A 67,783-nucleotide genomic window follows, 5' to 3' on the forward strand; every position below is an offset into this window, starting at 1 on the left:
CCTTACTTGCAGTGAACGTTTCCTCAGTGGTCCCTTCTCCGTGCTGTTGCTTAATGTCCTCATACAGACTCAAAGCCTTGGCCTGAATTAAGGCTAAACTAATGGGCACATGACGCTGGGATTGATCTTCCAGCCATATGATGAGGAGTTTTTCTACCTCAGCAATATGCCCAGCACGTTGCCTTATTGTCGTACCTTGCATAGGTGCTGAGCCCTTGATCTGTTCCAAGATTCTTGCCTTGTCTTTGATTATTGTCACAATAGTAGTGCGAGGTATATCCAAGGCACGTCCAATTTCTGTGTTCGTCTCTTCTTTCTCAGAGCGCTTTATGATGTTTTGCTTGGTCTCCAAAGTAATAGATTTTCTATTCCTTTTTGGAGTAACAGCACTTTGCTTTTTGCTTTGATCAGCCATGGTTTAGGGCCTAAAATACACCACCAAATCTTCACACAGACTGTTCAGAATGATTTCCCTAGCCTGCAGCCTTCTGGTTGGACATTTGTAGCAATTTTTTAAAGCGTCGTAAGAGCGTCGGATAAGCCGTTCGGGCGTCGTAAAACGGGCCATAAGGATGCATTGACAAGCGTCGGATAAGCCGTTCGTCGTAAAATGAAACGTCGTAAAACGAGGACCGCCTGTACTAGTATTGAATTGAGCATATGTGATTAATTTATGCACTTAATATATCACACATTGTTGCCATAAATGACAGACCTGGCATGCCAAACTCACAAACCCTGCACGCTCTAACCCTAACACCCACCACATATATATATATATATGCAAATATAACTGTATGCTCATCTGCATGTCTTAGGCAGGTCTGCAACCCCGCCTTTCCCCATCATCACCCAGCATACAGCACTTCCACTGCAGTAAGGGATTCTGGGAAATGACATGCAAATGAGCACACAGTGTCACTTTTTGCTTCAAAAACTATTTTTAACATGGTTCCCTATAGGCTTAAGCTTGCTGCATGGTCACAGCTTTGAGCACAGCCAGGGTTAAGGTGCATACCCAGAAAACCACCCACAGACAGCTGTTTCGACCTTGATAGGTCTCATCAGTGTGGGGTTGATTTTAACTATATATATATATATATATATATATATATATATATATATATATATATATATATATATATATATATATATATATATATATATACGTATTTGTGTCAAACAGAGAGTTACTGAGCATGACCAAATGTATACAACAAAAGACAAAAATACCCAATATGCTACATCCAATGTGACAAAAAAATACACAGTTAAAAACTTAAATGTTTGCATTCTCATAAATAAGGGTCATTTAGTTAATCCCTTTAGCCAAAGTGTTGTAAGACTGCAGCCACATCACAGCATGACCACTAACACTAACACGGTCCTAACACTACCTGTGGATATTTACCTCTACAGTGGAGGGAGAAATGTCTCATTATACCAGTCTTCCACAGGTGCATGAAATAACCTGCTACTTAAAAAGTGGGGAGGGGTGAGCTTAAACCCTGGGAGGAGGGAGGGGTCACCAGCCTCCAAACACCTGTTACCAAGTGACAATTAACAAACACACAAAACCTGCCCGCTCTAACCGCAACACCCATCACATCATATCATATATATATATATATACAGTTGCTTTATGCTTTACTGTGGAGGGTTTTAGTCACTTTTTTTTACCCACCATAACCTTAATAGTCGTGGTGATTACCTACTCTTATCTCATTTGAGCAAATGTCAGCAAGCCAACCTCACACTGATGATACCCATCAAGGTTGAAACATGTCTGTGAGTGGGTTAACTGACTTTGCTTCTCCCAAGTCCTTGCTTAAAAGCTGTGTTTAAAGCAGCATGCATTGGCTAAGGGTTGCTCATGTAATGTGAGCATGAGATAAAAGTTGGCACTGTGTGCTCATTTGCATGTCATTTCCCAGAATCCCTTGCTGCAGTGGAAGTGCTGTTTGCTGGGTGATAATGGTGAAAGACAGGGTTGCCGACCTGTCTAAGACATGCAAATGAATATACAGGAATATTTACAGTATATATATACTGTAACCATTATCACCCAGCAAACAGCACTTCCACTGCAGCAAGGGATTCTGGGAAATGACATGCAAATGAGCACACAGTGCCAACTTTTATCTCATGCTCACATTACATGAGCAACCCTTAGCCAATGCATGCTGCTTTAAACACAGCTTTTAAGCAAGGACTTGGGAGATGCAAAGTCAGTTAACCCACTCATATATATATATATATACAGTATTCGTGTCCTGACATGTCATAATAGGAAAGTGTCTATACATCTTAATGCGTTCAGCAATAGTTCAACCACTGCTGCCACTGTTGTTGGAAAGAAAGCCAGTGGCTACGTGATGTAAAAAATATATATTTTAATGATAATTGATAAAGAACAGCATAAGCAGAACAGACAAATTGTTTTTGTGGTGCCTGAAACACCAGTTATAGCCTCTATATGGAACTTGCCATTGATCCACTTACTGAATACAATGTCCAATGCCTTATTGAAATATACAAGCATGGACGCGAGGGACGTGTTTGGAGCTTACAGTATGTCAATGTGAATGTGTAGAGCTCATTTCTACTTTTCCTAATGGATCCATCGTCTCTAAATGCATTAAATAGAAAGCATTATTCAAAGCTATTCCTGCACACAATAAATACATGCAGTGGATATAAAAGTACAGAATGTTCTACAGTATATATTAATATACATATTGGTGGTGTGATTGATAATAATATAAATAATATAAATAACGATATGGATAATATTGACAATAAGGTCTACACTTTAAACATATAAATGAATAATATAAATATCTATAATGTTATTATTACTATCTATAGTATATGGTAACAATCTAGAATTTTCTTAACTACATTAAGGATATCTATACAATTATAATCTCTTGTGACAATTATACAGATGGACTACAATACATGGAATATACAAGGCAAGGTGAGACTATGGTACATATGTAGCAAGCTTTATTTTACCTATAATAACATAGAATTTCAGGTTATAAAGCAGATTTTCCATAGGATTTAATGGCAGTGATAACGCAGAATATAACAACATATCCCACCATAATGTGCCAGTGAGAGTAATAACCCTTTCTACATCTGTACATGTACCGATACCAGCACACAGCTTTCTGATCATCTAACTATACAGTGCATCTTCCCATTGGGAAGGCAGGAAATCTTGAGTCAAATCTTATCAGGAAGTGATACTAAGCAGTGACTACTCCCGAGGTCCCTACACAAATTTAATATAAAATCATCTTACTTTCTATACAGTACAAAGAGGTTCCTATGTTGGGTTACCTCCCTCTCCTTTCATGCCAGAAATCTGTTAAATATTTAAACCTTTTCCTCAGAGCTGCCCCGATCTCTTGGTTCCTCAGGCTGTATATGATGGGGTTTAAGAAGGGAGTCACCACCGTGTACAGCAGAGATAGGACCTTGTTTATGTTAAATGAGTGTCCTCTGGATGGAACAACATAAATAATAATCAGAGTCCCATAATATGTGCAAACAACCGTGAGGTGAGAGCTGCAGGTGGAGAAGGCTTTCTGTCTCCCAGTGGTGGAGGGGATCCTGAGGATGGTGAGAAAGATACATACGTAGGTCACAATGATGAAACCAAATGGAAAGAAGGATAAAGGGAAGGATATCACAAATATTTCAATTTCTATGAAGGAGGTGTCTGAGCACGAGTGTTTTAGAAGAGGAGCAAAATCGCAGAAGAAATGGTCAATGACATTAGGGCCACAGAACTGTAACTGACTGATTGGAAGAATTAAAAGTAATGCCGCCGCAAGACCTAATATCCAAGCCCAGATGACGAGTTGGAGGCGAAGATTAAAATTCATAATGGTGGTGTAAAGCAACGGGTGACAGATGGCCAGGTATCGGTCGTAGGACATCACTGTGAGGAGGAGACTCTCTGTAGCCCCGGAGCAACAATAGAAGTGAAGTTGACTGATGCAGCCCGCAACAGACATGGTGCCACCTTCTCCCCATTTGAGGTGTAGCATGTTGGGGACAATAACCGTGGTGAGCAGGATGTCGGATAAGGACAAGTGGGCAAGGAAGAAATACATGGGAGAGTGGAGTTGGTGACTGGTTGACACCAATGCGATGATCAGGAGATTACTACTTAAGGTCATAATGTAAGTCACGAGGAACAGAGAGAAGAGTAAAATCTTGGAGCTGTGAAGATTCTGGAATCCAAGAAGCAGGAATTCTGTGACTATGGTTTGATTCTTCCCCAGCATCGCCTGTTAACAGAGTAAATACAAATTACTTCTTCGATACTTGGGATATCATGAGATGAGATGGGGTTAAAGGTTGTAAAATAACCCATTCCACTGTCCCTCCTTTTATGCCTTTGCTGTTACCCCTTCTCTGTGCTCACAAGTGTCTCCTTTATTCTCCTTTTGTCTTTACTGCTCTCGTTCTCCTAAACCCCATGTTCCCCCACTGCCCCATACAGTACTTATGGAAATCCTTTACCCTCTATATATGCATAGCTCCCTCTCTCCATGAATAACTGTTCAGTCTTAAAAAACATCTTCTAGATAGAAAACGTCAATAGTCTGGAAAAATGAGTACAGATGCAGAAGGCTTCATTGTTCCTTCCGATAACACAAAGTGCCTTATGATAACTAATAATATAAGATTCCATAAGGTATAACGGCAGTGATAGTACAGAATATCCCAACGTATCCCACAATATCCAACACAGAGGGGACAATTAAGTCTTCTACATCTGTACTGTATATCTCCTCATAAACATTGTGGCAGCTACTAACCATCTAGGTGGGCTCTGATACCCACTGGACTCCTGCTATATCTGTACGATCGACACAAAAAGAAATGTGCTTAAAAGCGCTGATCCCTATAAAAACTATAAACAATATGCAGCAATATGCAAAGAGTAAAAAATGTGAAAGGGCAGTCAGGAAAACTGGTGTGAACAACACCAGATGGAACACAGAAAAACAAGTACAAACCAGCGCCCACAACAAATGATAGTGTCCAATGAGTCCAAAGGGGGAAAAGTCCAGTGGGTCCAAATCAATGTAGAAATTCCAATCAGTAGGTCCGTGACTTGTGGACAAATACAAAAGAAAATATCATAGTGTATACTGTATATCATATACTACATGAAACAAAAAGGACAAACAACATAAAACTTTCTCCAAAGGCGCCGAGACCTCTGACCCTACGCGTCAGGGGTGCCCCTGAGGAAGTGACATTATCACGAAACGCGTAGGGTCAGAGATCATGGCGCCTTTGGAGAAAGTTTTATGTTGTTTGTCCTTTTTGTTTCATGTAGTATATGATATATAGTATACACTATGATATTTTCTTTTGTATTTGTCCACATGTCACGGATCTACTGATTGGAATTTCTACATTGATTTGGACCCACTGGACTTTTCCCCCTTTGGACTCATTGGACACTATCATTTGTTGTGGGCGCTGGTTTGTATTTTTATATCTGTACCATTCCCCAAACATAGCACAACAATACCTGATTAATGGGTTATTTGCCTTTAGCAAAACTATGAGAAAATAATGATACACAGAATCAAAGCAATATTTTTTGCGTTGTTACATAGATCCCAATGTAAAATCAACACAGCTATTTTTTTAATAAAGTTCATACACTTCAAATGTTCTTTATTATATCGCCAATTCAGCACCCTGCAAATCAGTTTCATGTGACTTCCCTCAGTATCCCACACTTACCATCACGTATAGCCACCACCGCAATGTGACTTCCCTCTGTATCCCACACTTACCATCACGTATAACCAGTGTTCGACAAACCTATACATTTGCTCGCCCCGGGCGAGTGGATTTAATCCCCGGGCGAGTAAATATTGGCCCAAGCAGCACACGTTTGGTACTAGATGGCGAGTAGATTTTTTTGTGTGGCGAGTAGATTTTTTGGTGATTTGTCAACCACTGCGTATAACCACCACCGCAATGTGACTTCCCTCTGTATCCCACACTTACCATCAAGTGTAACCACCACCGCAATGTGACTTCCCTCTGTATCCCACACTTACCATCACGTATAACCACCACCGCAATGTGACTTCCCTCTGTATCTCACACTTACCATCACTTATAACCACCACAGCAATGTGACTTCCCTCAGTATCCCACACTTACCATCACGTATAACCACCACCGCAATGTGACTTCCCTCAGAATACCACACTTACCATCACATGTAACCATCACAGCAATGTGACTTCCCTCAGTATCCCACACTTACCATCACATGTAAACACCACAGCAATGTGACTTCCCTCAGTATCCCACACTTACCATCACTTACAGTATAAACACCACAGCAATGTGACTTCCCTCTGTATCCCACACTTACCATCACTTATAACCACCACAGCAATGATCAGACTCAGTCAGTATCAGGCTCGGCTTTCTCAGGGAACCACATTAGCCTTCCCTTGTAAACGTCCTCAGTGAGATGTATGCAGCAACGTGATAAGTCTTTGTGATATACTTCTCTGTGCTTCTTGTTGACCCCACAACATGGGAGCTTCTCCTAACGCCGGGCAGCGTGTCTGACAATGGCAGCCTGTAATGTTTACTACAGTACACCCAGATTGATAGAGGTTTTTATTCTCTTCCACAGTAGACAGAACAGTCCCTGTGATACTCAGTCTACAGAATCCCATGGAGACTTCATCAGGAGGATTTGAAAGTAATTCCGGGAGGAAAACACCAACTCCCATCCCAATCAGTAACTTACACAGCTTTGCTGATGTGTGGTATCTCCAATTTACAGATAATTTAACCTTTCTCCTGCTATATTACTTTCAGGTTGTGATACTGAAGAGACCTAAGAAATTGTAAAAGCCCTAGACATAATAATATAGTTTATGAAGAACCAGTTGCTTGTCTTTGTATTACTTATATGTTGTTGACGTCATTCTTCTGTTGATATGTCCTCCAGATGTAGACTCTATGACCCATATTTACCCATGTTTACTTTGTGGCGCTCTTATAAGAGAAACCGCTGGCTCGATTTAGAGTTTATTAATAAACGCAGTAATAGCGATGCAGTAACATTCTGCCTTTCTATGTTGAGTGATCAATATAACTTCCACCAAAGAGTACATTGCTAATACTGCAAAGGTTGGTTAATCCTTATTACACCAGTTAGAACTAGATTAAGTGAGGGTGAAGGAGTATCATTTTAGTAAAGACACTGCCTTTAACACTGGCGAACCTCATTTAAATCCCGGTGTTATGCCTTGTGACCTTGTGCAAGTCCTTGTATCTGACCGTTCCTTTGGCACTAAACATTAGACTGCAAGCCCTTTGACACATTGTCCCTCTTGCATCTCTATCCGTTCAGGTATCAAGGTCGTTGCTCCCATCTTGCATCTCTATCCGTTCAGGTATCAAGGTCGTTGCTCCAGTCTTGCATCTCTATCCGTTCAGGTATCAAGGTCGTTGCTCCAGTCTTGCATCTCTATCCGTTCAGGTATCAAGGTTATTGCTCCCATCTGGCATCTCTATCCATTCAGGTATCAAGGTTGTTGCTCCCATCTTGCATCTCTATCCGTTCAGGTATCAAGGTCGTTGCTCCAGTCTTGCATCTCTATCCGTTCAGGTATCAAGGTTATTGCTCCCATCTGGCATCTCTATCCATTCAGGTATCAAGGTTGTTGCTCCCATCTTGCATCTCTATCCATTCAGGTATCAAGGTCATTGCTCCCATCTTGCATCTCTATCCGTTCAGGTATCAAGGTCGTTGCTCCAGTCTTGCCTCGTGAGTATCAGCTTGTGATTTGGAAAGCGGAAGCAGGTTATGGAAGAGTTTCACGATGCCCATAAAGGGTCTCTTTATCAAGTCAAAGGTGATGCAATTCTGGGGCCAGCCAATTTCCCCGCGTTGTAGGTACCGAAGAGGAAATCCTACTCATTTCAATGGGATTTTCTCTTCGATACACCTGGAGTCGCTTTAGTTAAGCCCAGAATTGCACCACATTTTCCGTGATAATTAAACGCCAATGTATATTCAAATAAATGTGACACCATGGGGTAGACACTCGGAAGTTCGTTAAATACTTAACGTGTCGTTAAATGCTAACGGGGATCTTCAAAGCTCAGTAATAATGCGCTAAGTGTTGTTTTCAGCCATAACAAGCCCTTGTGTTACTATAACGGACGTCCGTGGTAATGGTATGCAAAAGAGATATTCCCTGTAACAACTCAGATCCACACCGCTCCGTTATAATTAGTGCAGGAATGTATTATTAATAATTATCATTATTCAATAGAGAAATATATATATATATGTATACATATATATAATATATATATACATATAAATATATATATACACATATATATATATATATATATATATATATACATACATATATATATATATATATATATATATATATATATATATATATATATATATATATATATATATATATATATATATATATATATATATATAATTGAAGCACTGGCCTTTTAACACTTTCTCTACCAATGTTATGTTTCCACTGGTTACAATGTAATGGTATTATTAAGTGTTGATTACCATGACTGTTTTCAAATTAAGAGTACCCCTATTTGCTTATTACGGACACTTAAATTTCCACTTTCTTTATACTTCTCTATTTTTAATTTACGATTGGAATTGCATTGCTTCGCCAGGTGATTCCTATATTGTGAGATTGCCCTATTTTTTTATTTCTTTTGTTGGAAATGTATTGACCTGATTCTAAGCTGTGATCTAGAACCAAACCCCATTACATTTTATATGTGGTTCTTGGACAAATTTAGATCACTTAGTTCTGTTAGCATAGACCGTTTTTGCCCAGCTACAATTTTAGCTAAAACTCATGTGACTGAACTGGAAATCTGGAAATATCCAAATATTGAATGTTGGATTAATAAACTCCCGAATTTGACAGCAGTGGAAAGAATATTATTCTGGACCAGGCTCACTGTAACTAAGGAGTAGGATCAGGTAGCTAAACTCGTCTCCTTTAAATGCACAAGGAGTCCTTCGATTTTCTGGAACTTTATTGGAGGGGGGCGTACAGAAGGTATAAAATAACTTGCAGGCAACATTTGTGGGAAAAAGCTAAAAAAGAATGCTTGTTCTGGGGAAACAGTGAAAGATAAGTTTTCTCACTATGGTTCCTGGTTGGAAAAGGACATTTGCTAGCCTGGACTAACAGGATATACAGTACGTTCAGGCTGTGCCAACTAGCAGGGGGTGACAGGATCAGCTCAACTCAGATATGAGCAGAAGGGGGTTGCCAAGGAAACAGGCTGAGAAGCCAACAAGAAAGTGACATTTGTTGCAACAATACACTGAGGAATAATGGCTGCCTCAGACCAGGGAAATACCTTACAGGTTCCAGAACAAATCTCTTTTCCAAGGTAGAAAAAAAATCTTGAAATCATTTGGTGTCTCTTCTTAAAGCTGCTGACCAAGAAATATCCTACGTGTGTGTTTTAAATAAATTTGTTCTGTACTATGAGAAAATACTAGCAGCATATTTTCCCTGAAACAACTGTAAATTGTTTCTATAGCAACCATTTACAAAGTCACATCCCCTTCTTCTTCTGAAACAGGCTCTGGCACATCCCCTTTTGAGCCCTGCCATCTTTCTAGAGGTGCACCAAATGTACTGTATCTAGTGACTGCCTGGTCACGTGATCTCCCCCCACAGAACTTTGCATCTTTGGTTCTCTTCTGCTGCGCTGACAGCCATTTAGTGAACCCCTGAGCCGAATCGACTCCGATCAATCTCAGGAGAACGGACCGATCACCAATATAGCTAATTAATTATCATTGTGTGGATTGTATTGATGCGCTTATTAAAGGAAAACAATTTTGATGTAAAATTGTGATATATTGTATTAATACTGGATTTAAAGCAAACGTTGATACCGTGTGCCCATTTGCATGTCATTTCCCAGAATCCCTAGCTGCAGTGGAGGCACTGTATGCTAGGAGTTTATTGGGAGGGACAGGGTTGCAGACCTGTCTGAGACGTGTGAATGTGCTCACATGTGATATTGTTATTCGATGTGCGCTACACGGTGTATGGTTTCTGTAACTTTTGTGCCCTCCATAACTTATTTAAGGTGGGGTTGAAACCTATGCCAGCTTCCCATTACAAAGCCAGTATAACCACCCTCACACTGAGGTGACCCATAAAGGGCAAAATAGCTGTCTGTGAGTTGGGTTACTGGCTTTTACTGAAAACCTGTGTAATACGTCAGGCAAAAGCTTAGAGGGGTCCATATCAAAATGGATTTGAAGCAAAAAGTGACACGGTGTGCTCATTTGCATGTCATTACCCAGAATCCCTGGTTGTAGTGGAAGTTGTGTATGCAAAGAGCTAATGACAAAAGGCCGGGTTGTAGACCTGTTTGTAACATATGAATGTGCTCAAAAGTGATATTTTAATTTTCTGTATGGTACTGTATACGGTGGAGGGTTTTTGTCACTTTTTTTTTTTAATCCTTCCATAACTAATACTGTACAATGTGCGGCTGCCCATACTTAAAGATATAAAGGGGGAGGGGGGCGAGAGAGAAGATTATATGCGGTACGTATTATGCTATTTAACCTTCATTTGTAAGAAATATGTCACAAAATTGCATAGAAACGTGCCGAGATGTTTTAGATCACATACATGACATCAATCTCTGAACATGCTATTGGCGTACGCAATCAGCGTGTGTATAAATGGTTGCCATGGAAACCAAAATAATATCAAAATGGCATTACACGTAACTAAATAATGGCTTTTACCCATTCCTGAAGTACATACTAAAAAGACCAGAACGGCTTATTATTGCACCATTAATTATTCACATCCAAAGAGCAATATGAAAACATTACATTTTAATCCTTAAGCCAACATAAAAATGAACAAAAGAGTGAAGAGTGTGTTAGAAAACGAAGAAACGTGTTAACATTGTTTTCATGCAAAAGGTGATGATTTACATCGAAATATTTGTCAAATAAAGATATGTACACAAAACAACCTCCGACATCAGCGAGATCTTCTCAAGGAGAAAAGGAGCCGTCCTTGTCACGATGGACACCAACTTTATCAACACATTTATATTTCTGGGTACTTGATTTAACAGAACAAGTTACAAAATAAATTGTGATTTATTTCCTTAATAGACAAACACACGACATCTGCAGAATACACTTAAAACAACACTTACTGGGATAAGGGAACAAAATTAATTGTCCTTGGAACGAAAGAAATTGTCTTCTGCTTGCAAGTGCAAGAAATTCAGCCTTGGTTTTAAAAGTCCTGTGGTTATGTTGTTATTAACCCCTTCACTCCTGGACCAGTTGCTGCTGTGCTGGAACAAAGTCTTGTATCTTTACATCATGGATTAAAATTCAGGAATCACACTCGGGATACCTGGGAGCCACAGTTATAGACTGCCCAAAGCTATCTTTAACATGTGGATCCAATCCCCTCGTGGGAACAAAACAACCCACGAATAGCCAAGTGACCCACAGTTCATAAGACCGGTCAAAAGGGCTGTCCGGTGGGCAGGGCGCATGGGTCAGGTTGACGCCCATGCCACTTAGCATACCTGGGCTACACCCATATCTTGGCACCACTAAGTCTGATTTTTGACCCGTAGGGGTCACTAGCCTAACGTCTGCTGTGCATCAGTATGTCAGTTTTGTATACATTATGGGTCTGCTGGGTCTTTTCATAACTGACACTCTTTTAGACAGGGAGATGCTAATTCAGCAATCCCTTTGAGGCTCCATCATAAAAATACCCCCAGCTCAGTCACCCATATCCAGCTGGATGTCCACGGAATTCCTGCTTGAACTTACCATAAATAGCTCCTGCCTTACATTTAAGATCTGGAGTTTTTACCCACTTTATAAAATAACATGTTACGTTTGTGTTATAACTGTAAAAATTATATATACGCGCATGTAGTAGTTCACTGAATTTGCACCTCAAAAATCAGATTTCTGGGTGCTTTCGTTCTAGAATTAGTATTTCTCATTGAAATGCCAGCTGCTAGACTGCCATCATGTGTCGGTTAGAGGGTACGGCAAGCAATGCATCTTGTCTTTTACCCTCGCAGGCAGGGAATGGCCTGCACATGGGGAATAAAAATGGCTGGGACAGGGCAAACACACTAATGCATAGCAAATAAGTTTAACCCCTTCCTTCCCCGTCACAGTCCTCATCTTCATTAAGACCCTTTAACTTTTGGTTAGTGTAACTGTACCGCCTAGGGTATCTTGTCCTTGGACTCGGGGCTGCCAACAGAGGGGCAGAACCAGGAAAAGCATCCCAGGACCGGAGGATCCCGTCTGGAGCTGGAAGTTAGCTTGGCTCAACTTCTGTATCCAGCTGTCGGGCGGCACGGGCCTCTGGTTGCTGCCGCCAGACCCCTGCCTCCCTGCTATCCCCAGCTGCTGCCTGCCTCTTCCCGTGCCACCTTCTCTGTGGCTGGGTGCACTCGGAAGTCAGGTCCAGCTTCTGGCGCACTGACGGGAGAGAGTGGACGGCGTGGGAAGAGGCAGGCAGAGCAGCTAGGGAGAGCCATGAGCCGGTGGTAATTGTATTGGTGGTAGGGGGGTGTCAATTGTATTTTGGGTGTGTTCATTGTATTTGGAGGGGTGTTAATTTTATTTGTGGGGGTGTTAGTCGTATTTGGGTGTTTTCATTGTATTTGGGGGCGGAGTGTTAATTTTATTTATGGGTGAATGTTATTTTTATTTGGGGGTATTAATTACATTTGGGGGGGTGGTGTAAATTGTATCAGGGAGGTGTTAATTGTATTTGAGGGGGCCCCGGGTGAACTCTATTCCTGGGCCCCGGGAAATCACCTGGAAGCCCTCCTTGGGGTACTCATTCTTTAAACACTGTTCTGTTGGTTATTGTAACTTCACTGCCTATCTTGCCCATCTTGGTTTACTGCTCTCCCATCAACATGTCATTGTTCTAATAAAATACATTGTTATCAGCTAAGAGAGAGACCCTACTAAAGGAAAAATGTTAGGCTTGTAAGAGACAGAACAATAGCAGCATAGATGTACAGTATATATGTTTTTTAACATACCCTTGTGTGTGCTCATATGGGCTCATGTTCAAACTCTCCTTTCCACAATACTAAGAGGTAAAATATTAATGTCTCTCTTCTTGAGATCTTCCAAGATTTTCTAATGCTGCTTCCTTCTAACTATATTGACAATCGATTCCTTGATGTCTTGGTTCCTCAGGCTGTATATTATGGGGTTGAACAATGGGGTACCTACAGTGTTGAGAAGGGATAAGAACTTGTTTGCATTGAATGTGTGTCCTCTGGTTGCTGCCATGTATATAGCAATCAGGGACCCATAATAAGCACAGACAACAGCCAGATGGGCGCTACAGGTGGAGTAAGCTTTCTGTCTCCCGGTGGTGGAGGAGATCTTGAGGATGGTGTGGAAGATGTAAAAATAAGTCACAACGATGAACACAAATGGGAGGAGAATACAAGGGATGGAGAGAACAGACTGCTCTATTTTTATAATGGAGGTGTCGGAACACGAGAGATCTAGAATAGGAGAAAAATCACAGAAGTAATGGTCAATGACATTGGGGCCACAAAACTGCAACTGGCATATCAGGATAACTAAACTGAGTATTATCATGAACCCTAACAACCAAGACCAGATAACCAGCTGATATTGAAGCCTGAGGTCCATAATGACGGTATAACGCAAGGGGTTGCAGATGGCCAGGTACCGATCGTAAGACATCGCCGTCAGAAGAAGGCTCTCTGTTCCTATGGATGCTCCAAAGAGTTCCAATTGAGTGATGCAGGCAGCAAATGAAATGGTGCCTCCCTCTTCCCAGATAATATACAACATGTTGGGGACAATGGTAGTGGTGAACAAGATGTCGGATAAGGACAGGTGGCTGAGGAATAAGTACATTGGAGAATGGAGTTGGTGACTGGTGGACACCAACAAGATGATCAGGAGATTTCCAGTTAATGTCACAATGTAGATCAAAAGGAAGAAATAGAAAAATACAACCCTGAAGCTGTGAAGACCCCGGAATCCAAGAAGATGGAATTCTGTGACCATCGTCACGTTCTCCTTATTCATTCTTTATCTGAAAGTATAGAACAGACATTTACAACCAGAATGACTCATACGTACTCAGAAAGGCTTCTTCATAAGATACCTTCCATGCTGGTTGGCACCTTATTGCCCATTGAAGTGAATTGGCCAGTGACGTGTTTAAAGTGTTAATTGGTTAGTACCGCGTAGGAGAAAAGTGACCTAATAACAGGGACACGTTTAAAGTGTTAATTGGACAGTCCCACATAGGAGAAAAGTGACCTAATAACAGGGACGTGTTTAATGTGTTAATTGGTCAGTCCCACGTAGGAGAAGTGACCTAATGACAGGGATGTGTTTAATGGGTGAAGATGAAATATATACAGTCATACAGTCCTCTGAATTGGTGCCACTCCTGGAGTGGACTCAATCCAAGTCCATATATGACTGCAGAGACAGAGGATCAGGAGCATACTCACATCCCAGGTTATATAAAAAGAGAAACAAATCGAGGAGGGGGATCCCATATCTGGGAGGGATCAGACCCCTGAGGAAGCTCTGACTAGAGCAAAATGCGTAGGGTGGACATCCCGAACCATGGAAGGATTGCCAAGCTTTGGTTAACTCTGGTGAACACTCTGCAAAGGATTGACCTCTTCCTTCCCTGAAAACCCCACTGTGGACGGCCGCCACGGGTGGATCCCCAGCGAAGGAGGGAGTGCTGAACTTTAACCATTTCCTGACCCAGGGTGGTCCCACTGCTTGGCTCCAACCTACTGTATGTTTGTGGGTTTATAACTCTTTAATTTGTTTCTGTTATAAAGCTATCTGCATAATTTTTTTTTGTGTCCTCTATTTTTAATATACATGGGATCCTCCTCCCGATGGTTCTGCACACGGTTGTATCCTGACGGACAACACCATTGAATCAACATATGAGGTGGTCAGTCTTGATAACCACAAGGCCCGTGTCGCTCATGGAAAATGTGAGTGAATTACATATCATTTATTAGAATCACCACTAACAAAAAAAAAAATTCACTATATGTATGTGTACTGTATGTTTCTTTTTATATACCCCGTGATATGAGTACGCTGCTGACCCTCTGTCTCTACTATCATTAAAAACCAGAAGTGGAAAAGATGCAAGGTGTGTAAACATATAACACATAAATTGTATTTAGATTAATATAACATAGTAACTGTAATGATTTTTTTTTTTTAAAACAGGGGATGTGTGCATACGCGTTCCAAGTCAAAATTCTTTGCATTTTGTCACTCAAATGTTGTTTTCATTATTATGATTTACATTGAATGAAAGATGTTTGAGTAACCGCACTTAGATACTTTACAATACAAAATATATGTATGTTACTTTAGTTAGCATAAGTCAATTATATCATGTACTGTATGTCAAGTGATACTGTAGTATGGAAAATTTGACACCAAAATAAATAACATACATTTTACTCTAAAATCTCTTTAATTGAATGATAAACCTCACCATCAAAAATACAATTTCTGTCACAAAACAGTGACAAAACACAAAGAAGTTTCACTTACAATACATGTGCTCAGCACACAACATTTAAAAAATGTTTTAAAACATTAAACACGTCCCTGTCATTAGGTCACTTTGCTCCTACGTGGGACTGTCCCTTTAACCCATTAAACTCTTTCCTGTCATTAGGTCACTTTGCTCCTACGTGGGACTGACCCTTTAACCCATTAAACACGTCCCTGTCATTAGGTCACTTTGCCCCTAAGTGGGACTGACCCTTTAACCCATTAAACTATTTCCTGTCATTAGGTCACTTTGCTCCTATGTGGGACTGACCCTTTAACCCATTAAACACGTCCCTGTCATTAGGTCACTTTGCTGCTACGTGGGACTGACCCTTTAACCCATTAATCACGTCCCTGTCATTTGGACACTTTGCCCCTACGTGGGACTGACCCTTTAACCCATTAAACATTCATAAAAACATAGAATTTTCGTTATCGTGCAAATTGAAGTTTTAGCTGCCGATTCCCAGATATCCTCCCAGGTTTCCCTATCTATTTCTACATTGAGATCTCCAGCCCATTTTAACATGTAATTATGATTCTGAGGAGTTGTTGCCAGAATTAATTCCTCATATATTCTCGAGATCAACCCTTTTCATACACACCTTTTTTTTTTTTTACAAAGTCTTTCAAATTTTGTTAAATCAGGAAATTTCTCTTTCTGTGATAATTTCAACAAACAATGTATAATTAGAAGAAAACTAAAAATTGGAATATCGTGTGTTTGTTATTTTATTTGTATCTCCTGGAATGTCATTGGTTTCCCATCTACCACCAAGTCATTTACCATCGTAATATTTAGCTCTCTGAATTGTTTGAATGTATTTTTTGCGCATCCTGGTTTAAACCCAGGATTATTAAATATAGGCGTTAATAACGATGGAGTTTCCCATGTACATCTCATCGATCCTAATTTAAACTTCTCCATATGTCTTTCCCAGTCCATAGGACTCACGTCAGTGAAAGTGGACTCACATAAGTTGCCTCAGTCCCCAGCCAACACGTTGTTGCTGGGTCGTTGTTCCACATCACCGCTTGTTTCAATTGGGCCGCCTGATAGTATTTGATGATGTCTCCCATGCCCCCGCCTCCTCTGTGAGCTAACATTACCGACCTTGCCACTCTTGGAAGGAAAATATATACAACATTGTATTTCAATGATACCTAATCCCGAGTAGGCTGAGCCAGATCTCCCCAGGCACATCAGATTTATGCTGGAGAGGATGTGGCCTGAGAGGAGATAGGGTACATATATGGTGGTCATGTCCACAGATTCAAAAGTTTTGGACAAAGATCCAGAATATGTTACAGGAAATTACAGATACGAGAATCCCTCTAGACCCACTAACGTATTTATTAGCAAAGCCTTTTGGAGAGGTATCTAATACGACGAGAATAAATGATCTCTATTGTTCTAACAGCAGCCCGTTGCTCGACAGCAGCGGCGTGGAAGAATATAAATGTACCATCGAGACATACAATCATTACAAGAGTGAATGAAGTTAAATGAACGGAAAAGCTTTCAGCTCAACTGAATAAAAAATGAGATCATTTCTATAAGGTATTGGGAACTGTGGCCTCCGGTTTTTACAACAGAAGACACAGGTGCCCAATGCTACATCAAATTGACAAAACATATATGGTAATGAGTCTAAAGTTTAAATACTTGAATAATAATAGTAATTACTTGTTTTTTCAATTACTATTATTATTCAAGTATTTAAACTTTATACTCATTACCATTTATGTTTTGTCAATTTGATGTAGCATTGGGCACCCCTGTCTTCTGTTGTACGTATACATTTGCCACGCTCAGTAGCACTCATTTTGGCATAAATATATATTCATGATGTGGTGGATGTAGGAGTTTGAGCTATCTGGGAATATGTGTGTTAATCCGGTTTTTAGGTAGAATCCTGATCATGGTTGATTTTTATCCCTTGTCTCTTTTACCTTTTAGCCCTTAAGCATTCCCTCCCCTTCCCTTCCCATTCCCTCCCTCCCCTTCCCATTCCCTTGATCCCCTTCCCATTCCCTCCCTCCCCTTCCCATTCCCTCGCTCCCCTTCCCATTCCTTTCCTCTCTGGCCCCATCTTTCTCTATCCTTTTTCTTTATCTTTTCTATGTTAAAAAAATTAAAATAATTTGAAATTAAAAGAATCCAAAGAGATTTATATATGTGGATCTGCAACATACAGAAAAAAGTCAAGAAAAATTGTTATGAAGATAATTATTTCTACTAAGATAGATGTATAAATATTGTTCCTTTATCAAAATTGTACATGGAAGATGTTAATTTATTTAAGTAAAATAATAAAAAAAATATTGAAAAAAAAAAACATAGAATTTGACAGCAGGTAAGAGTCACTTCATTCATTCATTGGTTTTCTTTGCCGTAAAAGGAACGTCCCTGCCTATTGTACTTTAGCCCCCACTGCTCAATCTCTAATATCAAGACGCGGGAGAAACAAAAAGAAGACAGAATAGAAAAATGTTTCAGAGACAGAATAATTTAACAACAGGTTCTGCACCAAACACGTACCTGATTCCCACTATGGGATGGAGATTGCTCTGCAATGCTTGAGGGGGGGGTGGTGGACCTCAAGCTACTTTGTGTGGTGTAGCTAAGGATCTCCAATTGGTAGAATGTCCTGTTCTCCGTGGGTTCGATGTGTCAACGTGGCAGAGCTGAGCAGAAGCTTGGTCACTTGTAGGCTGCAGTGCCCACAATGCACAGGATCGGGGACATATTTATATACATAGTGTAGCAGATAGAAGATTCCCGGTGGAACCCTTAAAAGATTTCTGTGTACTGTAGCTGCAGATCCCAAGGGTGACATAACAGGGAGTCTCAAAACAACTGCAATTATGTTGCAATTAACAATTTGAAGTTACATCAACCCTAGTAGAGTCACTGCCAACCGGTATCTATCAGCTTCAATGTTTTAAGATATGTTAGACCTATTGTGCCACGTGTCGGTCATTTTGGGATTTGGGGACAGTCAATAAGAGATACAGAGAAATAATAATTGAGGATACTGTATATGGAAACAAAGAAGGGGTTGTTAAGAAGTTGTTGGGTTAGGTTATATAGGGTAATAGAAGGTACAGTAGGGAGACGTTATAGGGAGTGATAGGGTTGTATGGTAAGGTAATATGCACTAATAGAAGGTAGGGAGACGCTATAGGGAGTGATTTAGGAGTTATTGGTGGGCTGTAGGACACGGGTATGTAGATTAATAGGAGGTAGGAAGACAGAGGAGCAGTTATAGGAATTAATTGGAGGAAATAGAGACAGTTATAAAGAGAGATGATATGGAGACATAGTAACAACAATTGGAAGAGAAATAGTTATAAGGAGTTATATATGGGGCAATATGAGCAGTTGGGGATGGAGTTTGTGGGAGAAGTTAATGTATATACAATAGAAGGTTAATAAAGGAGGAGCAACAGGAAGCAGTAATATAAAGCAATAGTAGGAGTTATAGGGGGGGTAATATTGGGTAATAGGAGGAGTTATAGGCAGCGGTTTTTTTTGGGTAATAGGTGGAGTTATAGGGAGCAGTTTTTATGGGGTAATAGGGGGAGTTATAGGGAGCAGTTTTATGGAGTGATAAGAAAAGTTACAAGGAGCTATAATATGGGGTAATACGAGGAATTATATGGATTGATTATATGGGGAAATAGGAGGCGTTATAGGGAGATGTTATATGGGGTAATAGGAGGAGTTATAGGGAGAGGGTATATGGGGTGACAGGGGGAGTTATAGGGAGCAGTTTTATGGAGTGATAAGAAAAGTTACAAGGAGCGGTTATATGGGGTAATAGGAGCAGTTATAAGGAGCGGTTATTTGGGATAATAGGATGAGTTATAGGGAAAGTTTATATGTGGTAATAGGAGCAGTTATAAGGAGAGGTTATATGGGGTAATAGGAGGAGTTATAGGGAGCGGTTATATGGGGTAACAGGGGGAGTTATAAGGAGAGGTTATATGGGGTAATAGGAGGAGTTATAGGGAGCAGTTATATGGGGTAATAGGAGGAGTTATAAGGAGAGGTTATATGGGGTAATAGGAGAGTAAATATTGTTCCGTGGGGTCCAAGCGGAGCACAGCTGTAGAGAAATAGGGGCTACAAACCAGTAAAAACAATTAAAAAGACTTTATTGGGTGGTCAGTGAGGGGTACAGGGCTACTCTGATGCGTTTCGGGAACAAGTCCCTTTGTCAAAGAGTAAATTCGCGTCTGTATAACCTCCCATATAAATGTGCGAACCCTCAGCCCCCAACGATGATGTCACGGAGATCAAGTCTCGCGCGAACACCCCAGCCGGCATGAGCCATTGGTGGAAAGCAACCACCGATTGGATGCCAGGCTGCGGAATCGCCTCCCGTGTAGGCTAGGGCTGCGGAGGAATGCATATCAGGGAGTATACAGAGAAATACACAGAGATACAATACACAATGTGAAAAGGATCAAATAATATAGCGCAATAGGAGGAGTTATAGGGTGAGGTTATATGGAGTAATAAAAAAAATGTATAGGGAGCGGTTATATTGAGCATTAGGAGGAGTTATTATGGGGAGCGGTTTAACTGATTAATAGGAGGAGTTATAGGGAGAGTTTATATGGGTAATAGGAGGAGTTATAGGGAGAGGTTATATGTTGTAATAGGAGGAGTTATAGGGAGCAGTTATATGGGGTAATAGGAGGAGTTATAGGGAGCGGGTATATGGGGTAATAGGAGGAGTTATAGGGAGCGGGTATATGGGGTAATAGGAGGAGTTAAAGGGAGCGGTTATATGGGGTAATAGGAGGAGTTATAGGGAGCGGTTATATGGAGCAATAGGAGGAGTTATAGGGAGAGGTTATATGGGACAATAGGAGGAGTTATAGGGAACGGTTATATGGGGTAATAGGAGGGGTTATAGGGATAGGTTATATGGGGTAATAGGAGGAGTTATAGGGAGCGGGTATATGGGGTAATAGGAGGAGTTATAGGGAGCGGTTATATGGGGTAATAGGAGGAGTTATAGGGAGCAGTTATATGGGTAATAGGAGGGGTTATAGGGAGAGGTTATATGGGGTAATAGGAGGAGTTATAGGGAGAGGTTATATGGGGTAATAGGAGGAGTTATAGGGAGCGGGTATATGGGGTAATAGGAGGAGTTATAGGGAGGGGTTATATGGGGTAATCAAAGGAGTTATAGGGAGGGGGTATATGGGGAATAGGAGGAGTTATAGGGAGCGGTTATATGGGGTAATGGGAGGGGTTATATGGGGTAATAGGAGGAGTTATAGGGAGCGGTTATATGGGGTAATAGGAGGAGTTATAGGGAGCGGTTATATGGGGTAATAGGAGGAGTTATAGGGAGCGGTTATATGGGGTAATAGGAGGGGTTATATGGGGTAATAGGAGGGGCTACAGGGAGAGGTTATATGGGGTAATAGGAGGAGTTATAGGGAGCGGGTTACATGAGGTAATAGAAGGAGTTATAGGGAGGGGGTATATGGGGTAATAGCAGTAGTAGGGAGCGGTTATATGGGGTAATAGGAGGGGTTATAGGGAGGGGTTATATGGGATAATAGAGGAGTTATAGGGAGGGGTTATATGGGGTAATAGGAGGAGTTATAGGGAGCGGGTATATGGGGTAATAGGAGGAGTTGTTGGGAGTGGTTATATGGGGTAATAGGAGGAGTTATAGGGAGGGGGTATATGGGGTAATAGGAGGAGTTATAGGGAGAGGTTATATGGGGTAATAGAAGGAGTTATAGGGAGAGGTTATATGGGGTAATAGGAGGAGTTATAGGGAGAGGTTATATGGGGTAATAGGAGGAGTTATAGGGACCGGTTTTATTGAGCTTTCTGTCATCTTCTTACCTGCTTTGAAACCACAAACACTACTAGATCATTCAATTTTTTTTTACAATTATGATAGGCTAATGTCTATCCCAAGTGGTTTTACATTCCCTTTTTCTGTTAAAGTCTATGCTACCTCTCTTGGGACGGGAGACCATCCCACTCAGCCACCACCCTTTCTCTGAATAAGTGACGTACTTCCTTACATGTCCCCCATTTCAGAGCATGGACCTCTTCTTCTAACACAAGGGCTAGTCAACTCCAGTCCTCAAGAGCCACCACAGCAGGTTAGATTTTCAGGTCACGGGGACTTTGTGAAGCTGTGGCTACTCAACAGGAACCATAGCCCTTGATACCGCCAGGTCTGATGTCCCTTGTAGAGGTAAGAGGAGTGACAGGCCATCATCTACACCAGGGGTGGCAATCTCCAGTCCTCAAGGGCTGCCATCAGGTCAGGTTTTAAGGAGTTCCCTGCTTCAGCACAGGTGGCTCAATCAGTGGCTCAATCTCCGACTGAGCCACTCATTGAGCCACCTGTGCTGAAGCTTAAAACCTATCCCGTTGGTGGCCTGTAAGAGACGTGTGAAGAGGTACATAATGGAGACTGTTTAAAGTGAAACTTAAATGAGGCTTTATTGCGCCTGTCCCTTTAACACAGCAAAACATTTAAATTAAGGAAAAGAAAACCTACTCCGCTTTTTGAGAATATCTACACATGTAGTCCAGCCCTCTCTAACTGGGTGGTTAGCTAAGCTATTTACCAGCCCCAAGTATATATACATATATACAGATATATAACAGTCCCATAAGAAAGTCTTATCTGTTTCTTGTAGCCTCTCTGCTCTCCTGGGTCAGCACCATTTTGTGCTAAGGCAATGTCCGTTCAGGTATACAGGTCTGGTCCCCTTGCCTTGCTATCAGCATACACCCCAGTCCTTCTGCAGCTCAAGACTTCCTTGGTTCAGCCCCCAATTGTGAGACTATGGAATCTTGGTTTGTCCTTCCTGGGTCAGCTCCAATTGTGAGCTCAGAAATCCTCCCTTCCTGTCTCAGAACAGGCTATTTCTGAGAGAGCTCTAATCAGCCAGGTGGAGTCTGGTTAATTGCTGGTATGCAATTAACCAGCACACTGCTGGATTAGAGGCAAGATCTGGATAAGTCCCTGTTACATGGCTCTTGAGAACTGATGTTGGCATCCTCTATTCTAGCACTTCTCTGAAATATGCTTCCCTTTTGCACCTTCTTAAATACCCACCCTATCCCCCATCTCCCCCAAACTGTACGTACTGACGTTGGTTAGCCATTCCTGATACGTTGTATTATGTACATGTAACGGTATTTCTGACCCGGCCTGACCCACCCAATCTCACATTGGCCCCTGTGGTCTAACCGGTCCCCATTACAGTATGGTAGTGTAGGGTGGTGCACCTGTTGGCTACAGGACTCCTGAGTCTCCCGCATGATGGTGTGTGGGGAGGACCCGTCCAGACAGGCAGCTGAGGTAGTGTGCTGAATCTCACCTAGTTCCAGTGCAGCGCCTCCACCTCATCAGGGTCCCTGCGTCCGCAAGGGGATGGTCCTGTTGAGGAACTCCTCCATGGTGCAACCTCCTGTGTAATCATTTGACTCTCACACACAGGGGTTTCTCTGATCAGCTCCATCTTTATTGTCAAGGTGGGCATAGCTGCCCTCCACAATGGGGTATCTTTAGCCGATCATCTCGCCCGTGCTCCCCTTTGATAGGTATGTCACCTAGATGAGGGATTCACTATTCCCGCAGGAATCACTGCCCTGTGCCAGGTCCCTGGACACAGTCTCCCATGGAGTTACTATAACATAACTAACACTCTGCAGAACTGAACTCCTTCCTGAACCTTGCAAGAACTTTCCAGCAACTAGCCTTGAACTAGTACTTTCCAGCAACTCAGACTTCAGGTAGAACTAACTTTAGAACACAGTGCTGTGCCTTATGTAACTTCTGAGGCTGACACACCTCTGACATCACTAACCATGGACTCAGAGCATGTGACCAGTCCCATCCATACACAGGGCACCCCACCAGGGTGTGAGGAAAAACCTCCATGATTACTGCTGGCATGCCCACACTTACCAGGCCTTACTGCTAGCAGGAGAGATGACTGTAGGCATTTTACATGACCGCTACATACACAATGAACCCTCTTAGTGTATCAGCACAATCTCTGATGTATTTACATCTTTGTGCAGATATACTGCAGTCTCACATTTATTTTAATAGAAATTGGCGTTTGCTTGTGTCGGAAAATGTGGGGCAATTTCGGGAAAATGTTCTTAACAAAAACGAGATGTATTGGATATACTGTACACTCTCAACACTCTTCACCCACACGGTATTAACCTTGATTGGGAATTGAAACATTTCCTTCGGGGTTAGTGGTTTGAGGAGTGTTGGGAGTGTGTGTCCGGGTACATCACATCATTTGCATTATTTTATAATTTTTTTATTTTTTTTATTATATTTTATTTTGAGTCCATCTGCATGCTCGGCGCTCCTATACAGGTGTTTGAAGGCTGTTGTTAGTCTTTTGACGGTTGTTCCATTGTTATGCATATATGGCAACAATTGTTATAATTAGCTGATATGTTATGAAATTGTTGCTAATATTGATTCTTTGATAAATTGACAACATTATATGCATTATGTACTTTCTGCACTTCTCCATTGGATCATTAATCCATATGTATCATTCTTGGTATATTTAGATATTTATGTTATTGATGCTGCCCATCACCTGTTTTTTGTTTTTAATCTGTATATGTCTTTTGTAATGTCTTTATATGTGTTGTACCACTTTGGTCCAGACACAGGTTCTTTCTGTTAGACATCATGATCTCTTTCAGGACAAATTAGCATGATTAATTGATTGCTTACCACTGATTGTAGTTTTATCTAACCAATCACTGAAAGAGAGTTGCCTACAAAAGAATCCTGTGTAGAGAGGCATTTTACTCTTTGATAAAGTTCCACAATGGAACGAAACGCGTCAGAGGTTCTCTCTGTGATGTGCAGCATTCAAGTCCAATAAAGCTGATTTTATTTATTTATTTTTATGGCTGAGTTCCTGTTGCTGTGACCGCTTACACCACTTCACCTATCCCCCATCTCCCCCAAACTGTACGTACTGACGTTGGTTAGCCTTTCCTGATACGTTGTATTATGTACACAATGAACCCTCTTAGTGTATCAGCACAATCTCTGATGTATTTACGTCTTTGTGCAGATATATACTGCAGTCTCACATTTATTTTAATAGAAATTGGTGTTTGCTTGTGTCGGAAAATGTGGGGCAATTCTGGGGCAAACTAAGGTGGCACCAGGTGTATCAAAGAAAAAAATCCCATTGAAATGAATGGGATTTCCTCTTTGGTACTTACTATACATGGCAATTAGCTGGCCCCAGAATTCCATCACCTTTGACTTGACAAACAGACACTTTATGAGCATCGTGAAACTCTTCCATAACCTGTTTCCGCTCTCCAAATCACAAGCTGATACACAAGAGGCAAGATGGGAGCAACGACCGTGATACCTGAACGGATAGAGATGCAAGATGGGAGCAACGACCGTGATACCTGAACGCATAGAGATGCCAGATGGACATTGTGTCTAAGGGTTTGCAATGTAATTTCTGCTGCCTGAGACACAGTGAAAATAAAGTGACTTGCTCAGGGTACCAAGGAGCAAACAATGGAATTTGTATGCTTACATGTATATCTTTATTTATGTACAGTAGCGCCATTAATGTACAAAGCGCTTCACAGCAGTAACACACATGACACAATATAAATAACCTATAATATAAATAACACATAATATAAATAACACATAATGGGAAGAAACGCTTCAGACATAAAAGTGACATTTAGAGTCGCTGCCCCGAAGAGCTTACACTCAGTAGGTAGGAAGAACTTACAGAGACAGAAGGAGGGTGTTCAGGTAAGTGCGTCTGCAGGGGGCCAAGGTTTGAAAAAATAAAAAAAGTTTTATTTAGACAATAACATCATGCACAGGAGGTGTAGGAAGCCTCCAACGCATTTCACACCTTCACAGTGCTTTGCCAACTGATTCCTCGATAAAGCACTCTGAAGGTGTGAAATGCATTGGAGGCTTCCTACACTTCCCGTGCGTGATGTTATTGTCTAAATAAATTGTTTTTATTTTTTCTATACCTGGCTCCCTTTGGCAACGCGCTGCTTTTTTAATTTTTTACCACTTGGATTCCTCTACTGGCAGCTGGTCACGCCATGCAAGACGTCAAGAAGCTCCATGAGTGGGTAAAGACTTTAAGCATATTTCTAAGGCCTATGCTTCACTTTAGAAGAAATGTGAGTATTATTGTCTCATTTAACTGCAGAAATGAGTCACCTCCAGTGAGGGTGCAGCAGGGTGGGTCACCATCTCTGCTTGTGTCTTTCAGGAAGGTTTGATATGGTTCTACATGAGACATCTCACCATTTCTGTCCTTATTCTATTACCCACTCCATGCACGAGCTGTTCTTGTTCTGTCTATTTTATATACTGGATAGAACAGGGAATCAGGAACGCAAATACATCCAAGTATATATATAAAAGAAGAAAAAATACAAATAGTGCACACTGTGTTTAATATACAATAAAGGTGTAGTGATATGGATTTTCCACTCACAATAGTGCAGCGATAAGAAGGCAGTGGGGTTTTTCCGAGTGACTAACTCTGGGTGTAGATCTTCAAATGGATCTGAGCAGTATCCCTCAAAGGCAGGAGGAGGAACTAGTGTGGCAGAGACAGGCAATTAGAACACCCTGGGTCAGATGTAATGGGAGGCTGCAGGGATCCAGGTTAGTATAGATGCCAGTGGTGGCCACCCATAGTCAGCAGTCCAAATCCAAGTTGGGACACAAGAAACAGATGGTATACGTCCACAGTCCTCTATACAGTCCACCAAAAACAACCTCCAAATCTCCAGGCACTTCTGCTGTATCCCCAAATGCAGTTCACTCATAAGAGCTTCCTCAGTGGTTACTCATAAGAGCTTCCTCTGCTCACACAGCAGATACTAATACCAATTATAGACTATAAGGGACATAGTATATTGCACAGCAACCCAAACTCACCTTAGCAAACTGGACACCCCCTACAACTCAATATGCCACTTTGTCCTCCAATGTAACTACAACACACATCACTGCTAAATGTTCCAAACACTAGACTGGTCATCACTTGAGTCAAGATGCAAATTTCACCTTTCTTGTCTTGCCTTCAAATACTTTCTGGGCAAACTACCCCCCTATCTGCACAAGCTCCTCACCCCTCACCACATGCAGCACTGAGATCTGACTCCAAAAGATTGTTCATGGTCCCAAGGTTCAGCAAAGTATCCGGCTGCTCCTCCTTCTCTAACCGTGCACCTCATGATTGGAACTACCTACCTGAGAGTCATAAAATCCACTTCCAGGCTAAGTTCTTTCAAGACTTCAGCTGTCTCACATTTTAATCTGGTCTGTAACTGTTAACTACGCCTATAATATATATTATCTCTAACTGCCCATGACATTTCTGTAACTTGAATGTTTAACCCTGTTCATTTAACGTGACTTTGTGTCTGTCAACATAACTCTGTGCCCAGGACATACGGGAAAACGAGAGGTAACGCTAAATGTATTACATCCTGGTAACACATTTTATAAATTAACATTTAAAAAAGTATGTATTGAAATATGGTTTATAGAGAACTCCTTAGAATTACATAGAATAATGAAACTCCCAGTGCTCAATGCTCTGGAGAATAGCACTGCCGGGGTCTCAAGGACTCAAAGACAGTCTATTTACAAGAAGTACTGTAGGACACATATATGAAAGTCAATACATTTCATGAAGCCAAATTGCCTAGATTGGGAAATTTACAGATATACTGTAGTGCCGACGATTATTCTAAAAACATAACCTGGGGCAATCTCCAAAAAGACCCAGGTACATGCTGGGTACATGCTGAGTACATGCTGGGTACATGCTGGGTACATGCTGCAACATTTCACACATTTATGCAGACAGACTAATGGCCCGGATTAACAGCGAGGGTCCCTGGCAGTCAAACTGAATGGGACTGCCAGGATCCACTGCTGTGTTAATCCGATGGGCCATTAGCCTCTGCAGAAATGTCACTGAAATGTACCTGGCTAGTTTAAGGCAAGTTTAAGGCAAGTTTTTGAATACTCGTTGGCTCATCTGTAGCAGCGGGTAGCGGATATTAGAGTCTGGTAAAGATGCTTAGCTTAGCAAACCAACACTGCCATTGAATTCTATGGAAACCCTGTTAGAAACTTATCATGGGACATGCGAACGAAAAGAGTATAAAAACATCTAGCAATCTGGATGGTGTAAACATTACAGCCTGCCATTGGCAGACACGTTGCCCAGCATTAGAAGAAGCTCCCATATTGTAGGATCATCAAGAAGCACATAGAATTATACATTGGCGACGCACTTTATTCGAGCTCGGCTAGTCCCACGAATTCGGGTATACCCGGGTGTATTGAGGTTTGTGACTGTTTTCTGCCCGAGTGCATTGGGTTATTTTCCAGGCAGGGATTTAAGCATTTTATTCCCGCTGGCTGCAATACTGCACAGTATATATATATATACTGCATTACAATTCATGAATTTATGCCATCTGGTAGACACGCGAAGCATTGCAGCCTATTAAATCCTAATCATTATCATTGAACAGATCAGCCGCCCGTCAGCCAGGCATGAACCCAGGCTGGGAAGGCAAACGCAACAGGTTTCTGCCAGGTACATACGGGGTATTTGCTCGAATAAAGTGTGTCGGTGCAGTACCACAGTCTTATAATTTTGTTGCATACATTTTGTATTTAGTTCTTTCCTGAAATCAATCATTGCTGAGGTCATTATAGATGGTGTTTGAGGTGGGATACTGTGGTAAATCAAATTAATCTGCAGTAGGGGGTGATATTTATGTAAAATTTTAACTCCATGTAACAAATTAGCTGTGTTGCTATTACAATAGGATCTATTTTTTAAAACAAATAAATGGGGGGTGGGGGTAGGGGGGGTTACACCTTTTTGTTTGGATAATGAAGGATGTTATTCGGAATAACCCTACCTTTAAATCCTATGGATACTCTGTGATATTATTAGTTTTAATGAGATATGTTGTCTTATCTGTAAGAACAATGAAGCCTTCTACATCTGTAGTCATGAGTCCAGGCTACTGAGATCCTTTATCTACAAGCTGTGTTTCAATACTGGACATGAATGCATTAAGGGATATACCTGTAGATTTGCATGTATTGAGGGTTAATGATTTCCACACGTATAGGCAGTAAGGCAAAATGTTTAGGTGAAGAAGATCAGAATAGACAAAAGGAAAACTGGTGTAAAGGGAGGGGAAGTGGAACTGTTTCTTTGGCAACCTCTAATCCCATCTCATCTCATAAATGCTAAAGTGATCTGTGTTTACTCTGTCAACATGCATCTGATCACAGACACGCTATTAGAGAGGGTTGCGGTTCCTTACAATGCATCGGATCTCAGACGCGCTATTAGAGATGGTTATGGTTTCTGTCAATGCATCGGATCTCAGACGCGCTATTAGAGAGGGTTGGGGTTCCATACTATGATTCTGTTCACAGATGCGCTATTAGAGAAGGTTGGGGTTCATTACAATGCATCTGATCTCAGACGCGCTATTAGAGAGGGTTGGGATTCCTTACAATGATTCTGATCACGGATGCACTATGAGAGAGGGTTAGGGTTCCTTACAATGCATCTGATCTCAGACGCGCTATGAGAGAGGGTTGGGGTTCCTCATAATTTCACTTAGTGTTCCTTAACCAAATAAGGTTGGAAACCACTGTAATAGACCAAGAAGCAGGAGATGTGAAAGAATGTATAAGGCTCAAAAAGGTTTGTTCTGGATGCCTGATGACGAGGTGCTCCATAGCTCACTTTTTTAACGACGCATGATGAGGAAAATATGCAATATTATTACATACAAGTAGTTATTATTCACAATCATACATTTGAGACCACGTGCTAATAACTCTTTAGCTCTTAACTCTAAGTCCAGTTGTACACACCCAAATAATATAGGCACAGGGCTAATATTTTCCCACCATCGCTATTACTGCGTCCCCTAACCAACTCTTAATCGAGCCCCTGATGTGTTATGGAAAAGCACAAATCAACAGAAGTAAGACATCAACAAACAAGAAGGAAAACCAACAAAAGCCAACAGTGCTCAGGTGTCTTCAGTATCCCAACCTGAAATTAATCTGGCCGGGGAACGGTTAAATTATCTGCAAGATGAAGATACCAAAATTCAGCAAAGTTCTGTAAGTCTATTAACTTAATTAGGACTGGGAGTTGATGATTTCCACCATGAATTACATGACTGTTCTGATGAAGTCTCCATGGGATTCTGTACAATGAGTATCATGGCTCTTCAAGGATTGTGTTTACTGCATAAAAAGTGTAAAACCTCTATCAATCTGGATGTAGTAAACATTACAGCCTGCCATTGTCCGACACGCTGCCCGGCGTTAGGAGAAGCTCCCATATTGTAGGGTCAACAAGAAGCACAGAGAATTATATCACAAAGACTTATCACATTGCTGCATACATCTCACTGAGGATGTTTACCAGGGAAGGCTAATGTGGTTCCCTGAGAAAGCTGAGCCTGATACTGACTGAGCCTAATCATTGCGGTGGTTTTTATAGCTGGTGGAAAGCGTGGGATACTGTGGTAAGTTGAATTCGTATGAATTGCAGTAGGGGTGGTTCTACTGTAGTGCCAACAAGTATTCTAAAACAAATCTGGGGCAATCACCAACAAGACCCAGGTACATGCTGGGTACATGCTGGGTACGTGCTGGGTACATGCTGGGTACGTGCTGCAACATTTCAATATATTAATTATTAATATATCAGGACGAGCTGTTCTAAACTATTTTTTGCAACATTTCAATGGCCCATCGGATTAACAGCGGGGGTCCCTGGCAGTCCAATTAAAAATGAATGGGACTGCCAGGGACCCCTGCTGTGTTAATCCGATGGGTCATTAGTCTCTGCAGAAATGTCACTGAAATGTTGCAGCATGTACCCAGCATGTACCCAGCATGTACCCAGCATGTACCCAGCATGTACCCAGCATGTACCCAGCATGTCCCTGGATCTTGTGTTGCTGATAGCCCCAGATTTTCCAAGGCAAGTTTTAGAATACTCGTCGGCACATCTGTATAATAATGAGAATTTTACCTACATAGCCTAAATAAAAAATTAGCTGTGTTGATATGACATTGGGATCTATGTATCAACAAAATACAGATTTGCTTGGATTCCCTGTATTATTATTTTCTTAAAGTTTTGTCAAATGTAAGAAGCGAATGTACCAGTTATTAGTGTGTTATGTTGGGAAACTTACAGGTACAGCCGGAGCTCGGTGGGTATCACATAGAGAAAATCAGTGATGCAGGCGCTCCAACGCTAGATTCTTGTCCTTTAATTTGGTCTGTAACTGTTTCATACGCCCATAATATATATTTTCTTTAATTGTGCACGCAATGTCTTGTATATAATGTATACCCTGTTCATTTATGTAACTGTATTTGTATCCATATACTGTATTATTTGTTTTACTGTGCCCAGGACATACTTGAAAACGAGCGATAACTCTCAATGTATTAGTTCCTGGTAAAATATTTTATAAATAAATAAATAAATAAATAATAATAATATGTAGACACAGATATAGACCACCAGGGCATGTGAGATATGTCAGTCTCAATAACAATAATCTTAATTATTCCAATAACAGGATATCATAAATCCCAGAAGGTCAAGGCTGGGAGGTCAAGAACCTCATTGGGAAAATCCTAGACTCACAATGATGTAATTGAAACAATGTACTCACATAAGTATGCCCCAGTTCAGTGTGTCTTGGTAAGCGTGCCGCCAGGAGAATTGGTAAAAATCCAGATAGAGAAATGCATAGGAGGATACTTAACCCCGTTTTTTAAACATGGACCAATAAAGATATATTTTTATTCATCTGGCTTGGGACCCATTCTGTTTTGCTGTGCGCTGGATCATTTCTCTATCCGGTGGGTATCACAGCCTGGCTTACAGCCAGATGGTTAGTAAATGTCACAGTGGGTGTGGGGAGAGGTGAAGATAAAGCAGGCTTCATCCTTTCTTTCTAGTGGGAATATAAGGGGATATTTTAGGATATTTTGCACCAACATATTGTGTGTTGTCTGAAGGTTCAGCACAATGACGCCTTCTACATCTGCAGCCATAAGTCCAGGCGGTGGAAATGTTTTATCTAGAAGCTGTTTTTCAAGACTAACCTTGAAAGCCCGGAGAGACGCAGCTTTGCATATATTGGGGGTAATGCAGCGACACAGAAATTGGGAAGGGAGTGGTTTTATATAAAAATAGCTGTGTTTATTTGACATTGGGATCTTTGTACAGTATCAACGCAAATTTTAAAAATTGCTTTGATTCCGTCTATTACAATGTCCTCACCATTTTGCTATATGCAAATAACCCATTAATCAGGTATTGCTATGTTATGTTTGGGGAACTTACAGATACTGTACAGCAGGAGTCCAGTGGATATGAGATCCTGACCAAGATCGTTAGTACAGTAACTGCCACAGTGGGTATAAGGAGATGTACAGATTTAGAAGGCTTTATTGTCCCCTCTGTGTTGGATATGGTGGGATACAGTATGTTGGGACATTCTGCCCTACAGTTGTACCCTGTTGAAACTCTTATATTATGAGTTATCATAAGACAGTTTGTGTTATTGGAAGGTACAATGAAGCTTTCTGCATCTGTACATGTGATCCCGCCTATGGAAATGTTCTATCTAGAATCTATTTTTCAGGACTGGACATGAAATCATGGAGAGATGGAGCCTTGCATACTGTATATCGAGGGTAAAGGATTTCTAAAGATAGGGGGCACTGAGAAAATATGGGGTTTCGGAGAAAGGGAGCAGTAGAGACAATATGGATGGAAAGGAGAAACTGGTGAGCAGAGAGCAGGGGTAAAGGTGAGGCAGCAATAAAGGGGGCGTGGGAGGGGAGATGTGTAATGTAACCTGTAACCACGTCTCATCTCAAGATTTTCATAAATGTTGTGATTTCAGATTTTTTTTCCCCCTGTCCTCAGGCGATGCCAGGGAATAATCACACAATAGTCACAGAATTCCTGCTTCTTGGATTCCAGAATCTTCACAGTTTCAAGATTTTACTCTTCACTCTGTTCCTCGTGATATACGTTATGACCTTAAGTGGTAATCTTCTGATCATTGCATTGGTGTCAACCAGTCACCAACTCCACTCTCCCATGTACTTCTTCCTTGCTCACTTGTCCTTATCTGACATTCTGCACACCACGGTTATTGTCCCCAACATGCTACGCCTCATATGGGGAGAAGGTGGCACCATGTCTGTTGCTGGCTGCATTTGTCAACTTTACTTCTTTTCTTGCTCAGGGGGTACAGAGTGTTTCCTTCTCACAGCGATGTCCTATGACCGATACCTGGCCATCTGTCACCCTTTGCGTTACACCACCATTATGAATCTCAAGCTTCGCCTCCTGCTGGTCATCTGGTCTTGGCTCTTAGGTCTTGCAGTGACAACCATCTTAGTTCTTCCGATCAGTCAATTGCAGTTTTGTGACCTAAATGTCATTGACCATTTCTTCTGTGATTTTGCTCCTCTTGTAAAACACTCGTGCTCAGACACATCTTTTATAGAGATTGAAATCTTTGTGCTATCCATCCCTGTATTCCTCTTACCATTTACTTTCATCCTTGTGACCTACGTATGTATCTCCCTCACCATCCTCAGGATCCCCTCCACCACTGGGAGAAAGAAAGCCTTCTCCACCTGCAGCTCCCATCTCACGGTTGTTTGTACATATTATGGGACACTGATTACTATCTACGCTATTCCATCAAGAGGACACTCATTTAACATAAACAAGTTCCTATCCCTGCTGTACACAGTGGTGACTCCCTTCTTCAACCCCATAATATACAGCCTGAGGAATCAGGAGATCGGGCAGCTCTGAGAAGGTGTGACCGCAGCCTTTTCTGGGGTACCCCCGAGGTTCCAGGAACTGCAGATAGGGTCGGTGAGTATCAAGGAATATTTATTTACGAGTGCACAAGGAGATGACACATCAACAAGCCATTTCAGTGTGATCTGAGGTGGGGTTGTCCCAGTCTCAGTATTTATACATTACATATAACCCTTATCTTATATGCATATATTATCACTTCACCCAATCCACAAGCTCCACATTGCAGCCATCCCATAATACTTGTTTTTCCCAAATTTTAGGTTTCGATTCCTAGGAAGTACATGATTTACCTGGGATAATCCCAGAACAAACCTTGGTCAATCACACATTCCATCCCGTACGCAGAATGGCCAAAAAACACTTACCAGACATACACACAAAATAGAAGAGACAACATGGAAGACCAGTAACCCCAGATCCCCCTTTCTTATCTATAGCCCTTATGTCCATAATTCTTTCACAGTCTCCCCTTTATATACTTAAAACAAGAGTAATCAGGTATAATCCAAAATTAGTTTTTAACATTGCTAAGTCTCTGAAATTCCAGATCAGCCATGGTGGATCTCAGTGCTTCTTCTTTCTGTATACATTTCTTCATATCCTTAGCCAGTGATATATCATCATATTCATCATTTTTGCAGGTGATATTGTGATAGTTTGCAAGGGTTATACCATCCAAGGTTGTGTACAAGGGTGTTTTTTCTGTTCTTCTTGGTGGGCCATTACTTGTGAAGAGGTCTGAGGCACTTTCCAAGTATCAGTTTACAAGACACAAAGATTACATACACTGGGAAGAGACAAACAACAATTAGAACCAATCCTTGGACAATCTATGCTCCGAGAGATCCCAGCCATGCACTTAAACCCAAGAAATCTCCACCCACCTCTCATCCGCATCTCTCCAAATATTATCTTTGGTTTTCGAGAGAGTTTTCACCTTATCAAGGTGCTTTCTTACATCCATAGTCCTATCCTCAATCCAGGTGCAACATTCAGCCCGGTAGTTTTATAGAGGCCTCCTCTGTCTGCTAATAACATATCTAAGCCGATTTGATGGGACACTACTGTTGTTCTTATTTGTTTTTGTTCCTCAGTTACAATCTCAATACTCATGGAAGTTTCATTAACAAAATCCTGCATAAGTGACGAGAAATTATTTATCCTGTTCATAACTTCATAAGGTCTGCTTTTACCATGCTGTTCCACGATATTCATTTAGTCTAACATGTTCTGACAAAAGGTGGAATTCATATGTAGTTTACTGTACATTTCAGATACTATTAGCATCATATCAACTCGTATCGGTATCATTCTCACACCATATCGAGTCAATATGCACATTCCCATGTCAATTTTCAGACCCAGAGTTTGGTGTTTTCGGGATTATTACATGGACAGGTTTATAGTTAAAATAAAACAGATTACAAAGATAAACGGGGACGACTAGAAGCGCTCCAGATATATTATTCTCTGAGGTGTAATTAAATTGGGTAATATCGGATCTCCATCTTACAAGAATTGGAGAATCCAGATCAGGAACTACACCTGAGAGGGCAATTGGTGCTGAGTACATTGTTAAATTATGTAAGGTTACCAACAAATTTACCGACCAGGCTGTTTTCTTCCGGAAGGTAAATGGATTTGGTACAGTATCTCTAGATCTGTTTTGTCTATCAGCTTCTTCCAATGCATCCTCATAATGTTTCTCAGTCACTAAAATGAGAGTTACAATTAAAACAGTTAAACCAACACATATCATAACAAATGTCCAGGCCGGATCCATAATACTTCCCAAAGGGTTGAAATGTTCTTATTTGTCCTTAGGGGGTTCCTCATAAACGTCTTTTAACCGGGTTTTTAACTCGGTCCACCAATTTACAGTGAGACGCGCGGACCCAGGATTCGACTTCTGCGACCTTTACGGCAGTGTTTCTGGTGAGCAAGATTTGATAGGGGCCCCTCCACTTTGGCTGCAGCGTTGTTTTCTTTTAGAAATTCTTTACAAGGATCCAATCTCCAGCAGCTTCTAGACAACGAGTCTTAGAGAATTCTTTGGTTCGCTGTACAGCTTTGACCTGTGTATGGATACCCTGCAAAGTTTTCATTAGTTGCATGCGATACTTAGATATCGTCTCATCTGCTATCACATGATCCCTAACTAATAACGGAGCTGAAGACGCCATAATCATTGGCTGCCCCATCGATATCTCATGAGGGGACAGGTCATGTTTACGCACCGATGGACATAAGTGCAAAAGGCAGCACCTCGTGCTACTGGAGTCCAGTTTCTTCACAAATCTTCCCTTTCTTACCCTTAATGGTCCCATTAGCCCTTTCAACTGCACCATCGCTCTGTGGATGATGTGCACAATTGAGGTGATAGGTAATACCTAACCCTTTAGCAACCTGTTGGACTACTGCTGCTGTAAAATGTGTACCACTATCTGCATCAGCATGTTGAACGGGATAGGTCTCCACCTAATTAGAGACCACCAGGACATATTGATAAATGAGGCTTCTGGGCATTTCAATAAAATCAATCTGTAAATTGATAAATGGGCCCCCATGGGCAAGGTAAGTGATTAACCCCTGTGATTTTCACACTTGGTGTGTGAGAGTGGCACACCACTGCTTGGACATTTGTAAAACAAAAAGCAATATTCCCTCCTGGTGCTCACCCTCTGCTGACCCCGGCGTCTCAAAGCTGGATCCACATATAGTATAGATGAATGTTGGAAGTAGAAGAAGCGCAAAGGAGCCTTGGTTAGAATTCAAAACTTGACCCTTCCTCAGACCTTACACCTTACAAGCGCTGCGTCATAAAACATCTAGAAATACCCCTGACGGTTGAAATATCACCTTACCCCCAAAACATCTGTGTTCACAAGCTGAGACGCCTCTGCAGCTTGATTAGTTCCTGGTCCGGCGTCTGACGTCATCGCGCATCATAGCGACATGTGACGCTGCTGACGTCATGACGCGATGATGTCATGTTGCAACGCAACGTGCTGTGAAAATCAACAAAGATAGAGTGAGACCACGGAGCACATAACACGGCACAGAATTGCAGCGGTGTAGCCTGAGGAACGGGACTAGGCTTACATAGCACATTTATAGTGATAAATAACATTCAGAAAGTCAGTGCTCCTCAGCATGAGTATTTGCAAGGAACCCTGTGCAGATTTTCTGTGTTCCCTTTTCAATGTTTTCAACAGTCCAATATTAGAGACTTCAATGCAGTAAAAAAGGGAAATCAGTGACCCCGTTAGGTATACAAACGAAGGGACAGTACAAACATCTTTACACTGTAGAGCATAATTAAAGGACGTCCAGCAGATAAAGGTGGGGCAATTGTACAGTAGTACAAAATAAAAAAAAGACTATCATTTGGAAATGAATAAACAACTGAGTAATAGACAACACTATAAGATCATAGCGTTTGATCCGGTCTTTAACTTACAAAGGCAAATGAGTAAGTTGGTCATTGAGGCATATTCAATAAACATTAGAAACAAACATCAAAAAGAGTTCATGCTTCCAAAACATCCAACAACACCAGTTTTATATACATTACCAAAAATTCAGAAATGCCTTAACAAACCCCCTGGCAGGCCAGTTTTTGTCGGCACAAATTCTATCTTCCAACCATTAGCCATATTCGTAAAATATACTGGACACCTAACAAGCTCCTATTGAACCCCCAAAATAACCACAACATATATATAAGCATATGAATGTCACAGAGGAGTGCTACTATTGACAGATTTACTATAAATCATTCTTCCTGTTATTACACAGGTTATTAAGAATTTATATTAGCGTTAGGGACCCCTGAATTGTGGTCTGCCGTGACGTTGGCTCAGGGGCATACAACAATTTTGGCCAAAAATGTCAAACTAAAAGACCATTTTACTTAATAGATATTTATAGATATATATTTAGGCACTGTACCGTGTATGATTTTCACTGGATGTGCACTGAGCTCTGTCTGTGTTTTATGTTCTGTCTCTGGTTTTAAACATTAGCCATATTCGTTGACAAAAATATTACAGCTCCTAGTCAAAACTACACCAGCATACCTAAAAGGCACAAAAGAATTCTTACAGCTGCTAGGATAGATTAAACCACAAGGGAGTAACATCTGGCTTTTGCGCCCTGGATGTGCAAAGTCTTTATACAGCTATCCCAGACAGAGACAGTCTATTAGCTACTGATAGAGCATTACGTTCTAGCACACTAGCAACGCCACTAATTGACTTCACGCTTTAACTCGTTAAGGTCATTTTAACTAAAAATGACATTAGATATAACTATATCTTCTATGAACAAGTACAAGGACTGCAATGGGGGGCTAATATGGCACCCACATATGCGAATCTCTTTATGTCAGAGTTTGAAGCTAATTGTGTGTTAAATAATCCAATTTACTCAGAGAACATCCACACATGGAGGTTATTCAAAGATGTGTCCATGGTGTGGATAGGGGATGTGGAAAAACTATTACAGTGTGTTGAATATCTTAATAAATGTCACGAGACGATTAAATTCACCATGAATTACAGTCAGGAAAGGGTTAACTTTTTGGATGTCAGAGGCGCAGAATTGGTTACAGATCTGTTTGTGAAAGAAACTGATAGTAATAGTTTACTACAGGCAGATAGCTTCCACCCGCATGGGTTAAAATCAGGTTTACCCTATAGCCAACTCGTGAGGGTTAGGAGAGTTGTCAGTGACCCTGTGCAATTACCCAGGCGTATGGAGGCGATGCAGCAGAAATTCTTGATTTAGGGATATAACAAGAAAACGATTGATGATGCAGCCAGGTGGCTAACAAAGAGAGGAACTGCTTACGCTAATGCCTAAACCAGCAAAGAAAGGGATTCCTTTTGTCACAACCTTCAGCAGGGCATCTAAACATATCAAAAAAGCTGTGTTGAAACACTGGTACTTATTGCAGTGGGATAACACCTTAAACCATCTCTTTAAAGACCCACCGACTTTTTCCTATAAGAGACCTACTGTAGGAACATCAAAGATGTAAGGGTTCAAGCAGATTCACTGAAAACATCTAAACAGACCTTAATGTCTAAACCCACAATTTGGCACATTTCCTTGTAGAAATTGCAGTCAATGTAATGTTGTGATTAGAGGTGAACACTGTAGTCACCCACATACGGGCAAACAATTCAGAATTAATGGTTTCTATATGTGCCTAAGTACACACATCATACAGGAAGGCCCCGCTTCTCAACGCCCCACTTCTCGGTGAACCACTGATACGGCGGTACCGAGAAGGGACCCGCCATGTCTGCGCATGCCCAGAACTGGGAAGTCAGGGGTCGTGCATGCGCAGAACGGGCAGTTGACGAGGGTGCGCATGCGCAGAATGGAGGTTGTGCTCACCGATCAGAGATTGTGCACGCGCAGAAGGGGGAATTGCCGTTTTGCGCATGCGCACGTTCTGAAAATCGCCGGTTCCACTTTCCTGTGATTTTCACTTTGTGGCAGGCCCATAGAATGGAACCCGCCGCATGACAGGGGCCCTGCTGTATACCTACTTAAATGCCCGTGTGGCTTGGTGTATATTTGCAAAACAATCAATACATTAAAAGAACATATTTCCCAACATAAGAGTAATATTAAAAACATCATGTCTGATACATCTCTGGCACGTCATTTCAGGCAAATGGGGCACAATCCATCTCAGATTTCATGTCATTGACCATGTTAAACCCCATCAGAGGGGTGGCGACAGAGAGAAAATACTCTTACAAAAGGAGGCAAAATGGACCTTTGTACTAGACACGGTATCCCCCAGGGGCATGAATGAGAGACTCGAACTCAACTGGTTCCTGGGATAAGGTCAGCCTCCATTAGAGACCCTCTAACATGTGGGTGGTTATACCAAGGACTGGGGTTTTAAATCCCGGGTACCGTGGCCCACGACTGCTAAGGATATCTATACATATACATATTCTTGAATTACATTTATTAATTTAAATCCAATCTCTCGCAGGTGGATAGATCAGAGATGCCGCTCCATATCTGCTACTCTGAACCATGACTGCTATGGATTTCCTCAGAGATCTAATTACAAATTCGGTATGTATTGAACCATTTGCCGCTCTGACTACCCATACACCTCAAAGGCCTGACAACCCATACCCCTCAAAGGCCTGACTACCCATACCCCTCAAAGAGCTGACTACCTATACCCCTCAAAGGGCTGACTACCCATACCCCTCTAAGGGCTGACTACCCATACCCCTGTAAGGGATGACTACCCGTACCCCTCAAAGGCCTGACTACCCACACCCCTCAAAGGCCTGACTACCCACACCCCTCAAAGGCCTGACTACCCATACCCCTCAAAGGGCTGACTACACATACCCTCAAAGGCCTAACTAACCGTACCCCTCAAAGGCCTGACTACCCATACCCCTCAAAGGCTTGACTACCCACACCCCTCAAAGGGCAGTTTTTTTTTTATTCACATTCTAAAACGTGTAATGAGCCATTTGATATTTTTAACATTACCTACATTTTTATTAGACACACGTGTTTAGGTGCCCTTTGCTTTTATAGACGTCCTTGAATTATGCTCTACAGTGTAAAGATTTTTGTACTGTCCCTTCGTTTGTATACCTAACGGGGTCACTAATTTTCCCTTTTTTTTACAGCATTGATATCTATAAAATTGGACTGCTGAAAACATTGAAAAGGGAACACAGAAAAGCTCCACCGGGTTCCTTGCACTCATGCTGAGGAGCACTGACTTTCTGAACGTTATTTAGCACTATAAATGTGCTATGTGTGCCTGGTCCCGTTCCTCAGGCTGCACAGCTGCAATTCTCTGCTGTGTTATGTGCTCCGTGGTCTCTCTCTATCTTTGTTGATATTTACAGCGCGTGGCCTAGAAACATGACATCATCGCGTCAGCAGCATCGTGAGGTCAGCAGCGTCACATGACGCTACGATACGCGATGATGTCAGACGCTGGACCAGGAACTAATCAAGCTGCAGAGGCGTCTCAGCTTGTGAACACAGGTGTTCTGGGGGTAAGGTGATATTTCAACCGTCAGGGGTATTTCCAGATGTTTTGTGGCACAGCGCTTGTAAGGTGTGGGGTCTGAGAAAAGGGTCACGGCTGTCCAGAAACGTCACTACTTGTACACTTGCTCTGATGATTTAATATAACTAGAAGTCTTGAACGCTAACCAAGGCTCCTGCGTGCTGCTTCTTCTTCTTCTTCTAACATTCGGCTACACAAATATGTTTATTAATAAATAGAAAATCAATATACTGTATAGCGACTGTATGTATTTGTTGTGTGCGGGAATAGGTTTTTGTTTTTTAACACAAATAGTTTTTAGTATTGCTCATCATACTTATGATTTAAAAATTCAACACATTAACACAAATAATAATTAAAAGAAACAACAGATAATAGCATTTTCAAAGATTAACATCATAGCTATCACCACACATCCTCCTAACAAAAGCTGGCATAAGACTCCCCATTCACCATCTCCCCCATCAACAATATACTATCATATTTCCTCAAGGGCCAAATTTTCTGCCCCCAGTAGGTTGTTGGCCCAGACCGAACTTTCCTCCCAAAAACCCATGAATAAGTTGGCATAACTGGGGGCAAACCTGGTGCCCATAGGCGAAATTATCTGTGTCCCATTGCAAGGAATAAGTATTATTAATGCACTAATTACAATACATTTCTAGACGAATCATGCTTCAAGTTAATTAGGAAAAGCAGGATGGGACTAAATGGAAAAACGTGACAAATATCTTGCTTATTTGCATATTTATATATTTGTAATTAGAGACTTTACATTGTATACAGTAAGGGGACAACTTGCAGTGCGGGATAATAAAGTGCAGCAAGTTCCATAAAGAGAATATAATTCAGATTAAACACACACGCATTCTGTCGGAATAAAATGTTCCTTATCATTCAGCAAAATGTTATTTACATCGCTTAGCTCTGGCTTTCTTCCCAATATCTGTGGCCGCAGTTGTTGACATATTACCGACCACCTCAGGACGTATATTACTTTCCCTATAAATGTTACAGAATATCAGGAATCGCGTATCTCCAGTGCAACACTAATGTTGGTTTTCCTGCAGCCACACACTGTATGAGACACATTTAAATGGACGATAGAACCCCAATACTGTGTATGTCGTTACTTAGTCACAGGTTAAAGTCAGTTCTACACCCCCAGTCATGAAAAAGTTTCTTCGACTTTTCTGGTGTCCCGTTACATATCAAGGAAGGACTAAACCTCCTGTCTTCTCATGGCCTGTACCAACTACAGTACTCCCTATTCCTAGAGGTGGGCGAATGTGTCAACATTCGGTCCGGAAATTCTTCACCGTAGGTCTTACAAAATTCTATTAGCGGAAGGATATTATAATGAGAAGGTGGTGCACATACGTTAGAACAAATGTGTGAAAATCCGCCAGCAGACGCCATTCTACAGGAAATTAGATACGCCAAGAAGATCGAGAAGATAGATGTTAAAAGCATAGATAATATTATTATATGATATCCTTAATATATTCCCCTTCCTCATATATGTGTTATGTTCATTTAAAAATGACAATAAAAATTTAAGTTGAAATAAATAATTCAGTTCACTCACTGTGTTTTTTTACTGGTGGATATTGGAATGAGAAGGCGGTGCACGTAAGATCAGCCACCACCATTCTACTGGAAAATAGATTTGCCAAGAGGTTCAAGATCCAGACATACAGTATTGGTCAGAGACCTACATCTTAGAAGGATATTCAAAGTGTATTTACAGTAAAGGACTCCGATTAGCATATATCCCAGCTATATACTCCTGTTTGTGCACAAGTGTCTCCCCACATGTTGTTTGAGGAGATATTAATATCACTTGGTACTCTAGCCAAAGAAGGTCTCTCCCCCATCTCTCTCTCACCGCTCTCGCTGACTTTCTCCACACCACATATCTCCTTTCCTGATTTAACGCTGCCCTTTCTTAGGCTAAATAACACTTATTTATTATGCTATATCTCACAAATCTCACCCACATCTCCTTTCTTCTACCTTTGTCTCTCTCCTGCAACCTTTGTACGTTTCTCTTTTTTCACTACTTTGTTGACTACTCTAAGGCAAAGGTAGTTCCAATCCATCAAGACACCCTCCTTCAATATTATGTTCCTCTCCTTCCTAACACCCCTCTCTGCATCTCAAAAACTTCAACCAGACTTCAACCAGTGCCCACTCTACCCCGTTCTTACACAATGCCGTCTGGGCCCATGTTCCCACTTCTACCACTCAACAAAAAAACAAACTGGATTAGCACTCAAGAAGTAAATCAAAGAAAGATTAAGGACTTACACTTTGCTTTTGGTCATGCCAAGGTTCTTGTTTAAAGTGTCAAAAAAAAAGCAGCAATACAGAAAATATCAGCACACACAGGGAGAGGATAAGTTAGCAGACACACACTGTTATATGTGCACAACAGAGCAACACTTTAAGGTTTCTTGGCACCTTCATCAGGCTCCCACCACAGCCACAGCTCAACACCTCTTTCCCGCTCTGCCGGATGACCTCCCTGGACTGCACCGTCAGTGGCCTCTCAATCCATCATCCCGGCCATGAACCTCTCCAGTCCTCGATAACCTGATTCTTCTCAGAGAGCCATCAATGAGGCTCCTCTGCTTGTTCCTTGGTCCTGCAAACTTATCCCCTCAGACTGGATTTCTCAGCCTCCTTGGGCCTACATGCCTACATTAATAGATCTCTTCACCAGCCCTTATAGATGGACACAACTTCTTCCAGGCAGTGAGATGTAAAGGAAGGGCTAACTAACCCCCGTCATTAAGTAACCTTTACACATGTACTCCTCATAATACTTAACACAGCACCCTGGCGAATGGTCCCTCAGAAACAATGCCACGCTGCCCCTCGCCAATAAGTCCGGGTGCTCTGAAGGCTTTGCAAGATAATAGACCAGTGTTTTTCATCCAAGGTTCCTAGGAGCCCTTCGGTTCCCTGGGAATTCCTAAATGATTCCCTGCAATTTTCTGGTCATTTGAAAATAGTGTCAAATACAGAAGAAATTACAATGCATCTGATCTCAGACGCAGTATTAGAGAGGGTTGGGGTTCCTTACAATGCATCTGATCTCAGACGCGCTATTAGTGAGGGTTGAGGTTCCTTACAATGCATCTGATATCAGACGCGCTATTAGAGAGGGTTGGGGTTCCTTACAATGCATCTGATATCAGACGCGCTATTAGAGAGGGTTGGGGTTCCTTACAATGCATCTGATCTCAGACACGCTATTAGAGAGGGTTGGGGATCCTTACAATGCATCTGATCTCAGACGCGCTATTAGAGAGGGTTGGGGTTCCTTACAATGCATCTGATCTCAGACGCGCTATTAGAGAGGGTTGGGGTTCCTTCCAATGCATCTGATCTCGGACGCGCTATTAGAGAGGGTTGGGGTTCCTTCCAATGCATCTGATCTCGGACGCGCTATTAGAGAGGGTTGGGGTTCCTTCCAATGCATCTGATCTCGGACACACTATTAGAGAGGGTTGGGGTTTATTACAATGCATCTGATCTCAGACGCGCTATTAGAGAGGGTTGGAGTTCCTTACAATGTATCTGATCTCAGACGCGCTATTAGAGAGGGTTGGGGTTCCTTACAATGCATATTATCTCAGACGCGCTATTAGAGAGGGTTGGGCGTTCCTCATAATTTCACTTAGTGTTCCTTAACCAAAAAAGGTTGGAAACCACTGTAGTAGAACAAGAAGCAGGAGAAGTGAACGAATTTAAAGGGCTCATAAAGGTTTGTTCTGGACGCCTGATGACGAGGTGCTCCATTAACGACACATGATGAGGAAAATATACAATGACCTTACATACAGGTAAATATTATTCGCTATCATACATTTTCGACCACATGCTAATGACTCTTTAGTTCCAAACTCCAAGTCCAGTCGTACACACCCAAATACCACAGGCACAGGGCTAATATTTTACCACCATCGCTATTACTGCATTACCTAACCAACTCTTAATCCAGCCCCTGGTGTCTTATGGAAAAGCACAAATCAACAGAAGTAAGTGAAAAGAATGAATATAAAAGACCTTTTGGCTAAGGGGGTGTGTCTGTATGAAAGTGGCATCCATTTTGTCTCTAGCCTCCATTTTGTGAATGTATGTGAGATGTGAGCTGTATGCAAGAAGAGACAGTTTAGTTATCGCTTCCAGTAAAGACCAACCCCCAATAATTTTCAGAAATAGCTGACCCTATTATGTGACGTATTGAGACAGTAGCCATTTCCCTTATCTGCAGCTGTGCACCCAAGGAATGTTTAAACCACAACCCCCAGACGTATATGTAGAATAAGGGTCGCTTGCATAAAATAAGTTTTTTTTTTTAGCATTATGTGTATAAATTCAGTATTTTTCCATTGACTAAGCAGGCCCCCCTTAGGGGCGTAATACGTATAGGAACTGTATAAAATGTACTGTCATTTGTCTTTTTTGCCAGGGAGCTTTTTTGAAAGCTGCCTCCTTGTGCACTTGCATGTACAATAAAACTCACTTTGATTATTCTGGAAACCCTATTGTTTATTGACCTTTTTATTTTACCCACTTTCACATAAGACATCCACAAACATGAAGGAAAACCAACGGTGCTCAGCTGTCTTCAGTATCCCCACCTGCAATTAATCTGGCCGGGGAACGGTTACATTATCTGCAAGATGAAGATACCAAACTTCAGCAAAGTTCTGTAAGCCTATTACTTAATTGGGACTGGGAGTTGATGTTTTCCTCCCTGAATTACGTTGACTCGTTCTGATGAAGTCTCCATGGGATTCTGTACAATGAGAATCATGGATTGTCAAGGATTGTGTTTACTGCATAAAAAGTATAAAAGATCAATCTGAATGGTGTAAATATTACAGCCTGCCATTGTCAGACACGCTGCCCGGCATTAGAAGATGTTCCCGTATTGTAGGGTCAACAAGAAGCACAGAGAATGATACCACAAAGTCTTATCACGATGCTGCATACATCTAACTGAGGACGTTTACCAGGGAAGGTATATGTGGTTCCCTGAGAAAGCTGAGCCTGATACTGACTGAGTCTAATCATTGCTGTGGTGATTATAAGTGATGGTAAGTGTGGGATACAGAGGGAAGTCACATTAATCTGATTTGCAGTAGCGGTGGTTATATAATAATGAAAAATGTACCTACATAGTCTATATAACAAATTAGCTGTGTTGATATGACATTGGGATCTATAAATCAACAAAATACAGATTTGCTTGGATTCCCTGTATTATTATTTTCTCAAAGTTTTGTCAAATGTAAAAGTGAATGTACCAGTTATTAGTGTCTTATGACAAAAAAGAAAAAAGCGCAAGGCCCATAGAGTAGTAAAGTTAGGTTTATAAACAATTAAAAACGGTTATAAACACTCACAGCAGGATAGTTGGTACAGGCACTTCGGTACTAAGAGTGACCGCAGGAACAGAGGTACTTTATTCGTCTGTTTGTTCGGGTTTGGTGAATCTCTGACCTCCTCCTTCACTCGATCGGCGATCTCATCCACTTCCGCGTCAGATGACTCGTGACGTCGGCGCGTGTCGTCGATCAGGGGTTGGACTACGGGTAGTCAACAGCTCCCTCTCCAAACTCGGCGGTTAGGGAACTCTGTCGTGTGCGTCCTTCTGAGTAACTTAGTGTTGCCCCTCAATAGTCAATGGCAACCAGAGAAATGTCCTCCCTACGCGTATCAAGGACTCTGTCCTCTTCGTCAGGAGTCTTTCATTGTTGGTTGCTCAGTTCATGGTCATATTTATAGTGCAAGAATAGGTTTTAAAAACAATTAATCAATTACATCAGTGCCAATTAGGTACATGATTCCAGTGTCCTCATTAAATGAATGCATAAGTGACCTGGAAGTACTTCTATTACATTAGCAATTTGTTGAATGTTAAGATTAAAATTCATCAAAGGAAAGGATAAATTAGAAAATAAATACAATATTTAAAAATTGTTTAATTGGCTATGACATAGCTATGTTAAAATCACTGTGAACACTGAAATCAGTTACCTTTACATCACAGTTAACCACATGTTAATATAATTAAATATCAATTGTATACTTGTATCATATGAAAACAATAATGACCATTACATCAAAGTTAAAACACAGTAAAAACACATATTGGTATAACTAAATAATTATACTAAGGAAAAAATTCTTATCTGTATTAGTAATATTTTTACAAATTTATTTATATATTAGATCATAAGAAAGCAGCCATATCGATTTCCTCATTAAGCCCACTGGGGGACAAGGTGTTAAGCTGATGTATCCAGTAGGTCTCCCTCTGTCTCAACCTTAACACCCTGTCCCCTCCATGTTCATTGGGTCCAACGTGTTCTATTCCTGTAACCTTTAATTGGGCAGGATCCTTATTGTGTTTATGGAAAAAATGTCTAAGTGTTAGAGATCTATCTGTGTTCAAGGCTCTCTGATATGCCTGTTGTATGTTATGCTCATTATGACCTTTGCTTAATAATTTAGTTTTTAGTAAAACCGATTGTTTGATAAAGTCTTCCCTTTTATTACAATTTCGCCTAATTCTTACGTATTGGCTATAAGCAATGTTGGCTATCCACCTTGGATGGTGGTTGCTGGTAGCATCCAAAAATGTGTTACTATCTACCTTTTTATAATGAGTGGTAGTAATAACCTCATTGCCAGCATTGCTTGTTAACACCAAGTCTAAGAACACTATAGTTGTTGGACTAAAATCATATGTGAATTTGAGATTAAAACAATTAGAGTTGATGTATCCTAAAAAATCTTCTAGTTCTGATATGCTGCCTTTCCATATTATTATAATATCATCTATGAAGCGCTTAAATAACACTAGGTTAGCCAAACGGGGATTATTATTCCAGATACATAATTCCTCCCAGTACCCCAACACAAGGTTTGTGTAACTGGGGGCGAAGGATGTCCCCATGGCTGTTCCCTTTTTTTGAAGATAAAATGAGTCTTGAAATTTAAAATAATTCCTTGTTAATATGAATTGTACACAGTCTAAAATAAATTCTCTCTGTATAGAAGATATAGATGCATCCCCAGTTAAAAAATGATCTATTGGTAACAATCCGTCAGTGTGTGATATGTTGGTATATAATGATTCAACATCGCATGTAACCCAAATAAAATCTTGTTGCCACTGTACTTGTTGAATAAAATTAAGTACATGTGTGGTGTCTTTAATGTGGGATGGGAGCTGGACTACAAACTCTTTTAGAAAGGAATCCACATATTTGGACAGGTTAGACGTTAGACTATCAATACCTGCCACTATGGGCCTGCCCGGTGGTTGGATAGGGTTTTTATGTATTTTGGGCAAATGGTATATAAAGGGAATTTTGGGATAAGTTATTGAAAGATAACCATACTCCTTCTTGTTGAGTATACCCACTGCTAGAGCCTCTTTTAGCATTATCTCTAGATCAGTTTGAAAATCTCCAGTGGGGTCCCTTTTTAACAATTGATAAGTGGTGGTATCATTAATTAAACGTAAACCTTCTAAAATGTAATCCTCCCTATTCTGTACCACTATGCCTCCCCCTTTGTCCGCCTGTTTGATGACTAAACTAGGATCATTTTTAAGATCTTCTATAGCTTGTAATTCCCATTGTAATAGATTGCTCTTCATATTTTTAATATAAAAATCCTGCTCACACAGTAATTTAAAATCTTTGTAAACCAGTGCAAAGTAGGTATCTAAAAATATCCCCTTGGATTGAACGGGGTTAAAAACAGACTTGGGTTTAAAACCTGTGTGTTTAATAGCAGCCTCTATACGATTTGTTTACGGCAACATTAGAGGAGAGATCATGAATGGTAAATTCTTCTAATTCAAATAAGGAATTGTCTAAATTATGATACTTTAAATTTAAAATATCATTGTCCACTATATTTTCTACAGTGTGTGTTATGTTGGGAAACGTACAGATACAGCCGGAGCTTGGTGGGTATCACAGCCTGGCTTACAGCGAGATGGTTAGTAAATGTCACAGTGGGAGTGGGGAGATGTGCAGATAAATCAGGCTTCATCGTTCCTTTCTAGTGGGATATTAGGGGATATGTTGAGATATTTTGCACCAACATATTGTGTGTTATCTGAAGGTTCAGCACAATGACGCCTTCTACATCTGCAGCCATAAGTCCAAGCGATGGAAATGTTTTATCTAGAAGCTGTTTTTCAAGACTAACCTTGAAAGCCCGGAGAGACGCAGCTTTGCATATATTGGGGGTAAAGCAGTTACACAGATATGGGGAAGGGAGGGGAAAGGTTTTATATAAAAAATAGCTGTGTTTATTTGACATTTGGATTTAGGTTTAGTATCAATGCAAATACGAAATTACTTTGATAACCCATTAATCAGGTATTGGTGTGCTATGATTGGGGAACTTACAGATACAGCAGGAGTTCAGTGATATCAGAGTCTGACCAAGATGGTTAGTAACTGTCACTGTGGGTATGAGGAGATGTACAGATGTAGAAGGCTTTCTTGTCCCCTCTGTGTTGCATATGGTGGGATACAGTATGTTGGGATGTCGTTGAACCCTGTGGAAACTCTTAAAATAATATATTGAGAAGAACAATGAAGCCTTCTGCATCTGTACTTAATATTCCAGACAGTCTGGAATATTTCTTATCACGCACTGCAAGTTATCCCCTTACTGCATACAATGTAAAGTCTCTAATTACAAATATATAAATATGCAAATAAGCAAGGTGTTTGTCACGTTTTTCCATTTAGTCCAGTCCTTCTTTTCCTAATTAACTTGAAGCATTATTCATCTAGAAATGTATTGTAATTAGTGCATAAATAATACCTATTCCTTGCGATGGGACACAGATAATTTAGCCTCATGGGTTTTTGGGAGGAAAGTTCGGTTTGGGCTAACAACCCACTGGGGCAGATAATTTCGCCCTTGAGGAAAGGAGACAGTTGTGAGCAGAGAGCAGGGGTAAAGGTGAGGCAAGTAATGTCAGTGTAGTGCAAAAAAGAATGATATTGCTGCTACTTAAGTCAATGACCCAGAATCACTGGAGAAATTAAAAATAATAAAACTTTATTACTTCAATATAGAAAATTAAAAACACAGATACATTGTTAAAAATCCCCATGCTAATGTGGCTGGAAGGAGTAAATTATCAAAAATATATGTATGTCTTGATAGCTACTATCTGCATATATTCCTATCAAACATCCAATATATATCTCAAAAGAACTAACTTGCAACGATTTACTAATTGTCCTAGTTAATACACCTTATGGACATATGTTTAAGGGTAAGACTCATGTAGCAGTCACCTACCCAATAACATTTATTTAAGATTACTATCAGTAAGTAGTATCTTTAGAAGAGCATGATCACACTGTGTAGTATGATATATGTCTAATAGGACAAATACGATTCCTTTATGGGTGTAGTGTAGGTATTAAGATGGCCAGAGTATAAGAAAGACATCTCTCTCCGTGTATCTTATATGAGAGCATTCAACATTATGCCGAAATCATCCCTGCATATACCACCTATAAAACACACCATAGGTATAGACATAAAACACAGTCACATTTGGGTATTCGTTACACTTAAAATAAGTAATTGATGCAACCTGGTCTCTTATGTAGGAATAGGCTTTGGCAGAAATAAGGTAATGAAACCGCTACAAATACAAGCCTGCTTGTGAACCAGGTAGTAAGGATGTCACCACTTCGAGTGATGTCACTGAGGTGACGTCCTACGTTCCCGACGCACGTTTCACGTGTTCACCACGCTTCATCATTTTTGATTCTTTTTGATCTACAGTGACATTACTATATCAACGTCCTCCATAAGCACCTGTCATTTATTGATAGTTTAAATATGGTGATTGCGGTTGCTTTCACATATTCAGAGTAAAGGTGACACAGCAATAAAGGGGATGTGGGATCGGGAGGTGTGTAATGTAACCTGTAACCACGTCTCATCTCAGGATATCATAAATGTTGTGATTTCTAATTTGTGTTTCCCCCGTCCTCAGGTGATGCTAGGGAGGAATCAAACAATAGTCACAGAATTCCTGCTTCTTGGATTCCAGAATCTTCACAGTTTCAAGATTTTACTCTTCTCTCTGTTCCTCGTGACTTACATTATGACCATAAGTATTAATCTTCTGATCATCGCATTGGTGTCAACCAGTCACCGACTCCACTCTCCCATGTACTTCTTCCTTGCCCACTTGTCCCTAACTGACATCCTGCTCATCACGTTTATTGTCCCCAACATACTACGCATCATGTGGGGAGAAGGTGGCACCATGTCTGTTGCCGGCTGCATTAGTCAACTTCACTTCTTTGCTTGCTCTGTGGCTACAGAGTGTTTCCTTCTCACCGTGATGTGCTATGACCGATACCTGGCCATCTGTCACCCGTTGCGTTACACCACCATTATGGATCTCAAGCTTCGCCTCCTGCTGGTCATCTGGTCTTGGCTTTTAGGTTTTGTTTTGACTTTAATCTTAATTATTCCGATCAGTCAGTTACAATTCTGTGGCCCCAATGTTATTGATTATTTCTTCTGTGATTTTGCTCCTCTTCTAAAACATTCGTGCTCAGACACATCCTTCTTAGAAATTGAAGTCTTTGTGCTAAGCTTCCCTATAGCCCTCTTACCATTTAATTTCAACATTGTGACCTACGTATGTATCTTCCTCACCATTCTCCGGATCCCCTCCACCACTGGGAGACAGAAAGCCTTCTCCACCTGCAGCTCCCATCTCACGGTTGTTTGCACATATTATGGGACACTGATTATTATCTATATTATTCCATCCAGAGAACACTCATTTAACATAAACAAGGTCCTATCTCTGCTGTACATTGTGGGGACTCCCTTCTTCAACCCCATCATATACAGCCTGAGGAACCAGGAGATCGGGGCAGCCCTGAGGAAAAGGTTTCAATATTTAACAGATTTCTGGCATGAAAGGAGAGGGAGGTAACCCAAGATAGGAACCTCTTTGTACTGTATAGAAAGTAAGATGACTGATATTGAATTTGTGTAAGGACGTCGGGAGAAGACCCTGCTTAGTATGATAACAGATGACCTCTTCCTGATAAGATATGACTCAGGATGTCCTGCCTCTCCAATGGGAAGAGTCACTGTATAGTTAGATGATCACACGTACATGAGTACACCCGCACAGCTGATCAATAAACCAAGGTGAGGTGCTAACTAGGTAGGAACAAGAATGTAGCATAGAGAAAAAGAAACCTAGTATACAAGCACTCCGTCACAAGTAAATGTATAATGAATGTGTTAATATACTTTATTAATAACCAATGAATAAAAAAAGGGGGTATAAAATAAAATGTATGTCAATCAGCACGTAAATCAACCTAGCTACCCAGAGTTATGTTACAAATGACACAGTTATGTGCTGTTTTACATACATTTTATTTTAAAGCCCCTTTTTTTATTCATTGGTTATTAATAAAGTATTTTAACACATTCATTATACATTTACTTGTGACGGAGTGCTTGTATACTAGGTTTCTTTTTCTCTATGATACATAGTTAGATGATCAGAAATCTGTGTGCTGGTACCAGTACATGTACAGGTGTAGAAAGGGTTATTACTCCCACTGTATAGTTAGATGATCAGAAAGCTGTGTGCTGGTACCGGTACATGTAGAGATGTAGAAAGGGTTATTTCTCTCACTGTCGCATTATGGTGAGATATATTGTTATATTCTGTGTTATCACTGCCATTAAACCCTGTGGAAAAACTGTGATATTCTCCTTTATAATGAGACATTCTGTGTTATCCATTGGTAAAATAAAGTTTTCTACTTTATGTGTACCATAGGCTTATAATTACTTCAATGTGACATGTTTCTTAGTGTTACAGGAGTCCAAGTTAGTTACACCTTTTTACCAGGATCATTCATTGAGTAAAACACGGTAATGAAATAAATTGTAATTTATTCGGCATAAATTCGCTTACACAAAATAATTCAAAAATATAGACAAAAAGGCACACTTACTGGGGGTCTGGGGTCGAAAACTAGACTTTCCTAGGTGCAGGGAACTCTATGGGAGAAATATATACAGGGGTACCCAGCAGACACTAAAAGAATAAAGACAAAATCGGTCAACAAGAGAATCAATGTATTGAATGTTATAGCAGCTACGTAATCAGCCCTGGCATAGGGTCTGGAGAGTACATCTCATGGAGAAAAACAGTACAGAGGGAGAGGAGGGAAACAAGGGGAACAAGTGGGATGAAATACTAAAAAAAACAACAAAAGGAAGATGAACAACGTACAATACATGTAAAGTTTAAGGCAATAAAAATGTAAGGGGGGGGCGACGTTTCAGTGCCAAATGCTCCGTAATCATGCCCGTTCCCATAGGCTGAAAACAGCCTATGGTACTTCCTTAGTTTACACACCTTCAACCTACTACCTCTCACCACATGAATGATAAGGATGAATAATAAACTGATAAACCAAAATAGTTGGTCTGTCTATTAGCAATAAGTCTATCCTATAAGTACATGAGGATCAGCAGTGCTAAAATATAGCTAGGCATATAGACTGTATAAACAGACTAACAATAGTGCACAAATCTGTGTTTGAGAGCAACAGTAGAACCTCACAAGTGTCTAGGCATATATGTACAGACTGATAATACTACAAGATCCTGTGCTCAATAGCACCTAACTAATCACTGGCAAAAAAATGTTTTGCACAGTAAATTGAATAAGCGTGAGGCTGAACAAGAGACAGTGATTAGGGAACCGGGACAAATGCCAAGTCAAAAAGAATGTTAGCAATACGAATCCTCTGCTGCGGTGTGACGTCTGTGGCTCTCGTGGGGTAGTCTGCAGTCATCCCAGGGTAGTGCATGTTTTTGCCATGCCATTCAGCCTGTGGGAACGGGCATGATTACGGGGCATTTGGCACCGAAACGTTGCCCCCCTTACATTTTTATCGCCTTAAACTATGCGTGTATTGTACGTTGTTCCCCTTCCTTTTGTTGTTTTTAGTATTTCATCCCCTTGTTCCCCGTCCTCCCTTCCTCTCCCTCTGTACTGTTTTTCTCCACGAGATGTACTCTCCAGACCCTATGCCAGGGCTGATTGTGTAGCTGCTATTACATTCAATATATTGATTCTCTTGTTGACAGATTTTGTCTTTATTCCTTTATTGTGTGCTGGCGACCCCTGTATATATTACTGACTTGCTTAGAGGTTACCCCTTGTTCCCGTGCACCATATAATATACTTTTCATACGGATTTGGTTGTGGAGTGCTACCTAGCACACATACTTGTTCTATGGGAGAGTTTTACCCAGACCGGAATCTCCTGGAACCCAAATCGGCATAAAATTCCATACGTCACCGCTACGTTCTCTTCTGAGAACTTGGTCCCTCCTGACCACGAGTTAGTCCAAATATCCTGGAACTCAAAATGGCATAAAATCCCTGCCGCGACCTCTATGTTCATTTCTGTGAACTTGGTCCCCAAAATCTGGACTTAGACTCTGGCGGGCAGGCTTTTCAAGCTCGATATCAAAGCCAGTTGCTCTGCTATTCACACAGAAGCAACATTGAAAAGCCCGCCCGCGCTCTTACTACCGGAAACTACGAATCTGATTGGCTCATCGTTTCTTATAGTATTTTCAGTTTCATTCACAAAACTGAACAGCCAATCAATGCTTGGGAACTTTCCCAAGCAGCCAATCAGAGCCAAGCCAGCTAGAAAAGCCGGGTCCGTGGGAAATCCGAAATAGCCAAGAGTATGGCTATCTCAATGCTACCTGCTGTGCAGGCTCCACCAGGTTTGGCAGAACAAGTGGCATCCCGGAGGATTGCCATTGATCTCCGGACCTGGTACTCCGCCTTTCCCCACTGACCAAATGCTATTCACACCATGAAGAAGGGGATACTGCACAGACACACAATAACACACCATGAAGATGGATTATACTGCACATATACACAATAACACACCATGAAGAAGGGAGATACTGCACAGACACACAATGATACACCATGAAGGTGGAATATACTGCTCAGAACACAATAACACACCATGAAGAAGTGAGATACTGCACAGAAACACAATAACACACCATGAAGATGAAATATACTGCACCCTAGACAACACATAGGGAAGCAAAGGCAACATCCCTTACTGGGACCCTGACCACCTACAGTAACTCCAACTTCAAACTAGAGTCCTAATCCCACCACGATCCCTATCCATCCCTATCCATCAAAGAGCTCATCTCACTCACCTCCTCCCCCATACTATCACTAACCCTCTCGACCCCACTCATTAAACCTGCCTTAAAATTTTTAAACCTACAGTCACTCCTTAACAAGCTACCGCAGCACTTAAGCCAGCCTGGTTCGCTTCTGAGAAGTCCCACTGCTCTTTGTCGTGGGCCCTCTCTCCTTTTGCTTACTCCATCTATCTAGGATCAGCCGCTCCGGCAGGCACCAGCACCCCCTGCCCAAGGCCGCACATAGGGAAGAAATCTTGGACATCCCCCCACGCTGCTGAGGCCGCTGTCCACCAGCAAATCAGTACTTCCCCTGCGCTTGCTCCCCTGGAATTCTTGGAGCCCTCACTCCTGCAGTGCCACTCCAACCCCTTCCTACACAATGCCATTTCAGCCCATGTTTCCACTTCCACGACTGCCACAGATCATCACCTCTTTCCCCGCTCTGCCTGACGACCGCCCTTGCCTGCACCTTCAATAGCCTTTTCCCCCATAATTCTGGCCATGAGCCTCTCTGGTCCTCGATGGCTTGATTTGTCAAAGAGCGCATCCAGCCTGGCCACTCCACTCATTTTTCTGTCATGCAAACTGCTCCCAGTTCCTCCGACACCTACCTCAGACAGGGTTTCTCTGCCTCTTATGGCCTACATTGAGCTCCTATGGATGGACACAACTTCTTACAGGCAGTTAGATGTAGAGGAAAGACTATCTAACCCCCTCTCTATTAGAATCCCTTGTACACCCCAATCACCCATGACACCACATCACACTGGGGAACAGACCCTAAGCATCTAAGTCATGCTGTATCTCGCCTTCAAGTGCAGGGATCAATGAGTGCTTCGCAGGATAATAGACCAAGAAGTAGAAGAAGAAGTGAAAGAATGTATAGGTGTCAAATAAGTCTGTTCTGGACGCTTGATGACGAGATGCGATGCGATGACATTACGTACAGGTAATTATTATGCACAATCATACATTTGAGACAGGCGTGACACATGCACATTAACATGTATAAATCTAAGACCTCATTCTGACCATTTTCGACCATATGCTAACGACTCTTTAGCTCCTAACTCAAAAGTCCAGTCGTACATACCCAAATAACATAGGCACAGGGCTAATATTTTCCCACCATCGCTATTACTGCATCCCCTAACCAGCTCTTAATCGAGCCCCTGGTGTCTTATGGAATAGCACAAATCAACAGAAGTAAGATATCAACAAACAAGAAAAAAAACCAACAAAAGCCAACAGTGCTCAGCTGTCTTTTGTATCCCAACCTGAAATTAATCTGGCCGGGGAACGGTTAAATTATCTGCAAGATGAAGATGCCAAACTGTAGCAATGTGATGTAAGTCTATTAACTTAATTGGGACTGGGAGTTGATGTTTTCCTCCCTGAATTACGTTGACTCGTTCTGATGAATCCTCCATGGGATTCTGTACAATGAGTATCATGGATTTTCAAGGATTGTGTTTACTGAATAAAAAGTATAAAAGATCAATTGGAATGGTGCAAACATTACAGCATGCCATTGTCAGACACGCTGCCCGGCATTAGAAGATGCTCCCATATTGTAGGGTCAACAAGAAGCACAGAGAATGATACCACAAAGACTTATCACATTGCTGCATACATCTCACTGAGGACTTTTACCAGGGAAGGCTAATGTGGTTCCCTGAGAAAGCTGAGCCTGATACTGACTGGGTCTAATCATTGCTGTGGTGGTTACACGTGATGGTAAGTGTGGGATACTGAGGGAAGTCACATTAATCTGATTTGCAGTAGGGGTGGTTATATAATAATGAAAAAGGTACCCACATAGTCTATATAACATTATAGCTGTGTTGATATTACTGTACATTGGGATCTATAAATCAACAAAATACAGATTTGCTTGGATTCCCTGTATTATTATTGTATCCGTTTTGTCAAATGTAAAAGTGAATGTTCCAGTTATTAGTATGTTATGTTAGGATACTACAGATACTGTACAGCCGGAGCTCGGTGGGTATCACAGCCTGGCTTACAGCGAGATGGTTAGTAAATGTCACAGTGGGTGTGGGGAGAGGTGCAGATAAATCAGGCTTCATTGTTTCTTTCCAATGGGATATTAGGGGATATGTTGGGATATTTTGCACCAACATATTCTGTGTTATCTGAAGGTTCAGCACAATGACGCCTTCTACATCTGCAGCCATACTGTAAGTCCAGGCGGTGGAAATGTTTTATCTAGAAGCTGTTTTTCAAGACTAACCTTGAAAGGCCGGTGAGACGCAGTTTTGCATATATTGGGGGCAAAGAAGTGACACAGGTATTGGGAGGGGAGGGCAAAGGTTTTATTTAAAAATAGCTGTGTTTATTCAACATTGGGATCTATGTAAAGTTTTCAATGCAAATACGAAATTGCTTTGATTCAATCTATTACAATCTCCTCACCGTTTTGTTAAATGCAAATAATCCATTAACCAGGTATTGCTATGTTATGTTTGGGAAACTTACAGATACAGCAGGTGATCAGTGAGTATCAGAGTCTGACCAAGATTGTTAGTAAAAGTCATAGTGGCTATGAGGAGATGTACAGATGTAGAAGACTGTTTTGTCCTCTCTGTGTTGCATATGGTGGGATATAGTATGTTGGGATATAGTATGTTGGGATATCATTGAACCCTGTGGAACCTCTTACAGTATATTTGTTTTATTGAGAAGAACGATGAAACCTTCTGCATCTGTACTTAATATTCCAGACAGTCTTTCCGGACTGGACGTTAAAGCCTGGGGAGATGGAGCCTTGCATACTGTACATCAATGGTAAAGGATTTCCACAGATAGGGTGCAGTGAGAATGTATGGGGTATTGGAGAAAGAGAGCAGTAGAGACAATATGGATGGAAAGGAGACAGTTGTGAGCAGAGAGCAGGGGTAAAGGTGAGGCAGCAATAAAGGGGGTGTGGGGGGGTGGAGGTGTGTAATGTAACCTCTAACCACGTCTCATCTCAGGATATTACAACTGTTGTGATTTCTAATTTATGTTTCCCCCGTCCTCAGGCGATGCATGGGCACAATCACACAATTGTCACAGAATTCCTGCTTCTTGGATTCCAGAATCTTTACAGTTTCAAGATTTTACTCTTCACTGTGTTCCTCGTGACTTACATTATGACCATAAGTATTAATCTTCTGATCATTACATTGGTGTCAACCAGTCACCGACTCCACTCTCCCATGTACTTCTTCCTTGCCCACTTATCCCTAACTGACTTCCTGCTCATCACGTTTATTGTCCCTAACATACTACGCATCATATGGGGAGAAGGTGGCACCATGTCTGTTGCCGGCTGCATTAGTCAACTTCACTTCTTTGCTTGCTCTGTGGCTACAGAGTGTTTCCTTCTCACAGTGATGTCCTATGACCGATACCTGGCCATCTGTCACCCGTTGCGTTACACCACCATTATGGATCTCAAGCTTTGCCTCCTGCTGGTCATCTGGTCATGGCTTTTAGGTTTTGTTGTGACATTACTCTTAATTCTTCCGGTCAGTCAGTTACAGTTCTGTGGCCCCAATGTTATTGACCATTTCTTCTGTGATTTTGCTCCTCTTCTAAAACACTCGTGCTCAGACACCTCCTTCTTAGAAATTGAAGTCTTTGTGCTAACCTTTCCTGTTGCCCTCTTACCATTTACTTTCAACATTGTGACCTACATATGTATCTCCCTCACCATCCTCAGGATCCCCTCCACCACTGGGAGACAGAAAGCCTTCTCCACCTGCAGCTCCCATCTCACGGTTGTTGGCACCTATTATGGGACACTGATTATTATCTATATTATCCCATCCAGAGAACACTCATTTAACATAAACAAGGTCCTATCGCTGCTCTACACGGTGGTGACTCCCTTCTTCAACCCCATCATATACAGCCTGAGGAACCAGGAGATCAGGGCAGCTCTGAGGAAAAGGCTTTACTATTCAACAGGTTTCTGGCATGAAAGGAGAGGGAGGTAACCCAACATATGAACCTCTTTGTACTGTATAGAAAGTAAGATGATTGATATTGAATTTGAGTGCTGATTTGTCTACCCCGGGAGTAGTCACTGCTTAGTATGATGACAGATGACCTCTTCCTGATAAGATGTGACTCAGGATGTACTGCCTTCCCAATGGGAAGATGCATTGTATAGTTAGATGATCAGAAAGCTGTGTGCTGGTACCGGTACATGTACAGACGTAGAAAGGGTTATTACTCTCGCATTATGGGGGGATATGTTGTTATATTCTGCGTTATCACTGCCATTAAATCCTATGGACAAAGGTGAAATTCTCCTTTATAATGTGACATTCTGTGTTATCCATTGGTAAAATAAAGCTTTCTACTGTACATGTGTACCATAGGCTTATAATTACTTCAATTTTACATGTGTATTAGTGTCATGGGAGATCAGGTTAGTTACACCTTTTTACCAGGATCATTCATTGAGCAAAACAAGGTAATAAAATAAATTGTTATTTATTCGGCATATATTCGCTTTCACACAGTGATACACAAAATACAGACAGAAAGACACACGTACTGGGGGTCGAAAACTAGGCTTTCCTAGGTGCAGGGATCTCTATGAGAGAAATATATACGTTTGTCCCCAGCACACACTAAAAGAATAAAGGCAAAATCCGTAAACAAGAGAATCAATGTATTGAATGTTATAGCAGCTACGTAATCAGCCCTGGCATAGGGTCTGGAGAGTGCGTCTCGTGGAGAAAAACAGTACAGAGGGAGAGGAGGGGAACAAGGGGGATGAAATACTAAAAAAACAACAAAAGGAAGGGGAACAACGTCGCTATTCACACAGAAGCAACTTTGAAAAGCCCGCCCGCGCGCTTACTACCGGAGACAACGAATCTGATTGGCTCATCGTTTCTTATAGTATTTTCAGTTTCATTCACAAAACTGAACAGCCAATCAATGCTTGGGAACTTTCCCAAGCAGCCAATCAGAGCCAAGCTGGCTTGAAAAGCCGGGTCAGCGGGAAATCCGAAATAGCCAAGAGTATGGCTATCGCAATGCCACCTGCTGTGCAGGCTCCACCAGGTCTGGCAGAACAAGTGGCATCACGGAGGACTGCCATTGATCTCCGGACCTGGTAATCCGCCTTTCCCCACTGACCAAATGCTATTCACAGCATGAAGAAGGGGATACTGCACAGACACACAATAACACACCATGAAGATGGATTATACTGCACATATACACAATAACACACCATGAAGAAGGGAGATACTGCACAGACACACAATGATACACCATGAAGATGGAATATACTGCTCAGAACACAATAACACACCATGAAGAAGTGAGATACTGCACAGAAACACAATAACACACCATGAAGATGGAATATACTGCACCCTAGACAACACATAGGGAAGCAAAGGCAACATCCCTTACTGGGACCCTGACCACCTACAGTAACTCCAACTTCAAACTAGAGTCCTAATCCCACCACCATCCCTATCCATCCCTATCCATCAAAGAGCTCATCTCACTCACCTCCTCCCCCATACTATCACTAACCCTCTCGACCCCACTCATTAAACCTGCCTTAAAATTTTTAAACCTACAGTCACTCCTTAACAAGCTACCGCAGCACTTAGGCCAGCCTGGTTCGCTTCTGAGCAGTCCCACTGCTCTTTGTCGTGGGCCCTCTCTCCTTTTGCTTACTTCATCTATCTGGGATCAGCCGCTCCGGCAGGCACCAGCACCCCCTGCCCAAGGCCGCACATAGGGAAGAAATCTTGGACAGCCCCCCACGCTGCTGAGGCCACTGTCCACCGGCAAATCAGTACTTCTCCTGCGCTGCCTCCCCTGGAATTCTTGGAGCCCTCACTCCTGCAGTGCCACTCCAACCCCTTCCTACACAATGCCATTTCAGCCCATGTTCCCACTTCCATGACTGCCACAGATCATCACCTCTTTCCCCGCTCTGTCTGACGACCGCCCTGGCCTGCACCTTCAATAGCCTTTTCCCCATAATTCTGGCCATGAACCTCTCTGGTCCTCGATGGCTTGATTTGTCAAAGAGCGCATCCAGCCTGGCCACTCCACTCATTTCTCTGTCATGCAAACAGCTCCCAGTTGCTCCGACACCTACCTCAGACAGGGTTTCTCTGGCTCTTCTGGCCTACATTGAGCTCCTATGGATTGACACAACTTCTTCCAGGCAGTGAGATGTAGAGGAAAGACTTTCTAACCCCCTCTCTATTAGAATCCTTTGTACACCCCAATCACCCATGACACCACATCACCCTGGGGAACAGCCCCTAAGCATCTAAGTCATGCTGTATCTCGCCTTCAAGTGCAGGGATCAATGAATGCTTCGCAGGATAATAGACCAAGAAGTAGAAGAAGAAGTGAAAGAATGTATAGGGGTCAAATAAGTCTGTTCTGGACGCTTGATGACGAGATGCGATGCGATGACATTACGTACAGGTAATTATTATGCACAATCATACATTTGAGACAGGCGTGACACATGCACATTAACACGTATGCACATCTAAGACCTCATTCTATCCATTTGCGACCACATGCTAACGACTCTTTAGCTCCTAACTCCAAAGTCCAGTCGCACACACCCAAATAATAGGCGCAGGGCTAATATTTTGCCACCATCGCTATTACTGCATCCCCTAACCAGCTCTTAATTGAGCCCCTGGTGTCTTATGGAAAAGCACAAATCAACAGAAGTAAGATATCAAGAAACAAGAAGGAAAACCAACAAAAGCCAACAGTGCTCAGGTGTCTTCTGTATCCCAACCTGAAATTAATCTGGCAGGGGAACAGTTAAATTATCTGCAAGATGAAGATACCAAACTGTAGCAATGTGATGTAAGTCTATTAACTTAATTGGGACTGGGAGTTGATGTTTTCCTCCCTGAATTACGTTGACTAGTTCTAATGAAGTCTCCATTGGATTCTGTACAATGAGTATCATGGATTTTCAAGGATTGTGTTTACTGAATAAAAAGTATAAAAGATCAATTGGAATGGTGTAAATATTACAGTCTGTAATTGTCAGACACGCTGCCCGGCATTAGAAGATGCTCCCGTATTGTAGGGTCAAGAAGAAGCACAGAGAATTATACCACAAAGTCTTATCACGAAGCTGCATACAGTACATCTCACTGAGGACGTTTCAAGGGAAGCCTAATATGGTTCCCTGAGAAAGCTGAGCCTGATACTGACTGAGTCTAATCATTGCTGTGGTGGTGACACGTGATGGTAAGTGTGGGATACTGAGGAAAGTCACATTAATCTGATTTGCAGTAGGGGTGGTTATATAATAATGAAAATTGTACCCACATAGTCTATATAACATTATAGCTGTGTTGATGTTACATTGGGATCTATAAATCAACAAAATACAGATTTGCTTGGATTCCCTGTATTATTATTGTATCAGTTTTGTCAAATGTAAAAGTGAATGTTCCAGTTATTAGTATGTTATGTTGGGATACTACAGATACTGTACAGCCGGAGCTCGGTGGGTATCACAGCCTGGCTTACAGCGAGATGGTTAGCAAATGTCACAGTGGGAGTGGTGAAAGGTGCAGATAAATCAGGCTTCATCGTTCCTTTCTAGTGGGATATTAGGGGATATGTTGGGATATTTTGCACCAACATATTGTGTGTTATCTGAAGGTTCAGCACAATGACGCCTTCTACATCTGCAGCCATAAGTCCAGGCGGTGGAAATGTTTTATCTAGAAGCTGTTTTTCAAGACTAACCTTGAAAGCCCGGAGAGACGCAGCATTGCATATATTGGGGGTAAAGCAGTGACACAGGTATGGGGAAGGGAGGGGAATGGTTTTACATAAAAAAAATAGCTGCGTTTATTTGGATTTAGGTTTAGTATCAAAGCAAATATGAAATTGCTTTGATTCCGTCTATTACAATGTTAAATGCAAATAATCCATGAATCAGGTATTGGTATGCTATGTTTGGGGAAACTTACAGATACAGCAGGAGTTCAGTGTATATGAGAGTCTGGCAAAGATTGTTAGTAACTGCCACAGTGGGTATAAGGAGAAGTACAGATGTAGAAGGCTTTATTGTTCTGTTGGATAAGGTCGAATACAGTATGTTGTGAGATTCTGCCCTACGTTGCACCCTCTGGAAACTCTTACAGTATATACATTTAAAATATGCCTAAAAAACATAGATTGTAAGCTCAGCTCCACGGGGCAGGGACCTGCGCCTGCAAAATGTCTCTGTGAAGCGCTATGTAAAACTAGCAGCGCTATACAAGAACATGCTATTATTATTATTATTATTATTATTAGACAGTTTGTTTTATTGGAAGGTACAATGAAGCATTCTACATTTGTACACATGATTCAGCCCATGGAAATGTTCTATCTAGAAGATGACCTTCGGGACTGGACATGAAATCATAGAGAGAGGGAGCCTTGCATATATCGAGGGTAAAGGATTTCAACAGATAGAGGAGATAGCAGTGAGAAAATATTGGGTTTCGGAGAAAGGGAGCAGTAGAGACAATATGGATGGAAAGGAGACAGTTGTGAGCAGGGGTAAAGGTGAGGCAAAAATAAACGGGTTGTGGGAGGGAGAGGTGTGTAATGCAACCTCTAACCAAGTCTCATCTCAGGATATCACAAATGTTGTGATTTCTAATTTATGTTTCCCCCTGTCCTCAGGCAATGCTGGTGAACAATCACACAATAGTCACAGAATTCCTGCTTCTTGGATTCCAGAATCTTCACAGTTTCAAGATTTTACTCTTCACTCTGTTCCTCGTGATATACATTATGACCATAAGTTGTAATCTCCTGATCATTGCATTGGTGTCAACCAGTCACCAACTCCACTCTCCCATGTACATCTTCCTTGCTCACTTGTCCCTAACTGACATCCTGCTCACCACGATTATTGTCCCCAACATGCTACGCCTCATATGGGGAGAAGGTGGCACCATGTCTGTTGCCGGCTGCATCAGTCAATTTCACTTCTTTTCTTGCACTGGGGCTACAGAGAGTTTTCTTCTCACAGTGATGTCCTATGACCGATACCTGGCCATCTGTCACCCGTTGCGTTACACCACCATTATGAATCTCAAGCTTCGCCTCCAGCTGGTCATCTGGTCTTGGCTCTTAGGTTTTGCGGTGACATTAATCTTAATTCTTCCAATCGGTCAGTTACAGTTCTGTGGCCCCAATGTTATTGACCATTTCTTCTGTGATTATGCTCCTCTTGTAAATCACTCGTGCTCAGACATCTCCTTCATAGATGTTGAAGTCTTTGTGCTATCCATCCCTGTAGACCTCTTGCCATTTGTGTTCATCATTGTGACCTATGTATGTATCTCGCTCACCATCCTCAGTATCTCCTCCACCACTGGGAGACAGAAAGCCTTCTCCACCTGCAGCTCCCACCTCACGGTTGTTTGCACATATTATGGGACACTGATTATTATTTATGTTGTTCCATCCAGAGAACACTCATTTAACATAAACAAGGTCCTATCTCTGCTATACACGGTGGTGACTCCCTTCTTCAACCCCATCATATACAGCCTGAGGAACGAGGAGATCGGGGCAGCCCTGATGAGAAGGTTTCAATATTTAACAGATTTCTTGCATGAAAGGAAAGGGAGGTAGCCCAACATATGAACCTCTTGGTACTGTAAAGATGGTAAGATAATTGATATTGAATTTGTGTGGGGACTTCGGGAGTAGTCACTGCTTAGTTTGATGACAGGGGACCTCTTCCTGATAAGATATGACTCAGGATGTCCTGCCTCCCCAATGGGAAGAGGCACTGTATAGTTAGATGATCAGAAAGCTGTGTGCTGGTTCCGGTACATGTACAGATGTAGAAAGCGTTATTACTATCCCTGGCACATTGTGGTGCGATATTCTGTGATATTCCGCGTTATCAGTGCCATTAAATCCTATGGAAAAACGGTGATATTCTCCTTTATAATGTGACATTCTGTGTTATCCGTTGATAAAATAAAGCTGGCTACATTTCTACCATAGGCTTATATTGACTTGAATATGACATGTTTATTAGTCCATGTATGTTGTTGTTACTATATGTAGATATAAAAATTATAAATATTAAAAATACAGATATTAATAATATAGGCAAAACTAATATATATATATATATATATATATATATAAAACAGAAAACTACAATAAGCGCAATCACAATTAGACTAATAATGATATTTACCAGATATATAGGAGGGTATACTACCTCACAATCTAACTTTCCCTGATTAAGTCTGCAGCCAAAAGGTCTACCGCTCCACGGGCTGGTATAAAAGGATATCCAAACAAGAGTGACCTAGGCGCAAGTAAAAACAAGAAAAACAAACATAGGGTAATACGTTCAAACAATTTGTCTACTAGAGGGTACGATATGCACTTACAGCAGGTAGAATAAAATCAGGCCTTGTATCCACTCTGGGATCAGGAATAATGAATGCAGATCTGGAACAGCCAGCAGCAACTCATCTACAGGAACCGCATCCTCGTGTGAAGTATCACATATAGGAAGAGAAGTGGGACACCTACATAGTGTAACACAGTTTATTTTAAAATTTAATAAAAAAGACAATAGTTAAATACTCACACTTTGTGAGTTTGGGTAAAAGCGTTTGAGAATTTAGAGCTTCTCACACTCATCAAGGGTGGGTATACACAGTCTCTATTGGTTCCTATTAAAATGTCCTTATAACCACATGCGGTGTTGTGGCCAACTTCCAAGGGTATGGAGTCACTTTATAGGGCACTCCCAATAATATCCAGAGCCTCTGAGGATGGGGTACTAGCTCCGTTGTTGCAAGACCCGTAGTAAAGGGCCGTGTGTCTCTTTAGCTGCACCTAATGTGCAAGTAGTACTCACGCAACTTCTGGGGTACATCACACTGTATATATGTATATGTATATATATGTATATATGTATGTATATATATATATATATATATATATATATATATATAAGAGAACGTCACAGCAGTGACAAATGCATTGGACGTGGTAACGTCACTGACGTAGTGACGCATCGTTTGGGGGCGGAGCTACAGACGTAGAACCAGGAACCAGGAAACTCTGTGCACATGCGGAAGAGTGCGGTGTAACTTCTGGTTTATTGCCAGCACTGCCAGCACAGAAATACAGAGAGAAAACCTTTAGCAGAAACGCCATCTGGAGCCTGCTATGGGCGGTCACGGAGGAGATTGCTCTATCCACTGCCATCACCTTTGCAGAAGCAGGCTCTGATTCATCTACGGATGAGTATCCTCTTGTTCTGGCTCCCCATTTATGTGGTCTAAGTGTTATTAACACAGCGTTCCGCCCACCCAATACGTCAGCGCCTAACAGATTGTCTCAACTGAATGTGTATTTTACCCTCTATGTGAGTACCGTTCTTAAAGACTACTCCATGTTATAATTAAATTTCTTATTTTACAGTATTATGCTATGGAGCTGGCGCTTCTCTTCTTTTGTTTCTTGTAGGCCATTAGTGATCAGGCCGGATCACTTTAGAAGCTTGCCTACTCCATAAAGACTGTATCGTGATACTGGACATTTCGTCATACTTTTGTGATTGGTTGGACTCTTTTTTTATTTTTTCACCTTTTTTTCCACAGTTTTTTGCACATTTATTCAAATACATACATATTTATTTAATTTTATTGCATTTTATTTATTGTCCATCCCAACACTCAAATCTGTTCACATTTTTAGCGCTACTCTTTGTTCGTGTTTTTGTGTTGTGTGTATGTAGTTATATATATATATATTTACAGTTGCTTTATGCTTTACTGTGGAGGGTTTTAGTCACTTTTTTTACCCACCATAACCTTAATAGTCGTATATATATATATATATATATATATATATATATATATATATATATATATATATATATATATATATATATATATAAGAAAGATACAGTGCACATCTCTAGTGCATTATCAAAAACAAATAACAATTTATTGGGGAAGGGGAAGGCAAATACGTACTTAAAAAAAGGAAAAAGTTAAAAGATTATTAAACAGAAACCAGTGATACTGGTGTCAGCTGTAGCAGCCGCCGTCAGCTGAGGAAATCCCCCGAGGGATGAGCTCCATCAAGCAGCTGAGATGTTAGTAGCCTTCCGTTTGTTACACCGACGCCCACAAAGGTAGGAGTCTTCAGTGAAATACTGTGTTAGATTAACACCATCAGCAGCAAACCCAGGCGTCCAGATCCAGCTGTACAGCTCAATCCCTATCCATTGGAAACAGCTGCATTCGGAGGGATCTCCTCCACGACAAACTAGGAGTCACATGTCAGGGTTGTGTGACGATGTGTTAGACCCTACGCGTTTCGTCAGCATTAGCTGACTTCATCAGGGGTTGCAGGTTGAAGTACGGCAGAGCCCTTATATAGACACTAATGTACAAACTGCTTGGCCAGTAGGAAGGAACATACCTGGAGGTGTTTAAACCCCAATTAGGTTAAAAATAAGACAGAGAAGGGTCAAAATTAACCCTTTACTGACAGATGGATCTGTCATAAGCCTATAATGAAATGCTTGATATTGCATATAGGTGAAAAAAGATGAGGTGTAAAACAACCATGTAAAAAATGTGTGACAGTATAAAATA

At 41.3% G+C, this 67,783-nt stretch overlaps 6 protein-coding genes across 6 annotated transcripts; 4 read left to right on the forward strand and 2 right to left on the reverse strand.

Annotated features, from left to right (window-relative positions):
- Window positions 1-3,344: 3,344 nt before the first annotated feature.
- LOC142471173 (olfactory receptor 6B1-like) lies at window positions 3,345-4,301 on the reverse strand. Its single transcript, XM_075577961.1, has one exon. The coding sequence runs from the start codon at window positions 4,299-4,301 to the stop codon at window positions 3,345-3,347; it is 957 nt and encodes a 318-aa protein (XP_075434076.1).
- An 8,966-nt stretch (window positions 4,302-13,267) lies between these two features.
- On the reverse strand, window positions 13,268-14,200 carry LOC142471174 (olfactory receptor 11L1-like). The gene has a single exon (XM_075577962.1). It carries the CDS (start codon window positions 14,198-14,200, stop codon window positions 13,268-13,270), a length of 933 nt encoding a protein of 310 aa, XP_075434077.1.
- Window positions 14,201-32,797: 18,597 nt separating this feature from the next.
- On the forward strand, window positions 32,798-33,700 carry LOC142471420 (olfactory receptor 11L1-like). The gene has a single exon (XM_075578226.1). It carries the CDS (start codon window positions 32,798-32,800, stop codon window positions 33,698-33,700), a length of 903 nt encoding a protein of 300 aa, XP_075434341.1.
- A 17,153-nt stretch (window positions 33,701-50,853) lies between these two features.
- LOC142471175 (olfactory receptor 6B1-like) lies at window positions 50,854-51,810 on the forward strand. The gene has a single exon (XM_075577963.1). The coding sequence runs from the start codon at window positions 50,854-50,856 to the stop codon at window positions 51,808-51,810; it is 957 nt and encodes a 318-aa protein (XP_075434078.1).
- Window positions 51,811-58,150: 6,340 nt separating this feature from the next.
- On the forward strand, window positions 58,151-59,107 carry LOC142471176 (olfactory receptor 6B1-like). Its single transcript, XM_075577964.1, has one exon. It carries the CDS (start codon window positions 58,151-58,153, stop codon window positions 59,105-59,107), a length of 957 nt encoding a protein of 318 aa, XP_075434079.1.
- A 4,711-nt stretch (window positions 59,108-63,818) lies between these two features.
- LOC142471177 (olfactory receptor 5P66-like) lies at window positions 63,819-64,775 on the forward strand. Its single transcript, XM_075577965.1, has one exon. It carries the CDS (start codon window positions 63,819-63,821, stop codon window positions 64,773-64,775), a length of 957 nt encoding a protein of 318 aa, XP_075434080.1.
- Window positions 64,776-67,783: the final 3,008 nt, after the last annotated feature.

Source organism: Ascaphus truei, chromosome 20 (genome assembly GCF_040206685.1).
Source record: "Ascaphus truei isolate aAscTru1 chromosome 20, aAscTru1.hap1, whole genome shotgun sequence".
Classification (NCBI taxonomy): Eukaryota; Metazoa; Chordata; class Amphibia; order Anura; family Ascaphidae; genus Ascaphus; species Ascaphus truei.

Bases quoted from the DNA above. Each gene is read 5' to 3' on its own strand.
- LOC142471173 (XM_075577961.1), bottom strand. From the start codon at position 4,301: ATGCTGGGGAAGAATCAAACCATAGTCACAGAATTCCTGCTTCTTGGA.
- LOC142471174 (XM_075577962.1), bottom strand. From the start codon at position 14,200: ATGAATAAGGAGAACGTGACGATGGTCACAGAATTCCATCTTCTTGGA.
- LOC142471420 (XM_075578226.1), top strand. From the start codon at position 32,798: ATGCCAGGGAATAATCACACAATAGTCACAGAATTCCTGCTTCTTGGA.
- LOC142471175 (XM_075577963.1), top strand. From the start codon at position 50,854: ATGCTAGGGAGGAATCAAACAATAGTCACAGAATTCCTGCTTCTTGGA.
- LOC142471176 (XM_075577964.1), top strand. From the start codon at position 58,151: ATGCATGGGCACAATCACACAATTGTCACAGAATTCCTGCTTCTTGGA.
- LOC142471177 (XM_075577965.1), top strand. From the start codon at position 63,819: ATGCTGGTGAACAATCACACAATAGTCACAGAATTCCTGCTTCTTGGA.